The 72089-nt window shown below is 34.0% G+C and overlaps 4 protein-coding genes across 4 annotated transcripts in view; 2 read left to right on the top strand and 2 right to left on the bottom strand.

The window, feature by feature from the left end:
• Positions 1-5841, top strand: part of LOC133176376 (mitogen-activated protein kinase kinase kinase 4-like) — a 204342-nt gene extending 198501 nt beyond the window's left edge. Inside the window, exons 22-24 of the mRNA XM_061311501.1 lie at positions 1118-1224; positions 3706-3885; positions 5622-5841. Of these exons, the coding sequence (XP_061167485.1) occupies positions 1118-1224; positions 3706-3885; positions 5622-5654 (320 nt within the window). The 3' untranslated portion in view covers positions 5655-5841. The remainder of the gene's footprint in view (positions 1-1117; positions 1225-3705; positions 3886-5621) is intronic.
• A 9626-nt stretch (positions 5842-15467) lies between these two features.
• Positions 15468-18288, bottom strand: LOC133176401 (uncharacterized). Its single transcript, XM_061311524.1, has 2 exons — positions 17517-18288; positions 15468-15789 (listed from the first exon to the last, which is right to left on the bottom strand). Exon 1 carries the CDS (start codon positions 18286-18288, stop codon positions 17527-17529), a length of 762 nt encoding a protein of 253 aa, XP_061167508.1. The 3' UTR covers positions 15468-15789; positions 17517-17526.
• Positions 18289-38946: 20658 nt separating this feature from the next.
• On the top strand, positions 38947-47822 carry LOC133176400 (uncharacterized). Its single transcript, XM_061311522.1, has 12 exons — positions 38947-39146; positions 40086-40280; positions 40805-40897; positions 41432-41524; positions 41733-42021; positions 42242-42524; positions 43214-43450; positions 43536-43612; positions 44504-44608; positions 44700-44914; positions 47146-47310; positions 47508-47822. The coding sequence occupies exons 1-12, from the start codon at positions 38947-38949 to the stop codon at positions 47617-47619; spliced, it is 2064 nt and encodes a 687-aa protein (XP_061167506.1). The 3' UTR covers positions 47620-47822.
• A 1000-nt stretch (positions 47823-48822) lies between these two features.
• On the bottom strand, positions 48823-51212 carry LOC133176488 (P2X purinoceptor 7-like). The gene is made up of 4 exons (XM_061311609.1): positions 51144-51212; positions 50135-50320; positions 49723-49971; positions 48823-49161 (listed from the first exon to the last, which is right to left on the bottom strand). The coding sequence occupies exons 1-4, from the start codon at positions 51210-51212 to the stop codon at positions 48898-48900; spliced, it is 768 nt and encodes a 255-aa protein (XP_061167593.1). The 3' UTR covers positions 48823-48897.
• Between the last annotated feature and the right edge of the window lie 20877 nt (positions 51213-72089).

Raw genomic sequence — 72089 nt, 5'->3', positions numbered from 1 at the left:
AATATTATGGCATGTTATGATTAAACTTGCATAGATGGTGCATCTAAGGATGAAAACTTCCGGACTTGCCTTGTTGGAACTGACCAAAATTTTCTTGATTAGTTAACAAGATAAAAGTTTTTTGAGCAGGTCTATTTCCAAGTAACTATAAGTTGTACTTCAACCAAACTTGCATGGATATTGATCTTGGGATGTACACTAACTAGAAATAAAATATGATGTGAAATTTGCCTTACTTGTAGATAAAATTCGTCGAGGTGCACTTTGTAATCTTTGATTACCTATGTTTAAAACTTGTGGTCCCAGGGTCAGGGGTTCTGGTGTTTCTTCAGGAAGTGGGGGACTCTATATTGATAATATAGTGGAAATGTGTTAATTCTTTGAGAGTTTCAACTAAGTGCATAATTATGATGACAAGGGTACCTCTTCCAAATTTGTGAATTTCTTGACTTAGGTCATGGGTTCTGGTGTTAGGGTAGGGCTGTGTTGAATCTTTAGTGAAATGCATTGTGTCTGTGAAATTCTTCTCTGCTTCTGGGCATATTGGAGGCAAACAGAGTAAGTTTTAATAAGCAAGGGTATTTTTACCAGAGTTTTGAACATCTGGACCATTGGGTCAAGTGTTCAGGTCCTGGGCAGGGTCATGGGTTCTGGTAATTTGTATTCTACTGAGAGAAGTTATTCCCCTTTGCCATTCACTTTTGATAACTAATCTCTGTAAATAATGTAGTTGAAAGGTTAATAGAGGAAGAGAATTATGCAAGAATTTTTATTGTATAATACACAAAGTACTTTCTTAGTTTTTATGATCAGGTAGACTTGTAAATAATAGATAAATAACTTATCTTTTTAAATTTTCTTCAAAGACCAAGAGAGGCCAATGTGAGAGGTTATAATATGGGGTTAAAAATAGTACAGAATCTTTAAGAGTTTGTTAATAGTCTGCATGGTAATAGTGATACATGGCTGACAGATTAGAACTTAAGATAGAAACCCCCCCCCCCCCCCCCTTCCCCAGATCTGCACATGATCTTTTTTTTTCCTGAAGCAAGGGACACAAATTCTTTGAATTACCTTGTTCTCTGAATAAGCTTGTTGTTATCTATGTCTTTAACAGCATACATGGCACCCGAAGTGATCACAAGAAATGCATCTCAAGGTCATGGTAGAGCAGCTGACATTTGGAGCCTGGGATGTGTGGTAATAGAGATGTCAGCAGGGAAGGTAGGTTTGTGTATAAGAGGACTCTGCATCACAAAATTTCCTTTAGTTCTCTATGCTTATTTGCAGCAGCATTGTCAGGTACCATATATACTCATCTATAAGTCGGTTGGCCTATAAGTCAGTTGTATTTTTTAAGCTTAAATTAGAGAGATTGACCCACTAAAATACCAGTCTTTTTATAACTCACGTTTAATTGAATTTAAAGAGTTTTGGACCAAAGTTTAACTCCCAAAAAACTGACTTATAGGCGAGTGTATACGGTACAAGAAAATCACCCTGGGGACTGGTATTTGGACTTCCCTTGCAGAAAATCTGCTTATCTTTCCTCAGTACAATTTTAACATAAAAGCTACCATTAATGGTCCTTCCTTTGGATGTAGGTACATATCTGTAAATGTATTACTGGAGCTCTCTAGTAAAACAAAAACTTGTCTTAGACCTGTTTGGAGCTGTGGCTTCTTTTTGCAATGATAGGATGACAGATTCCTCTCTTGATTCCACATTTTATTATTGATCTTACATTTGGGCTATAAAGAGTGCACCCAAGTTTTGTCACCCATCATGCAGGTTTATCATACCCTCTTTTGTTAAAATGTTCATATTTTGATAGAACCTTGGCACATTTTACACATGATTTCTTATAGGCATCTGTAAGGAGATAATGCTCTCATTTGACAGAAATATTTTTGAGATTCATTTCATTTGTCAAAACTGTCAACTGTTGTGGTGATGAAATGTTTAGTGTCTTAGCAATTCCTTTCTGTGTAAATCTCGCATTTTCAGGTATTATGTTGCTCACAACATCAATAAATTTTGGTGACTCTACAGATCTAAATGAACGAGTTTGTCTGGGATCTTTTAACTCTTCCACTTTAAAATTTTGAATTTTCAAATCCACCTGCAGGAATTCCAGTCTGAAAGAAATACTACATGAAATGCTAGTCTTTCCAGATAACAAAACCATATCTTCATTATGGATTCTTTGGCAATTTTTGTTTTCACATAAGCCCTCGTTTTCATTTTCTTGACAGATACCATTTTTAAGCAGTTTTTAGCTCAGTGAAGTGACCATGCTTACTTTAAAAATGAATTTCTTTGCAAAGACAGTAGGAAAAAAACGTGATTTTTAGTGATAAGGAGTTCTTAATTAGAACTTTTTCAAATGTGAAAAAAAAAAAAACTGCTTCTGAATCAGCATTTATCATGAGAAACCGTATGTTGCATTACTTACTGAAATTATAGGTGTCACCATAAAAGAATGAATGTGGATATGTGTCATAATGACTAGTATATGACAGTGTCCTTGATATTGACTTAAAGAAGAAACACAGGCTTTTGTTTACTAAAATAACATGTTTATAGTGAACTTATGCATTGTTCTTAGATCCTCTCTAGAAAGAAGCCAATTATGGCTTTGTGTGAATATAAAGTGGTTTTGGCTTTCCATGGAGGTTTGCTTCAACCATGTATTACCAAACATATTTATAACAGAGAAACATAAAATGCTTTAATATTGGAGAAGGACAGATATTTTATAATGCAACACATAAAAATACTCAATACAGGTAACTCTTGATGGCTCGAACTTCGATCTCTCGAAGTTTTTGATGGCTCAAAGTGAGTCTCCAGTCCTGATTTTTGCCATGTATGTATTATCTATTGGAATTTAACCTGGAAACCTCGAAGTGGCTATGTCTTCGCAAGCGTTATGTTATTAACACCTTTATACCTGGACATTAAAATGGACCCAGGCATTAGACACGGGACCAGAGGAACAGGATGTTTATTCAGGTGACACTTGTACTCCAAGGTGTCAATTGACTGATAATTGATCATATTTTGCCTATCTGCTCATAAGATAATTAACATTGATTGTTTACGATAATTTGGAGATGCTGTGAAAAGTAGAAATTGATTATGAGGCAAGATACTAATTTTGAGTCTGTGTCAAATTATATGCAAAATAAAAATGCAGAAACTATGCATCAATGTCAATATTAGGACTTTTGCAGAACAGATACTTACAGAACTGATTTCGAATTTTGGTATTATTAAACATATAGAATGTTTATGCCACAACGCTATAAATTCATGTAACTAATGCGTAGTTTGATGTTCGTCTTACATAGAATAAATAAGTATTGATGATATACAATTTTTGCTTTATTCAGTTTTAAAAAATATTCACAATAAAAATGCAAAGAAGTTTTGTTGTTTAATTAAAATCATGTGTGTAAGATTAAGCACTTGAAATAAATGAAAACCATCACATCCGGTAAGACTAATTTTAAAACTGTCAATCAACCCGGAAAATTCCAGACTCTTGAAAACTCGAACGCTTGATCTCTCGAAGTTTTTCCTCGGTCCCGCAGACTTTGAGGTATTGAGAGTTACCTGTACAAAATAAATTATTATTAGATTTTGCCTGGTTGTCAGACTGTTATAGCTCATTAGTCAAAAATTTATTTTTGAATAATGTAGAGACCTTGGCATGAGCTGGAGAACAGTGCACAGATCATGTTCAAAGTTGGCATGGGAGGGAAACCCCAGATTCCTGAAAGTTTGAGTGCAGAGGGTAAAGATTTCCTGGTTCAGTGCTTTAAAAGTGATCCAACAGAGAGGAGTACTGCAGCAGAACTTTTAGATCATCCTTTTGTAAAGGTTTGTTCTGTGTCCTTCAAGTCTGGTCTGAGTCACTTGAGTAACCTATTCTTATTATTTGCTTCATCATGCAATATAAACTTTTAAATAATTTTATCTTTTATTATTAACTTAATTTTATAGTCTGTAGCATTTTAAGGTAACCCCCTCTACAGTAAAACACATTAGTGGATTGCCAGGGGTGAACAATTTTGATTTGTCATAATTTAAAAAAAAAAATATTATATTATGGCCTCAAGCAGAGCTCAAACATTATTTAGCCAGCATCCCATCGAAATCGCCACTGGAATTTACACAACCAAAGGTGTCAGTGGATGCATCCGCAAAAGAAAATACAATAACAACATATGAATTTCCTTGAAAATCCTCTCAGTGAATAATTTGAAAGTAAAATTGCATCAATTATATCTACAATTAATTCTGTTACAAAACACAGATACTCTGTTAATTTTCACACAAGAAAAATGTGACAGTTATTTTGGGTGAATTTCTAAGGAAAGCAGTGTGTCGAATGACATGAACAACAATTTGGAAGGATAACCATGTAAAAGAAACAATCCACTAGGTGGTAAATTAATCAATACCAATACTAGAAGACTAAATATATTGAATTTTATAATTTCAACCTTTTACAATTTTATAACCAATTTTATCATAAAAACCAAAGTTATTGACCTCTATTACTGTATTTCTCCATTTCCTACATTTTGTAGTATACGTAGTACCCCATACCACACTCAATCATAACTGGTATATGTAGTCGTAGAAGAGACATGGTTGTAGTTTTGATGCATCCACTAAAACAATATTTAGACATTGACAATTGGAATAATATTATATCATTAAATCTTTCATAGTTTTTAGCTCACCTGAGCTGAAGAACTCGTGAGCTTTTTTGATCACTCGTTGTCCGTCCGTCCATCTGTAAACTTTTCAAATTTCAACTTCTTTTCAAGAACCATTGGGCCAATTTTAAAGCATCCTTAAGTGCCCTTACAAAAGGGAGATAATCAAGAAAAAGACAGAAATAGGGTGGGGTCATTAAAAAAATCTTCTTCTTAAGAAACACTGAGCCAGAAAAGCTGAAACTTACTTGGAAGCTTCCTGAGATAGTGTAGATTCTAAATTGTTTAAATCCTGGCCCCCAGGGGAAGAGTGGGGCCACAATAGGGAATCAAAGTTTTTTTCATTGAAATATATAGGAAAAAACTTTGAAAATCTTCTCAAGTACCACTTGGCCAGAAAAGCTGAAACTTGAGTGGAAGCTGCTCGAGGTAGTGAAGATTCTAAATTGTTCATATCATGGCCCCTTGGTGTAGGGTGTGGCCACAACAGGGAATCTGAAACTTTTGTGGAGGCCTCCTGAGGTAGTGAAGATTCTAAATTGTTCATATCATTTCCTCGGGGGAAGGGTGGGGCTACAATAGTAGGAAAAAACTTTTAAAATCTTCTTCTCAAGTACTACTTGGCCAGAAAAGCTGAAATTTATGTGGGATCTTTCTGAAGTAGTGAAGATTCTAAATTGTTCAAATCAAGGCCTGCAGGGGTAGGATGGGGACACAATAGGAAATCATGGTTTTTTAGCTCTACTGGTCAGAGTTTTATCAACGGCAATATTGATTGTCTTTAAATTGCTGCAATTAATTATATGTGGCACAATAAAATTTCTGTCAATAAGAAAATTAAGGTTTCATATTAAATTGACTTATTATTTTTTTTTTCTCCTTATTTTCAAGGTCCAAGTTGAAGAACAAGATGGAGAGACTTGATAGTTCCATTGAAGATTTATACAGTTAATATTTTTTTTTTGACATTATATGCCATTCCTGTAGAAAATTAGCATAACCTTGAAGTTTGTTATATTGATTAATTGTTAATATTTGTTATACCTAAAAGGTATACACAAAAGAACACAATATTTTCTTGTTATTAAAAACAAGTATAAATATTCAGCAAGTTTTGAGTTCTGTTATATGATAAACCAAAGTTTAAAAATGGTTTGGATGAGGAACTGTGATCAGCAATTTTGAATTACTTCCAACCCCATCCAGTATTTCCCAGATGTCAGAAATACTATACAGTAAAACTCACAGAGAAGTCTTGGGAACTTAAGGATTTGCATTACTAACTTCTTAATTATACCCCACGCAACAAGTTGCGTGAGGTATAATGTTTTTGACCCGTCCGTCAGTCAGTCAGTCAGTCAGTCAGTCAGTGTGTCAGTCAGTCAGTCAGTCCGTCAGTCCTGTTTTTTTGTCAGCGCAACTCCTCATAAACCGCTGCACAGAATTTCGTCAAACTTTGCAGATATTTAGGACACAATGTGTAGATGTGCATATTACCAGGAAATTCCGATTCCTTTATTTTTTCTCGGAATTTCGGCACTTTTCAACTTAGATTTTTGGTCATATCTTGAATATGGAGATGAACAGTTTGTCAGCGCAACTCCTCATAAACCAATGCACAGAATTTGGTCAAACTTTGCAGATATTTAGCACACAATGTATAGATGTGCATATTACCAGGAAATTCCGATTCCTTTATATTTTCTTGGAATTTCGGCACTTTTCAACTTAGATTTTTGGCCATATCTTCAATATAAAGATGAACAGTTTGTCAGCACAACTCCTCTTAAACCGCTGCACAGAATTTGGTCAAACTTTGCAGATATTTAGAACACAATGTGTAGATGTGCATATTACCAGGAAATTCCGATTCCTTTATTTTTCTGGGAATTTCAGCACTTTTCAACTTAGATTTTTGGCCATATCTTGAATATAGAGATGAACAGTTTGTCAGTGCAACTCCTCTTAAACCGCTGCACAGAATTTGGTCAAACTTTGCAGATATTTAGCACACAATGTATAGATGTGCATATTACCAGGAAATTCCGATTCCTTTATATTTTCTGGGAATTTCGGCACTTTTCAACTTAGATTTTTGGCCATATCTTGAATATAAAGATGAACAGTTTGTCTGCGCAACTCCTCTTAAACCGCTGCTCAGAATTTGGTCAATCTCTGCAGATATTTAGTACACAGTGTGTAGATGTGCATATTACCAGGAAATTCTGATTCCATTATTTTTTCTGGGAATTTCGGCACTTTTCAACTTAGGTTTTTGGCCATATCTTGAATATAGAGATGAACAGTTTGTCAGCACAACTCCTCTTAAACCGCTGCACAGAATTTGGACAAACTTTGCAGATATTTAGTACACAGTGTGTAGATGTGCATATTACCAGGAAATTCCGATTCCATTATTTTTGCCTTAAGAGTTTTGCCTTTTATTGAAGAAACTTTCCAGCTAGGTAATAAGAAACTCCACTGGAATCAGCTTTTTATAATGAAATTCTATGTGAAATATTTTATGACCTTAAAAGACCCCTATTGATTTTGAGATCAAAATATTAATGGTTTAACACAAACACACACTCACACACACACCATCTTCGATAGTTCTCTCCCCCCCCCTCCCTTCAAATTGGTGTGCTTTGCCTTAAATAATTTCATAAGTACAGTATATAAACAGATTCATATGACTACATCATAATTTTGTTTCCATCAATTATTTAAATGTGTAAACTGTCATGTGTTGGACATGGACTTACACTCATTAACAAATCGAAATCACTGAGGAATTTAAATAACAGTTTGTCAGCATAATTCCGGCACTGAATTTCCTGAAACTTTGTAGGTATTTCAGAATAATGTATAGATTTGTATATTACCAAGAAATTTTGATTCCATTATTTATCTAGAAACTTCAGCCCAGTTAAATTTGTAACATACAAAGATTTTAATGTCCTTATATGCAAGAAGTTTTGATGTGATGATTTTTTGCAAGTAGTGCCCCTTTTTTGAATTATACTGTGTATTTAAAATGCACTGTGCCATTCATTACGTGTTGCATTGTCGAGTTTTGGGGAAGCGTGGGGTATGTGAGCTTGCTCACTTTTTCTTTCATTTGTTATGTCAATAACAATAAACCTATTGCTTTTAAAATGTAGAGATATGAGGATATTGACCTATATAAAATCCACTGTTGATTTTTGCTTGTCAATTAAAAATAAATATGTATTTGAACAAGCATTCTGAGAGTATTGCATTAGCAATACTAGTCCCCTACCGGCAAGTGTAATCTGGTTCCCGTTAAGAATTGAAAATGCCATAATTCCGTCAAAAATTAATGAAGCGGGACGAAATGCAAACTTGATCTATAACTAATCAAGGTAAAGCCACATACCAAAAATCAACTCAATATCTACAAGCGTTTAGAAGAAAATTGCGGAAAACCCGTAAAAATTGAAAAGGCCGTAATTCCGTCAAAAATCAATGAAGCGGAACGAAATGCAAACTTGATCTGTAACTCATCAAGATACACTCACATACCAAAAATCAGCTCAATATCTGCAAGCGTTTGTGGAAAAAAGTGCGGAAAACCAAGTGGGACAGACTGACAAACAGACAGACAGACAGACGGACGGACAGACTCAGAGGAAACCTATAGTCCCCTCCGGTTTCACCGGTAGGGGACTAATAAGATACATGTGAATATTCATTTAATGAATTTGTACATGTAGTTTATAGTTTACCTGAGCCAAAGGCTCAATTGAGCTTTCAAATCAAAAGGTGTCAAGCATCTGTTATGTGACTGTTGTCTTTAAACACATTTTCAACTTCTAAGAACCACTGACCAGAACTTGCCATAAAGAATCTTAAAATTTTGATGGCTTTCTTTTAAAAATCTCTTTCTCCAGAACCACTTGTCAAGAAAAGATGAAACTTATATAAATTCAGCATTACGTAATGTGGATTCAAAATTATACAACTTATGAATGCAATGGGTAGGGTGGGGACAAAATGGGTGGAGATTGTTTTATATACTAGGAATATATAGAAAAAAAAACTATAAAAATCTTCCCAAGATCAGCAAGGCCATGGTAAGCTTTTTTATACAGAAGAATTGACAGGTTTTTAGCTCACCTGAGCTGAAAGCTCAAGTGAGCTTTTCTGATTACCTGTTCTGATCACCTGTTGTCCATCTGTCCGTCCGTTAAACTTTCCTTATTTTCAACTTCTTCTCAAAAACAACGGGGCCAATTTGAACCAAAGTTGGTACAAAGCATCCTTAGGTAAAGGGAAGTTAAATTCTTAGAATGAATAGCCAAGCCCACTAACAAGGGGAGATAATCAAGAAAAGGCAGAAATAGAGTGGGATCATTAAAACATCTTCTTCTCAAGAACCATTTGGCTGGAAAAGCTGAAACTTAATTGGAAGCATCCTGGGGTAATGTAGATTCTAAATTGTAAAAATCATGACACCCGGGGATAGGGTGGGGCCACAGTAGGGAATCCATGTTTTATATTGAAATAAGAAAAGCTGAAACTTATGTGAAAGCATCCTGGAGTAGTTTAGATTTTTAGCTCACCTGAGCTGAAAGCTCAAGTGAGCTTTTCTGATCACCCTTCGTCTGTCCGTCCGTCTGTAAACTTTTCACATTTTCGACTTCTTCTCAAGAACCACTCAGCCAATTTTTACCAAACTTGGTACAAAGCATCCTTGGGTAAAGGGGAGTTAAAATGAAGGGCCAAGTCTTCTTCAAAGGGAAGATAAAAAAATACAAAAATTAAAAAATCTTCTTCTCAAGAACCACTGGGCCAGAAAGACTGAAACTTATGTGGAAGCATCCCTAGGTAGTGTAGATTCTAAATGGTTCAAATCATGACCCTCGGGGGTAGGGCGAGGCCATAATAGGGAATCCAAGTTTTACATTGAAATATGTAGTAAAAATCTTTTAAAATCTTCTCAAGAACCACTGGGCCAGAAAGGCTGAGACTTAGGTGGAAGCATCCTTGGGTAGTGTAGATTCTAAATTGTTCAAATCATGACCCCCGGGGATAGGGCGGGGCCACAATAGGGAATCCAAGTTTTATATTGAAATATGCAGAAATTTTTTTTAAAAATCTTCCTCTCAAGAACCATTGGGCCAGAAAGGCTGAAACTTACGTGGAAGCATCCTTGGGTAGTATAGATTCTAACTGTTTAATTCATGACCCCTGGGGGTAGGGTGGGGCCACAATAAGTACTATAAGTACTACAAGGGGGGTGGGAGAAATCCGGTGAAAAACAGTAAGGTCAAAGTTACTCAGGTGAGCACTGTGGTCCATGGGCCTCTTGTAAATTGTTAAAATCATGACCCCCTTAGGAAGGACGTGACCACAATAGGGAATCCAAATTTTACATTGAAATATATAAAAAAAAAATCTTCTCAAGAACCACTTGGCCAGAAAAGCTGAAACATACATGTATGTGGAAGCATCCTGGGGTAGTGTAGATTCTAAATTGTAAAAATCATGACCCCCCAGGGGTAGCGAGGGGCCACAGTAGGGAATCCATGTTTTATATTGAAATAAGAAAAGCTGAAATTTATGTGGAAGCATCCTGCAGTAGTTTAGATTTTTAGCTCTTCTGAGCCAAAGGCTCAAAGAGCTAATGCTATGGCCATTTGTGTGGTGTGTGTAAACTTTTTAGAATATGGGCCATAATTCAAGAACCCTTTTATTAAATTACTGTCAAATTTGTCACAGGGTATCTTTGGCCCAAGGGCTCCCATTTGTACTAAAACTAGGATTGTGACCCTTAAACAAGGGAAGATAATTAGGAAAATAGAAACAAAAGTACTGGTTGCTAAAAAATCTTTTTCTCAAGAACCACGGCGCAGATTATTGCCACTTGTACAAAAGGATGAGGATATGTTGTAGATTAAAATTTGCACAGGAATTTACCCTGGGGCAAAGGGCGTGGTCTCAAGATCACTTCAAAGTTGACCAAAAATTACATTTTATTAAAATGTTGATATTTTGCTTACTATAAGGACTAGGATCATCAAATCTTGTCAGTTGATGCATCTAAGGACCTCATATCGTTGACTCAAAAGTAGGTCACGGTGACCTACTTTTTAAATTTTGCGGCTATTCTTTTTCAAAATGATTTAGAGGCATATTTTGAACTATTCAAGGTATCACACTGGTAATTATTTTCACTATATAATTCTATATAGAATAAAAAATCATTAAAAATCAGGTATTCGAATTCATGAAAAAATATTTAGCAGGAAGTGTTAAACGTTACCAGTCACATCAGCTGACACCAAAAAATAGGGTACGTACACGGCATTTTCTGATTTTTTCCATCCGCAAACAGGAATACCCTCAAAACCACGTGTATTCAATGTGTTTATAAACATCCTGTGTGCACCCCAGGAAGTGGCCTCCTATGCCCCGAAAGAAATAGTTCCTGTCAAAAACCTTTAATATTTTACAAAGTACCTAAAATATCCTAAGCACAGATACCAAAAATGTAAAAATAGAATAAGGGAAAATATGAAATTTCTCACAATAAAAAAATATTTCTTTATTATGTATGGAACTACAATTGACTAAGTTCATTTTGATTGGTCAATTACCGGTGTGATACCTTGAAGGCCTATGATCATCAATCTTTGTCAGTTGATGTATCTTGGGTCCTCAAAATATGTCAACTAAAAAGTAGTTCACCTTGACCTAATTTTTGAATTTTATTGCTAATCTTTTTCAAAACAATTAAGGTCGTTAATTCGAATACTGAGAGGTTTAGAATCATTAAATCTTGTAAGATGATATTGATGCATCTTGGGCCATAAAACGTATTTATTAAAAAGTAGGTTACCGTGACCTACTTTTAGAACTTCGCAGGCATTGATTTCAAAGCGTTTCAGAGGCATAATTTGGACATTTTAAGGCCTATGATCATATAACTTTGTAAGTTGATGCATCTTCGGTCCTCAAAAAGCGTCAACTGAAAAGTAGGTCACTGTGACCTACTTCATTTTATATGACTATGATTAAATATTTCAGGTACTAATTGGCTTAGAATCATCAAACTTTGTCAGTTGATTCATCTTGGGTCTTCGGATTAAGTCGACTGAAAAGTAGGTCACCATGACCTACTTTTAAAAATTTATGGCTTTAATTAAATATTTCAGGTACTAATTGGCTTAGAATCATCAAACTTTGTCAGTTGATGCTTCTTGGGTCCTTGGAGTACGACAGCTGAAAAGTATGTCACTGTGACCTACTTTTGAAATTTTATGGCTTTATTTAATATTTCGGGTGTTATTTTGCTTAGAATCATCAAAATTTGTCAGTTGATATATCTCGCAGTAGGTCAACTGAAAAGTAGGTCACCGTGACCTACTTTCAAATTTATATGACTATAATTAAATATTTCGGGTACTAATTGGCTAAGAATCATCAAACTTTGTCATCAATCTTTGTCAGTTGATGCATCTTGGGTCCGCAGAGTTAGTCGACTGAAAAGGAGGTCACTATGACCTACTTTTGAAATTTTATGGCTTTGTTTAATATATCAGGTACTTATCGGCTTAGAATCATCAAACTTTGTCAGCTGATGCATCTTTGGTCCTCAAAGTATGTCATCTGAAAAATAGGTCAATGTGACTTACTTTTGAAATTTTATGGTTATAATTGTCCCCCGCTTTTAATGAAAGTGGTGGATATTAATTTGGGTCTGTCTGTCCATCTATATTTCTGTCTGTCTGTAACACTTTCGTTTCCACGCGATATCTCGAGAACACTTTAAGCTTTCGCAATCAAATTTTGCATAGCAACTTCCTATGGCCTAAAAAAGATCCTTATTAATTTTAAGGTCAAAGGTGAAGGTTATAAATTCATAAATTTTGTCTGTTTTAACACTTTCATTTCCGATCTTGAGAATCCTTTGAGCTTTTGCAATGAAATTTTACATAACAACTTCCTGTGGCCTAAGGAAGACCCCTATTGATTTTGAAGTCAAAAGGTCAAAGTTCAAGGTCATCATTCATACATTCTGTCTGTTTCCAGGTGATATCTCAAGAAGCTTTTGAACTTTTGCAATGAAATTTTATACCATAACTCTCTATGGCCTCTCTCGCCCCTCTCAAAGTGTTCCGCCCCGTTTTTTTATTTATTGTATTAAAAGTCACTTGGCACTATTTTAGCACATGGGCATGTGGAGAGTTATTACGTATAATACAGGTTGTCGGTGGACTTGTTAATTCTAATTGTCCCCCGCTTTCACTGAAAGTGGGGGATATTAATTTAGGTCTGTCTGTCCGTCCGTCTGTCCGTTCGTCTGTCCGTCCGTCCGTCTGTATATCTGTCTGTCTGTAACTCTTTCGTTTCCGCGCAATATCTCGAGAACCCTTTGAGCTTTCGCAATGAAATTTTGCATAGCAACTCCCTATAGCCTAAAAAAGAACCCTATTTATTTTGAGGTCAAAAGGTCAAAGGTCAAAGTCATAAATTCTGTCTGTTTTAACACTTTCTTTTCCGCACGATATCTCGAGAATTCTTTGAGCTTTTGCAATGAAATTTTACTTAACATCTCCCTGTGGCCTTAGGGAGACCTCTATTGATTTTGAGGTCAAAAGGTCAGAGTTCAAGGTCGTAAATTTATACATTCCGTCTGTGTGTAACACTTTTGTTTCCGGGCGATATCTCAAGAAGGTTTTGAGCTTTTGCAATGAAATTTTATACCATAACTCCCTAGGGCCTCTCTCACCCCTCTCAATTTGTCCCCCCCCCCCCCCGTTTTTTATTTATTATTTACATGTATTAAAAGTCGCATGGCACTATTTTTAGCACAGGGGATTGTGGAGAGTTATTACGTATAATACAGGTTGTCGGCGGACATTATATTCTTATTATATCTATTAGAACTGTTTAGTAAAGGCTAAATTAGACACCATGTATTGATTAAAATTTTGACAATATCAAACGTCAATATAAACATTATATGTGAGTTAATGTTTGCATTTAATTTGTTCTATAATCAAGTGCCTCCGTGGTCTAATGGTATGTTGCTCGGTTAGCAAGCGAGAGGTCCGGGTTAAATCCCCGGACAATTTTCTTTTTTTATTCTTAATTTTTTTTTTTTTTTTTTTTTTTTTTTTTTTTTGAATTTACTAAATGATACTATTCAACACGTGAAATGAAAAAGTCTGGCGTGTACAAACTCATAAAATCATTATTACAGTGTGATAAATATTCTGTATATTAAAAATAATCTTCTATACACATATTAAAGAATAAGCAATCAAATCTTTATATCCATGTTGGCATTTTTTTTAAATTTGCTTCAATATACATGACATTGTATACATTGTACACATTTAATAATTCTACAAATACAGGGGGCAGTGTAAACACACACCCCCCACCCCGAACTGCGCATGCTCTTCTTTTTTCCCTAAGCGGGGGACACAAACTCTCTGAATTATATTCTCCCTCACTTCGTTCGTCCGAATATAAATCAATGAAGTGCTAAATTAATAAAACACAACACATATTAAGTAGGAACGCTGCTCGCTAGTGTTAAGAACGCTGCTCGCTAGTGTTTTTATTCCATTATAAACTGCTAACACATAACCATAACACATTAACTAATACAACTGTAAATCCCAAATTCATTGCACTCCATTGGATTTTCATCACTATCAGCCATATCTTTAAATCCTAGCGAGCGAGCTTAGAGTGCCGTGCTACCGCATGGCCTTACTATTTATACCCTATATAATAATGTGACTTTCAAAGAAACTTTTCGAACACGCTACATAATACCATGCCGCACATAATTTCAAATATATTCTCCCTCACTTCGTTCGTCCGAATATAAATCAATGAAGTGCTAAATTAATAAAACACAACATATATTAAGTAGGAACGCTGCTCGCTAGTGCTTAAAGATTCAAAGAGATAATATAATTGGGCTGATTACATACCGTGCAATTACAACTATATATATAAACAAACATAAGTTCACAAAAAATAATTTTAATAATTATATACACATAGAACGTAGATTCTTTGTAACATTCAACTGCTTTGATACAGAATCCTTAATATAATTGTCCCTTGAAAATTCTGTCTTCCAACGACCATGTATTTTAAATAACCTGTCATTTACCCCACATGAAGCTGCAGAAGTAGCGTCACCGCTACGTAAACTATGTAGACCAAACAGTTTTGGATCCAAACCAATGGACGAAAAAGAATCAAGTAATATTTCACGTGCCCTGGTGTAAGAAATAGGTTTGTTGATACTACAAAGTCTGTGACATTTACCTGATTTGAAATAACGTACAGACCTAAAAACGAAATCGTCTGGTTTTCCTGATATTTCCGCTAATTGTAAATAATGTTTTGTCCAAAACACGGGACATGTAGCATTACCTGTACTTGCAATGAGAACATCATTACCCCGTCTATAAACGTCAGTTTTGCTACTCTCAATATGTAAACGCATATAAAAATCATGAAAAGAAATATTTCTAACTCTTAAATTAGCTAATTCATTAAACCTTAAAAATCCCGCAAACCCCATCAGAAACATAGCACACACTCTTACACTTAATAAGTTATTTTTTCGACTGTCATCACCGTATTTGTTTATGATCAGCTCAAAAATTTCGGGCGTTATGGGTTCTTTCTTCTGAATTGGTTTACTAAGGATTCTTTTTCCCCCTTCCATAACCATATGCAGAATTTTTGTATCACACGGATTAACGCACACATTGAAATCGTGGAACCACTTGATACTGTAAAAATAGGCTGATAACACTGATTCTGACACCGACTGCTGCACGAGACTGCTAAGAAAAACGGCCACCGTACTCACTGCCGCGGGTTAATAAGAAACACCATGATCTGAACACCAGGTCCTAAACTTTTTAAAATATGCGTCGTACATTTTATTTGAACTATCACTCTTCCCTTTTCTGATTATATGCTGAATATCTGATGCTGCTGAATAAAGTCTGCTGTCCTTTTTCATTTCCTGAATTTCTGTCCAAACACTGCGCATCTATGAAAAAAAAAATGGTCTCATATTAAGGTTATGAACCACCAATCACATCTAAATACAGGCATATCGACATAATAATTTCATCACAAAAAACTGTTGTTTTTAAACAATTAGACAAATCTTTTTGCACATGGTGCGTAATTTTTTGCACATGGTGCCATTCCTAATAAATCAATTCACAAAAGCTTTGCACATGGTGCATGCATTTACACTGTACATTGAATTGCACGTGGTGCTCAATTGTTTAACCTCTCAAAATTTACTTTCAAAACCAGCACGTTACTCTGAAATTTTTCTGATGCAAAAATACTGTTTTTGTCTGAACCAGCTGTGAAAAAATTTGTAGGCCTTTTATATTCATAAAACTTCAGCACAAAATCCTGAAGTTTATTTTGCCTTTCATTCCAAACCATCGGCCAAAACAAAGTGGATTTCCATTTTGGAATTATTAATGTACCAAATGCTTTACATATTTGCATATGATTGATAACTTTGCATATCAAAGCAGGTGGGGTACAATCCAACAATTTTCATCAGCCCAATTTTGTGCAAACGCATCAACCCCTGAAGACCCGGGAGTCCAAAATCTAGAATAAATTTTTTTTAACCTTTCTATTCTTACTATCTGCAAATAAATCACATGTATATTCTCCCCAAACTTCATTAAAAAAAATTAAAAATTCTGTTTGAAACTCCCCAATCATCATAATCATAAATCTTGCTTAACTCATCTGCAGCTGTATTCATAGTTCTAGGAATCCATTCTAACTCTAATTTTATCGAATGCGCAACGCACAAACCAAACATTTCCCAAAGCAAGCTGATGCAGCTTTTAATTCATACTACCCTTAGAAGCAATAAGTACTGCATTTTGATTATCTGTATACACTTTAAGGGTTTGGTTTTGTGTTCATCCAAGTGAAACTCGTACGAAATAAAAATCTCAATATCTTAATAAATACTTCTTGCTTACTCTTGAAAACTGACCTATGACACCTTCCATGGGAAAGCTGTCTTGATATTATGCAGTTTGATTGTCACTTGCAGTGTCATGCAGCAATAATGTGCATATTACACTTGCAGGACTGCACAGCTACAGGTCTAACAAAACAATAACATGACATTTGTTGTATATGTGCAGATAGTTGAACGTCATGGGTACAACTATTTGTTTCGTTCCTAGCAATTCTGTGCGTACTTTTTTCATAACTGTCTGTTTTTCATCAACTAAGCATGTCCGCCATGCGAAATCTGTGGGCTGCCATTCCGGTATTGAAACCAACTGACTATTTTTGTAATCTGATGTCTCCAGTACCCCAATTACACAAAGCAATTAGAGAGATATCTCGTAAAACATCTCCAGCTATTAGAATGTTTCGATCTAAATGTTTAATATTGTTTATTATAAAAGTAACATCGATGTTTACGTCATATCAAGAGAATGCTCCATCTTTGATTTTACATCCATTTTTAATTAAGTCTGAGATAGCCGAGCAAACAAATTCTGTATGATTTAATGAAGACCTGTTATTTTTTAAAATAATACTAGATGGAAGTTCTTTGAAAGGGATAGCATACCCGCATCTTATAGTATTCAAAATAAAACTATTAGCATTAAGCTCAGAATTCCAGAAATTTATGCTTTTCTTGAGCTTGGATTTAACACTGACCATCTTAACATTTTGCTCATATTCATATTGCTCATTTAAATCAAACATATACTCAACTTCACTATTTTCATTGCTTAGAGGTTCCACTTGTAGTTGATGTTGACAAGGAGGGGATGGACTGTCCTTTAAGGTAGGGACAGTCTCTAACCAAGTGTCCGACTTGCCAACAGTAGAAACATCCACCACGATCTCTTTGGAACTGGAATCCTGTAGTTCCGACCCTTATAGCCCCTGTATTGAATTTGTCGGAGGAATTATACGACTGGCTAAAGCCACGAAAAAGGTCACTGGGCGCAAAACTTTCTCTGCGTCTCTCGTATGGTTTGCTTCTGAAGGAACGTTTTCTTGCAGCACGTCCCACCGCGTAACGAAGCTTAGCGGCATCTTCAGTATTATCCGCCAAGGGGTCATCGAGATACTCGTGCACAGTATCCCATCCGTGACGGTCGGCGATTTTTAAAATTTTGTTTCTCTGCTGTAGGGCAGTCTTTTCTTCCGCAATAACTGCTGTGGTCTTTGTAAAATCCCCCTCCTGAATGAGTACTTCAATTTCAGACAACTTAAAAAGTCTATCTTGGTTAAAAGCGAATTGAATCTTATGCCCCTCATGCTTAAATTCAAATGTTTGTCTGGACTCAGGCACGTGTCCTGCACTTTTCAAGGCAATACTTTTTCCTAGTTGTTCTGTAAGTCCCGTAATTGTACTCACGATCACATTACTTTGTTTTTCTAACGCTGTATTGAGTGAAGCACTAAACAGCGAAACGGTCTCCTCGTTTGAGAGCCCAAATTCATTGCACTCCATTGGATTTTCATCACTATCAGCCATATCTTTAAATCCTAGCGAGCGGTCTTAGAGTGCCGTGCTACCGCATGGCATTACTATTTATACCCTATATAACCACGTGACTTTCAAAGAAACTTTTCAAACACGCTACATAATACCATGCCGTACATAATTTTAATTAGCTTGTTTTATTTTATTTTTTTATTTTTTTTTTTATTTATTTATTTTTTTTTTTTTTTTTTTGGATTTACTAAATGATACTATTCAACATGTGAAATGAAAAAGTTATGATGTCTGGCGTGTACAAACTCATAAAATCATTATTACAGTGTGATAAATATTCTGTATATTAAAAATAATCTTCTATACACATATTAAAGAATATTGAATTTAAATCTTTATATCCATATTGGCATTTTTTTTTAAATTTGCTTCAATAAACATGTATACATTTAATAATTCTACAAATACAGGGGGGCAGTGTGACCCCCCCCCCCCCCGAACTGCGAATGCTCTTCTTTTTTTTCCCTAAGCGGGGGACACAAGTTCTCTGAATTAGCTTGTTACATCCATTAAAACTGTTTAGTAATAGCTAAATTAGACACCATGTATTGTGTAAAATTTTGACAATATCGAACGTGAATATAAACATTATATGATTCTTGCTTAGCAAGCGGGAGGTCCCGGGTTCAAATCACCGAAAATCTCTTTTTTTTTTTTTTTTTTTTTTTTTTTTTTTTTGATTTACTAAATGATAGTATTCAACATAAGAAATGAAGTTATGACATCTGGCGTGTACAAACTTCTAATAAAATCATTATTACAATGATAAATATTTTATATAAAAAGAATTTTCTAGACACATATTAAAGAATAAGCAATCAAATCAATTTATCCATATTGGCATTTTTTTTTATTTGCTTCAGTTTACTTGTATACATTTCATGATTCTGCAAATTTCGAAGGGGGGGGGGGGTCCCCCGCCTTTAGATCTGGGCATGCTCTTCTTTTTTCCTTAAGCGGGGGACACAAATTCTCTAAATTAGCTTGTTTTATAATATTTTAGGTATTAATTGGCTTAGAATCATCAAACTTAGTTGATGCATCTTGGGTCCTCAGAGAATGACAATTGATAAGTAGGTCACCATGACCAACTCTCAGATGCTAATTGGCTTAGAATCATCTTGGGTTCTCGGAGTTTTCATCTAAACTGTTGGTCATGATGACCTACCTTTGAAATTTCAAGGCTTTATCTAAATATACAGGATACTTAGAGGCTTCAAATAGAAGTAATAGGTTGTACAGTTTATCAGAAGAGCGATTCAAGGCCCTTGGGCCTCATGTAAATTGTTAAAATCATGACCCCCGTAGGTAGGACGGGGCCACAACAGGGAATCCAAATTTTACGTTGAAATGTATAGAAAAATCTTTAAAAATCTTCTTCTTAAGAACCACTGTGCCAGAATAGCTGAAACTTATATGGAAGCATGCCGGGGTAATGTTTCTTTGTTTGTTTGTTTAACGTCCCTCTCGAGAATTTTTTACTCATATGGAGACGCCACCACTTGCCGGTGGAGAGCTGCATTATGACCTATACTCGGCACACGGGGCCATTGAGCAGTGAGGGATCTTTTTCGTGTTAGTACCTTTTCTTTGTTTGTTTATTGTTTAACGTCCCTCTCGAGAATTTTTCACTCATATGGAGACGCCACCACTTGCCGATGGAGAGCTGCAAATTTTGACCTATACTCGGCACGTAGGGCCATTGAGCAGTGAGGGATCTTTTTCGTGCCACCACCTACTGTGACATGGGACCTCGGTTTATAGGTCTCATCCGAAGGACCGGTCTCCACGTCCCACAGTGGGATTCGAACCCATGTCAACTCTTACTCCGCAATTCTAGAGCAAATGCTCTAACCACTGCACAGCGATGGTAACCCGGGGTAATATGGATTTTAAATTGTTAAAATCATGACCCACGGGGGTAGGGCGGTGCCACAATAGGGAATCCAAGTTTAACATTGAAATATATAGAAAAAATCTTCTCCTCAAGAACCAGTGGGCCAGAAAAGCTGAAACTTATGTGGAAGCATCCTGGGGTAGTATAGATTCTAAGCTGTTAAAATCATACCCTCGGGGTAGGGCGGGGCCACAATAGGGAGTCCAAGTTTCTCATTGAAATAATTATACAGAAAAAATCTTTAAAAATCTTCTTCTCAAGAACCACTGGGCCAGAAAAGCTGAAACTTATGTGGAAGCATCCTGGGGTAGTGTATTGATAAAAGTGTTAAAATTATGACCCCCAGGAGTAGGGCGGATTGTTAAAGAAATTGTTATAACCATGACCCCTTGGGGTAGGATGGGGCCATAATATGTATTACATGGGGAAATTCTAGTGAAGAACAGCAGGGCCAAAGTTACTCAGGCCCATGGGCCTCTTATTTTCAAATCATGACCAATGACACCCCCCCCCCCCTCCCCTTCAAGGATGGTGTGTTGGGCTACAGTGGGCACTCAGTGTGTTACATAGGGAAGGTATAGGAAAAACCTTAAAATCTTCTCAAGAACAGAAAAGCTATGACTTGTCATATTTATTTGGTGGAATATCCTCAGATAGTGTAGGTTCAAGTGTGTTCAAATCATGACCCTTGGAGTTAGGGTGGAGCGACAATGATATAGGAAAAAACCTTTTAAAATCTGAAGACCAGCATGGCCATAGTTAGTCATTTTTATGTGGAATCATCCTCATGTAGTGTAGGTTCAAGTTTGAGCAAATTGTAACCGGAAGTAGAACTCTTTAATGATAAAGGTAATAAAGTCACTAGCCAACGCGGCTAAAAGTGGAAATTTTCAATGTATCCAGTTATCAAGATCAACCAAGGTAAGGGGATTTCTGAACAATGATCAACGCAAAATGAAAACACTGCTGTAAGTTTTATGAATTCAATAAATGATAATCAAAATTTAACAAAGAGTAATTAAAGTCTTTTAAAATTGCACAGGAATAAATAAAGTTTTATCAAAATATAATTTAATTTGGCAAGTGAATAACAATAATCTCAATAAATAAATAGGAAGTTTATGAAAATTTTAATAGAAAATGGGAGGAATGTGGAAATATATTTATTACAGGTTGAACAAATTTAAAACTAGATATCGTTCGATTCCCTTTCAAACACATTTTTCTATTTTTCCTAAATGAGTAGGAATACCTGTATGACCAGTTTTGTAATGATAATAAAGGTAAAGCGTTCTTTGTGTTTTGTCATTCGAGCTCAAGACTGCGTGCATTTCGGTCACAATATGCTCCCACCCACCCCTCCCTCCCTCTAGTAATATTCTGTTGTTGTAATATTCATTTTTGTAAATGTTATGAAAGCACCTTATTAAATGTTGAGCAATGTCGTCAATTAAATGCGCAGGTCTTGGAGCTTGTACCCATAATATTGGGGTTTTGTTTTGATTTTTTAATGAGGATATAAATAATTAATGTTCGGTTGAGACAGGTCGAATTAGAACATAAAACCTATGAAAAAATGAAAGATGCTTAGTAAAAATATCTATATTCCCACTGGGCCTCCATACTTATGAAAATGGGCAAAAGTGTACACAACTGTAAATGCCAATGAGCTGGAAAATTGTAAGGAAAATGAGCTACACAACCCTAAATAAACTTATCAACACTAGAGTTGAACTTAAATTAATAATGCTAAGTCTAGGCTCTAAAAATAACTGACCCAGAAAATAAACAACACCAATAAATAAATACCGAATAGTGGTTCTAGAATTTATATCTGTTATCTACAAATCCCTAGAACAGGCTGGACTTGGAAAGGGGAAAATAAAGAAATCGGGCGTACAAGGCGAGGTCCCCTGCTCTGAGGCAATTATATATTTCTCAATTTTCAAAGTTCGCGGAAAAGTTCTATTTTTCTCAAATTATGTTTTCAGTAATGCCATCTTCAACACATTTGGTTCATTTATTTTAATGAACGACTTATTAATTAATAATTTGTTTTAAAAGTTAACAGTAAGCATATTTCGTGGAATATGGGTTTATTAGAGCCATAAAAAATGACTTTTGAACATGAATGGGTCAAGTCTCCATTCTTCATTAATGTTTAAATGATGGAAGAGTAAATGTAAAATCTATTTCATGTTTCAAAAAAATGGAATCTGAACCCATTCTGTGTGAAAATCGAACATTTCTGGAAAAAATTATACGCTTCAACAAACTTGTTTATTTATATCACACTGACACAAGTTGAAGACAAGTAGACTTAGTGGCATAGTGGTTAACGCGTTCAGTGTTGCGCCTAACCGTGAGCTTTAGAGAGAGTTCAAATCACGCAGGAACCTTTTTTTCACATACCTTTAAAACATGGATGAAAAATAAATTATTTATCTATAATTTATTCAACAAAATATACGAAGCAAATGTGTAAAAGCTAAGACCCTGTATATGATAATTGCGCCCCCCCCCCCCCAATGTGGACATTTCGGATTACTTGTTTATGAATGAAATGTTGGAATGAAATCTGTCTTACAAAGACGTGTTTGACTAAAATCACATAATGTATGAATAACCTGACAATTGCTTACGATACGCGTTTTCCCCAACCTGGCATTTACCACCCTGTAAAAAATCTCTGCCTTTAAATTATAAATAAATAGGGATATAAAAAACAATTCAAATCGGGAAAAATATTCAGTCTTTATTGCATCTGGTATTATTTCGCCAAGTATATTAAGTATTCGCTGGTAGGAATTGCTGAAAACAATGCACAATATTACTTTACCGTTTTCTGTCACAATATCGACAACCTCGTTTTTGAAACATTTTAGTGCGGTACGAACCCGATCGTGAACCCGATTATAAAAAAGAGGAATGCTTTAAACTAATTTACTCTAGCACCTGTTAGTCAAACGTGACAGAATTCAAACTTGATCTATAGTTTGTCGCTATAAAGCTACCTAGCAAGTTTGAAATCAATAATTTTAAACCCAACAACCTCGTTTTGTAACATTAATATAGTGCAGCACGAACCCGATCTCGAACAGCTATCAAAAGTACTTCGGAAAGACTACCAACGTGGATGACACTTTGGCAGAAAGTTCCTTTAAAAGTTAAAAAGTGTGGAATGTCAACACATGTCCTAACTTATAAAAGACAAAAAAAAAATAAAGGTGTTTTAAGTAAGTAACAACTGAAAACATAAGGTAAATAGAATTATTGACAAACAAGTTGATGAAACAAGAATATCAGCTGTCTCGTTTAAAGTCATCATTTCGTAAGTTCTATGGTCGATACAATGACCTTGTCAGCAAATACAATTTATCATTGAGTCAAATGCTGACTTACGTTTTTCATACAAATTGTTAGGCCATTATTTACACACTGAATTGTCGACGGATTTTTCCGTTATATCCCGATCATGACAAGGAGCACACGGCGGGTGTGACCGGTCGGCAGGGGATGCTCACTCCTCCATGGCACCTGATCCCACCTCTGATGTTTGGAGGTCCGTGTTTGCTCTGCTCCTATTTTGTATTGTTTGATGGACTTTTGAGCCTGAATACTGTTCGTTATCTTCATATATTTCATCATACTGAAATACCAGCAAATACTTCTAAAATATTATTTACGAAACGAGGGCTATGAAATAAAATTCTAAACCACTACAAAATCAAGACCCCCAGGAGTAGGGTGGAGCCACAATGGGTGGTCATTGTTTCATATAGGAATGTATAGGATTTTTTTTTAATCTTCCTGAGATCTGCAAAGCCATGGTTAGTCATATTTATACAGAGGCATCCAGGAAGAGTAGATTCAAGTTTTTCAAATCACGACCCCTGGATCCAGGGGTAAGAAGGGTCACAATGGGTGATCAATGCCTTACATGGGAATATAAAGAAAAAAAACTGTTAAAAATCTTCTTAAGAACAGCAATGCCATGATTGATATATTTAAATTGAATCATCCTTAGTTAGTGTAGATTAAAGTTTATTCTAATCATGATGTCACAGCCACAATTGAAAATCTGCTCAAGAAACACTGGGCCAGAATAGATGAAACGTATGTGAAAGTTTTACTACATAGTATAGATTCAAGTATGTTAAAGTCATGACCCCTGGGTAGAGTTGGGCCACAACAGACTATCAATTTTTTTTATAGGAATATATAATGGCATGCAAAAGAAACACAACATCATATAATTCGATTTGAAGGTGACTTCAGGGATATGAAGATATGTGATAAAAGTTTTACATAGCAATATGTCTAGGGAAAAATCTGCCATAGTGTCTTGGGTGAGCGTTGCAGGCCATGGACCTCTCGCATTCAAATACACCTTAGGTAGAGTGGATTCAGGATTGTTTAAATTATGGTCCGGAGGGGGGGGGGGGCAATTAAAAAAAGTTTTTAAAAAAAAAAATTGGTTCAGTCATGGCCCCCAGGGGGCCAAAAAGGATCAAAGTATAACATGAGAATCTATGGAAAAGGAAATCTCAAAAACTGCTTTGTTATGATATGCAAGAATCATCAGGTGTAGGTTCAAAGTTTGACTGATAGATGAAGCTGTGTTACCCAAAAGCAAGAGAAATACAATGACCAGGAATCAACAGAACAATAATTCCTCTAGTTCTCAATAACAAATCTTAAAGTAGATTTATTTACTTGCCTGTACTTGCCCCCATTTACCACTATCACCATTCAGTCTAAACAAAACGATAGCGCTTGAGCACTGTTTGTAAGCCCATCTCATTCTCTTCCAAACTCACAGTGTTTGAAAAATTTTATGTACAAAGATAATGTATATTTGTTTTTTTTACTTATCTATTATTTACAAGTCTGTCTGACCATTAAATACATGAAAGTACTTCTGGTATTATATATGATAAAAATTCTTTTATAATTCTAGTATTTAATTGACTTTTCAATTCGTATTATTTACTGTGATTCATTATCATAGGTAAATAGCCAAGATGAAGAACCTTTCTCAGTAGAATACAAAAAAGCCCTGCCCAGCACCAGATGGTTTGACCAAGTGGATCAGAATTTCTAGAATCTGGTAAAAATACCCTTGCTTATTACAAATATACTTTGTTTGTCCCCTAGATGCCCATGGCACAGAAGAAGATTTTCAAGAAATAATGCACTTTCAATATTGATGCAACACAGCCCTATCCTAACACTAGATTCCCTGATCCAGGGGCCATTAAGTTCGCGTTTTTGGAACAGGCACCCATGATCATCATAACTGCTCTTGGTTTGTTTGCATAATAGACCAAGCATTTCACTGTAGTAAATCAGAGCTTTTTTTTATGGATTTCAGATTGTTTTATTTTATGTTCTCTTATTCATTCATGTATATTTTAATACTACATAGAAACATAACTTGTAAATTAACGTACTATTTTCAAATTTTACATCATTGGTATTGAATTTAAGAGATTTTAAACTTCAAAATCTCATAACATAATTTTTTCGAGTTATGGCCCTTGGTCGGCAGACATTTCTGGTCACTCCGAGTATTTTGATCTTCTTTGCTTACATTTCCTATTCGAGGGTGCTGTATGCTGCTGAATTTATGTGAGTCATTAATGTGGTTTATATGCTGCAACAAGTGCAACAACAAACTGTGAGTATCACTGTAATCGATTTTGAACGTTGAAAACAACAGACTGTAGCGAAAGTAAACCGGCTGAACACTACTCAACATGCAGAAAGTACAGAGAAATCTGTCAATACACTTTTCTACACGGTTATACAAGGGTGTAACTCACGAAGAAGTATTAGATGGATTAAAAGAAAACACTGATATAGATATTGAAGATATAAAAGCAATTCAGATTACTGAAAAAGACTGTGTTATTACACTAAAAAAAGAGCAAACAAAAGAAAAACTTTTAATGTCCGGTGTAACGGTAAAAAATCGAACAGTATCATTGTATGAGATTGACAAACAAATAACAAATGTAACAATCAAAGATGCTCCCGTTGAGCTGCCAGACTCCTTCATAGCTACAAACATGATGCAGTATGGGCAGGTAGTTGCGGGCAGCATCAAACATGGCACAATTAAAAACACAGCTATTAAAAATGGCACGCGATACCTGCAAATATTAAATTGTATTCCAACTCTACCTAACAGGACGAAATTTGGAGATCATGAAGTCAGAATTTTTGCAGACAACAATCGCACTCAATGTCCATATTGTGGAAATTCTGATCACCCTTCGTACAAATGTATTAAAAAACCTGTAAATAAACCAATCTCATTCTGTTACAACTGCAGTAAACAGGGTCATATAGCAAAAGACTGTGAAAACGATCCTGTGTGTAGATATTGTAAGGAACAGGGTCATAGTAAAGAGAACTGTGAGGTACTTTCAGAAAAAATGCTAACAAGATATGGTAAATATGCCGCAGAAATTAGCGAAGGCAGAGAGGCCTTACACTACGATTTCAACCAATCCCGACCTGACAACAATGCGGAAGCTGAAAAACAGGACGAAAAGCATGATGAACAGATTGATACTGTAATTTTAGGGGCGTCAAACTGCAAACGAATTCAAAGCTTACCGCCAAGTATTTTAAATACTTCGGTCTCCGGATCGTCCTACGAAAACGTTTCAGAATTATTAGAATTCGCAAGAAAAAAATTAGGAGAACGTTATCGTTCACTTGGGAACAAATGTAATGACGGGACTCAACAAAATTCAAGAAGCCTTCCCCGAAGCGCAAATCGCCGTATGCACTGTCATCCCAAGGAAAGGAAAAAGCGCCGCAATTAAAAAAATGAATGACAATACTTGGCATGTCAATAAATTCATAGAAAAACTTTGTGGAAAAAAACGAACGTTTATCGGTCATTGATATATGCAGTTCCTTCATTAAGGGTTTGGTTTTGTGTTCATCCAGGTGAAACTCGTACGAAATAAAAATCTCAATATCTTAATAAATACTTCTTGCTTACTCTTGAAAACTTACCTATGACACCTTCCATGGGAAAGCTGTCTTGATATGTATGCAGTTTGATTGTCACTTGCAGTGTCATGCAGCAATAATGTGCATATTACACTTGCAGGACTGCACAGCTACAGGTCTAACAAAACAATTACATGACATTTGTTGTATATGTGCAGATAGTTGAACGTCATGGGTACAACTATTTGTTTCGTTCCTAACAATTCTGTGCGTACTTTTTCCATAACTGTCTGTTTTTCTTCAACTAGGCATGTCCGCCATGCGAAATCTGGGGGCTGCCATTCCGGTATTGAAACCAACTGACTATTTCTGTAATCTGATGTCGGGTAGACTTTACTTTACCGGTCCCCAGATCCGCAAGATCCGCGTGCTCATTGCACTATGACGTAAGACTTACGTCACTCAACTGATTAGGGTTGGTTTTGCACATTTTTCGACTGGTTAAGGTTAGTCTTGCACCCACCTGAAAGATTAGGGTTAGTCCTTCCATAAGTTTTCAACTGATTAGGGTTAGTCTCGCATCCATCCGAGAGATTAGGGTTAGTCCTCGCACATGGGTTAGTCTAGCATCCGCCTGGGAGATTTGGGTTAGTCCTCGCATACCATCTGAGAGATTAGGGTTAGTGTCTTGTTCTTTTAGATTAATTAACAAATTCAGTTGCATCTGTATTTTTTGCAAGATCTTAATTCAGCTTCAACGACATCTCGTTGGTTTGTTTACATAAAAAAAAAATGGCTAAGTACAAAAGAAACGGCACTAAGCATGCGCCGCACGCGCTCCGTTCACAATTATTTTGTGTCTCCTTTTCACTGAATAAACAATAGTTATTACTTTTTTTCAGAGAACGAGGTTAAAAACTTCGTTTAAAAACGAAGTTTTAAACTAAACTTTTAACCGTAGAATTCGATTTTGGGGTCAAAAAGGCTTAAAACCTCATATTTTAAATTTTTTTCGATCGCTCACGCGATCTCATATATATTGAAGTCGCCTACGGCGACACTATATTTTAGCGCGTTTTTCTGGGGACCGGTAAAGTCAAGTCGTTCCTCTGATGTCTCTAGTACCCCGATTACACAAAGCAATTAGAGAGATATTTCGTAAAACATCTCCAGCTATTAGAATGTTTCGATCTAAATGTTTAATATTGTTTATTATAAAAGTAACATCGATGTTTACTATCAGGGAATGCTCCGTCTTCGATTTTACAATGGACAGATAAATTAATACGCGCCCAGTTTTAGCAGTTCCGACTGAATTTAACGTCTGTTATTTCTTTTGCAGGTAAGGCTATTAATTACCTTTTATCAAATAAGCATATTAATCCTACAAATGTAGGACAATGTCATATAATATTGAAAAATATTGCACGAAAATTAAGAACTATAATCACTCAGCGTAGTTTATTTCTGAGGTCTGCCATGCGATATTCGGCTAAAGTGAAAGTAGGAGCTGGTAAGTCGATTTGTTGTGTTTATTGTGAATTATGAGCCTTATCTCAGAAATATGATATAACTCCTAGTATCAGTAATACATTTTGAGTATGACAACGCCTGCGATCTGATGCACATCAATTTTAAAAAGGTTAAACGTTATACAAAGGATCTGAGAATTTCCACGTGTTTCTTGCAGACCACAATTTGGTAGCGGGCAATATTTAAGGTTCCTCTAATAAATATTACTATGTTTCAAAATACTAAAAGTATTCGTTATTGTATAAAAATATAGTTCAGTCAAAAACATGGTTTCAAATATTATGAGTAGAGTAAAGAACTAAATTTTGTTTTCATTAATGAGCGATTTTTGTGTAAGATCCTTCATTGAGCCTCAGGCACACCAAGTTAAATGTCCAATGACGGCTAAGTGAAGTGGCTCTACGTAGTACACATATATGGTAAATCAGATGTGTTATTTGTAGATCAAAATTTTGATATTCAAATTTTATTACTTTTTGTAAAAGAGATGCAAGTATTATTAATTATTTATATAAATAATTTTCACATAAGTTTGTACTGTATACAAACCATCATTTTGGACTTGGTCCTTCTGATTTGCAGATTAGTGCAGTATATGTAGTTCTCATGGGGAAAAGTAAATTAAACGATAAAAATTTTCAAGGATGTCAACTTAATTTGCTTATTGCTTGATAGGTAAATTGTTCAATGTTCATCAATTTGATGAAGAGTGCAGCAAAATTGAAAAACAGCTCTTTTTTTTTAAAGATGAAAATTGCATAAATTATTAATAATTAATATTCTCTAGTTGAAATGGTTAAGATTGAAAACTTGAATTTCTGCAGCTGCATTGGTTTCATCAAAAAGGGAGTACAATAAGGGGGTCTTACCTGATCTTAAGTTACCATTGAGCATGCTGAATCAAATGCTACCAAGCATGCATGTTTATTTTTAATTGAATGTTCATTTTATGAAAGTTTTTCATATTCTCAATCAGACTTAGGTTGTTGGTTGCACTTGTAAGGAAGAGATAAGGTGCTGGGGGTGGGGTGGGGGGTAAACCTTGGTATTGATCCATAAATACCATAATATTCTTGTAGAAACCTCTAAGATTTTTCTATAAAATTGAAGAAAAAAAATGAATGTACATGTAGCCACCACTTTATCTCAAAGGTTATTATTATTATATTTTTTTGGAGGACCTGCATTTTAATGGTACAGGCAAACCTTGTTATTTCTATCCTGATGGGACCAATAAAAAAAATCAAGAAATCTGGTATAGTTTGACACATTGAGGTTAAAATGCTTAAAGAAAAAAATGGAAGAGACTTTCAATGAAATATGAAGATAACAAACAATAATCAAATTCAAATTCATATAATTTTGAGAGATGGAAGCAAAACTCTATTCTTATAATGTCTCATAGAAAAAAGTTTTATCGGACACAGTTTCAGGAAATAAATACCATTCAGTTAAAACACTGACACCCTTCAACATGTTCAACAAAGATTAATATTAATATCTAGATTTAAAAGAATTGTTTTTGAACTTTTTTCCTAAAATTTATTATAACTATGTTTACCATGTTTACAGAATGCCTTGTTTCACAAAAAAGAACACTGTTGACAGATATTTTCTCTGGACTGTCAATTTCTGCATTTCATAATCATGTGATACCTGTGTTGGAGCCCTCCCAAAAACCTCCCCTGTAAGGTAAGTTTTATATCCCAATGAAATGATTCTGTAAATTTAATAGACATGTGTATAAGGGTATAAGGTAGGTGTTATAATCACAGTGAGCTGACTAGTCATTTTCATTTTGTATAATTGGATTCAGATGTTATTCTATGTGTACAGAATGAAAGAATGTACAATTTTTATGATGAGAAATATATATGCGGTTGGATGAAAAGAAAGATTTTGTTTAAGTGAATGTTGTGTATGTGTCCATCACATAATGTCTCAAGCCATGGTTGGAGTCCGCCTACAGTTCTCTCCTACCCGAGGCTGCTTGAGTGAATTAAGTATCGTTATCATGAATAATCAAACCTAATATGTGTGATGTCATGTTATAACCCAATTAAAGTAATTGTTTATATTGCAGTTGACTTTAATGATAAAAAAAACAACTGTTAGGTAAACAGTGACTGAAAAAAGGAAGTCACATCAGAGGTTATTTTTAAATAATTGAAAACTTCAATCTCTTTTGGAAGGAACTGTTTTTGATCATCTTCTTGTAGCTTACTAACACACATGTCATCATATCAGGTTTTTAAAATTCTGCCATCAAATCCTTACCTTGTCATTTAACCTTCAGATTTTGTACTTGTTTGCTTTATTTCATTATGATCTTATATGCTCGTCCCATCTACTTCCCAAGGCAAGATGACATGACCATCACTTGGGTTTACCTTAATTGATGTTATTTATGTTTGACCTCTTTGTATACAGATTAGACTCATTTATCTCTATATGGATTAAACTACTCTGATCTACACTAATTGTAAATTAAAATAAGATATATTCAGTCCAACAATCAGTGTTAACCAAGATTTACAATGTGACCATCATTGCTGAGGGATGTGTAGCCTTTGACCCTGAAATTTACATGTCTATCTTTGCATACTTTTTACTTAGTCATGATGTAAAGATTTAACTTTCAATTCAAGTTCCCTCTTTGAGAGTGATCAACAGTATTGTTTTTTTAGTGGTATGTTATAAATTATTTATATTTAATATTTTACAGATTTCAAAGTCAAGGAGATCATTCAAACGACAGAGGGTTTGGTCCATGTTGGTTTGTCTCAACAGTTAATCTTTTGGAAAGCAGTGTTGGAGAAAATAGCAGCAACATGTGAAGACTGTGATTTAGTTTCATATGATATGACTAAAGAAAGTTAATATTTTTGATTTCATAGTTGTATGAACAAATGCTATGAACTTTCCAAACATCATTTTAAAAAAAAGTTAATATGATGACCAAACAAAAATACATATTAATTTGAACTTTCCACGAGTTTACAATGAAGAACATTTTGGGATCTTGATACAGGATATTATAATAGTGTTTTATCTAATTTATTCATATTGTTTAGTGCATTAAATGCAAAAAAATGTTTTAAAGTCACTCTTGTGAAACCCATGCTAAGAACACAGGTCTCAAATATCTTAGAGAGTTATATTAGAGTTATATTGTTAGAATTGAAGCTTATTTATAAAATTATACCTTATATCTTTAAAGAAAGTTTCACAAAAAATAGTCAAACATATACTGGTTAACATATTAAAAGAAATATAATATCCTGGAAGTGATTAAGAATAAAAAAAGTTCATTTATTATCCTTTTCTTTTGTTCTTCTTGGTGACTTTTTTACAATAATCAAAGACATTTACATTTTAGCTCATCTGAGCAGAGGCTCTATTGAACTTTTCTGATCAAAGAGTCTCTGGTGTCTGTCCATCTGTCATCCATAAAAATTAAACCCTGAAATAGGGGTATCAAAGTTTGACATGGGAATAGATAGGAAAAAATCATCCTTTAATGAACAACAAGGTAATGATTTACTCATAATGTATGCAAGCATCCTCAAGTAGTGAAGATTCAAGTTGGTCAAAATCATTTGCCAGACTTATTATTATAATAATATTAAAATATTCCCTATTTGTATTTTTTTCATTTTTTTTTCTTCAAATAAATCTGAGATCAGATTTTATATATAAATTGGTAAATGCATGTATACATGTGAAAAAAAAAACTTTAGGAAACATATAAGCCATGTTAGCCATATTGATAATGAAATATCCTCATGTTGTGGAATCAGTTTTGGATTAGACATGGCCTTATGACCCAAGGTGGGGCCACAATATTGGCTCAAATTTGTTTTTATGAGAATTAAGGGGGATAAGAATGTCTTAGAAATCTGAAGAACACCAAGGTAACTCAAGTGAATGTTGTGGGCCAGGCCTCTTATTTAAATTGCCCACTTTCATTATCCCTGCAGATTTTTAACATCTTATTTGGCATATTTTTTAAGGAGAAAATTATTTTTCTAACATTAATTTCACTGTGTTTTGTACACACCATAGAGTAATATTTTAGATACATCTGGGCTTTCATATAAAGTGCTATTTTTAGATCAACAGTGAGTCTCTTTAATTCTATTTTTAACACATTGCCATGTGGTTGGGACTACTTTCATGGCTAACATTTTCTTGTTTAACAAACAAGTATGCATTTAAAGAAATGTACCTATTGTAGTGAGTTTACATTTAAATCAAAGGTTCTTCACAAATAGTTGTAGCCACTTAATTGGTTTAACTATTTCATATTTTTTTGGATTTTTTGGTGCACTACTAAAACCTGTGGCTGCGCAGTCCTGCAGGTGTATTGTGCACTTCATAGCTGCAAACTGCTGCAAGTGTTAATTAAGCTGCATATACCCAGAGATTGTTTTCATTATGAAGATGACATGGACCAGTTTTCAAGTGTTAACAAGGCTTAATTTTTGAGATATTAAGGTTTTTATTTTTAGTGAGTCTCACTTGGCTGCACACAAAACCAAACCCTTAACGAACAAGGGCTTGCTACTAAAGTATTTTACGACAGCAACGACCCCAGCGGTGTACATATTATTAGCAGCGAAGGAGCCGAGAAAATAGCCGACATTTTCTATAAATACAACTCTGTAGATGATCCCCTTCGAACACCAAGTATCTCCGAAAGGAAGTTAAGTTCAAATACTCCAGCTTTGACCGAAAAGCAGGGTAAAATCCAAAAAATGTAAATACATGTAGCACCCTGCGCTGACCTTGATTCATACTGTTAAAATCATAGGGCATTAATAAGCACACTTGTACATATTACTTGTATATATAGGTCTTTTTTTTTCTTTCTTTCTTTCCTCCCTTTGTCTTTTTAGAATTTTTCATTATTGTCATTACGATGTCTTCACACATTGCCTCGATTAATACTAACGGGTTAAGAGATGAGAAAGAAAGAATGTGTACTTTTTCATGGTTGAGTAAACGCAAATACGGTATCATTTGATTACAAGAAACACACGGAACAGATAGAGAAACGCAAAAGTGGGAAAATGAATGGAAAACGTTTAAAGGGTATAACTCTATTTGGAATAATTGGTCCAGCGAATCACGTGGTGTTGGTATATTATTCTTTACAAAAAACCGGAATCAATAATAAATAAAATAACATTTCAAAACGAAGGAAGGGAAATAAACGTAAGCATAAAATTAAATGATTTCACAATGGAAATTAAGTGTATTTACACACCGAATAATGGGGTGGATAGAAAACTTTTTTTTAACTCTGTAAAATTTGATGAAACAGCAAATCATAAAATCATATGTGGTGATTTCAACTGCGCGAAAAACAATCAGCTTGATAGGCAACCGGTGCCCTTACGTAAAGATGTTGCAGTCTGTGAACTAACTGAATTAATAAGAAAATACGAATTACAAGATATTTGGCGTGAAAGAAATCCGGAAAAAAATGCTATACATTTCACAGGGGCAATTCAAAATCAAGAATATACTTTTTCCTTACAAGTGAAAATATATTACATAAGGTAAACAACTGTGCAATTATACACTTTCCATTTAGTGACCACGACTTGATAACATTAAAATTGCAAATGGATAATATCCAAAGAGGCCCAGGACTATGGGCAATGATTGAAAAAACTATAAGAAATGAAGATTTCCGAAAAACTTTTGTTGATTTTGGGAAAAATACAAAAAAAAGCTTAGATAATTGTCAGGATATTTTACATTGGTGGGACTTAACAAAATATAAAATAAAAATATTATGTATTGAGATGTCAAAAAAATTAAATGTTAATAAACAGAAACTTGCAAAATTAGAAAAAGAATTAGAAAAGATTAAAGACAGTCCTTCAAATGATAAAAAGTATCAAAACGATCTTGAACAAAAAATCAAAGACATTTATACGGATAAGACAGAAGCTGCAATTATAAGATCTAAATGTAGGTGGTTTAGAGAAGGAGAAGCACCTTCTAAATATTTCTTTCAATTAGAAAAAAATAACGGAGAAAAAAAATTGTGGACTAGAATTAAAGCAGAAAATGGCACTTATAAAACTGACATTGACTCAATAATTGAAGAGCAAATAAATTTTTATTACAAATTACTAGATACTGAGGGTTGGGATAGAGAAAGCGGAAATTTATTATTAGAGACAGTACAATGTAAATTAGATGAGGGTGACGTAAACATGCTTGACAGCGATATAACTGATAACGAGATCTACAAAGCAGTTATGTCATTAAAACCAAATAAATCACCTGGGGAAGATGGAATACTGTCAACTTTTTATCAATTATATTGGGATACAATTTAAAATTGAATTTTCAAAAGTAATAAAATATATTTTTCAAAAGGCTATACTCTGTGACTCGCAAACTAAAGGAGTTATTTCATTAATACATAAAGGGAATGAAAGAGAAGATGTAAAAAAAAAAATTGGAGACCTTTAACTATGCTTAACAACGATTATAAAATTATTGCTAAGATACTCTCTGAGAGGTTAAAGGTTGTATTGCCAAAATTAATTCACCCAGATCAAAAAGGGTTTGTTAAGGGTAGAAATATAAGTGATGCAAATAGATTAATTCAAGACATAATCGATTATGCAGAAAAAGAAGATTTAGAAGGGGCAATAATATTTCTGGATCAACAGAAAGCCTTTGATAGGATAGAATGGGGGTGGATAGAAGCCACATTACAGAGATTTAACTTTGGTGAAAAATATTGTAAATGGATAAAAATGCTTCTAATAAAATCAAAAACTTGCATTAAAACAAATGGATTTGTTTCAAAATACTCTTCAATATCAAGATCAGCAAGGTAAGGTTGTCCTATAGCTCCCCTACTTTACGTGCTTCAAATAGAGCCTATGGCTTGTGCAATCAGACAAAATCCTCAGATAAAGGGCATCTTAATTTCTGGAAAAGATCAACATATAGAGTGTAAAATAAATATATTCGCCGATGACACACAGCTATTTAATAAAGATGAAGAATCTATAATAAATTCCTTTAATATTTTAGAAGTATATGAAAGAGCTTCAGGGGCAAAAATCAACTTTTCAAAAACTAAAGGATTGTTTATTGGAAAATCAAAGGGTAAAACACCAAAATTTAAAAAAATTCAATGGATAAAAACTAACATAAAAACTTTAGGGGTACATCATGGATATAATATCGATACTTGTGCAATATGGTTGGAAAAAATAGAAAAAATTATGAACAGTTTGCATGTCTGGAAAACTAGAAACCTTACATTTAAAGGGAAAACTTTGATAATAAAGAATTTGATAATTCCAATTATTGGTTATGAAATAGAAATGAGAGGAATACCAGACATTTATGCCAAACAAATAAACGACATTATCTGGTCTTTTATTTGGGATAATAAATTGAATAAAATAGACAGAAATGTGTGCTGCTTAAGCAAGCATGAAGGAGGAATGAATATGACAAATATATTTAATTTTATAAAAAGTAAACAAATCAAGACAATTTATAAAATTATGCATTCAAAGTTAGAAACATGGAATGCAATTGGTAAATACTGGTTACAGAGTAAAGATATACATCCAAATCAAGAATATCACTTATGCACTTGTTCGGATTTATCTCAAATTTCCTTAAATAAAATTTCTAGTTTTTATAAAAAGGCACTTATCGCATATAGCGAATTTCAGTCAAAATTTGAGCCAGAGAGTCGAGAAGAACTACTCAATCTCTCTCTGTTCGGTAATTAACTTATACAATTTAATGGGAAAGCCCTATATGTTGAATCATTTATTAAAAGTTTTTTTTTTTAAATTAAAGACATTTGGAATGATGAGAAAAACTGTTTTAAATACAATGACACTATTTTTAATGAATTATTAGACAAAAGATGCTGGATTTTTTAATATAGTAAAATAAAAGCAGCCATTCCTAAATCTTTTTATCAAATAATGAAAAGAAACAACTTAATATCCAACAACGAAATAAAACTCCCTTATAAATTGAATAATAATTTACTCATTCAAAGAGGTACTAATAAAGTGGTAAATAATGATGATCTCAAGTTAAAAAACATAGAAAAAATATTAAACAAGAAAAAAAATCCAAAAAGTCAAGAAAAATGGGAAAAAATATATCAAAATAACATACAGTGGAATTTAGTTTGGGACAGTATTTCAAGAGTAAAAGTAAAAAATAAAATTCAAGAATTCCAATGGAAAAGTGTGCATAATATATTGTATACTGAAAATAAATTAAGTAAAATCGGACTTTCCAATGGTTTATGCAATTTGTGTAAAAACCATAGGGAAAATCAACAACACCTCTTTTTTCATTGCACAAAAGTTAAACAAACACTTACAACTGAAGGGTTTTTTATCAGTTGATGAGCAAACAATAATATTAGGGTACTTAGAGGAACCGCAAATTCCAAGAACTTTTGTTAATACCTTAATATATATTTATAAATGGGTCATATGGAAAACAAGAAATAAAGTTAAATATGAGAATCTAAAAATAAATGACTCAAGTATTAAAATTGCTTTTAAAAATGAAATGAAATCAAATTTACTATTACAATCACATGATCAATTATAAGGGAGAAAATGAATCATATTTTTCAAAATCCTATGTATTTCTAATACTAGTAATAGTCAATATCTGCTGACACATTTACTACATAGTTACTGTTTAGGTTACCTTAATTTGCTTGTGTCTTTCTTTTCACACACAATAGTAACTGGAAACTTTATGATTAAAATAATTTTAAAATGAATGTTAAGTTCTTTTTTTCCCTGTAAAATGTAATGTGAAAAAATTATACATATATTCAGAAAATTTGTTTTGCTTTCTGTTTTATTTTTGTTTTTCTTCCTCTTTTTTTCTAAAAATACTCTAAGTATTGTTTTTGTTGAGCATTATAACATAAAAAGACCCGTATTGGAGGGTGACCTGGCCCTCGATACTAGTTACAGCGGGATTGATGGACTCATTTTCTTTCTTTTTTTTTTTAATTAGAAATTCCCACTGTAACAAGGTCATGTTTATATATATGTATGTGATATTTCTATTGTTATAAAAAAAAATTAAACAATCAATTATATATGCATAAAATTTCCTTTTTTCCAAATTTTTCTTCACTTTCTGAGTTTTATGTACCTATTACTGTGTATTGTGCATATGTGCATATATATATATATATATATATATATATATATATATATATATATATATATATATATATATATATATGGTTTATACAGATATTGGTGGCATTATTAATAATTTATTCCTTTTTGAATATAGTAGTATAAACAGTTGAATTGATGTGATGGAAAAGTAATACACCCTGTGTACTAAACAATGTTAATTAACGTATCAGTTTAGGTTGATATTATTTATTAGTTGATTAAGTGTATTAAATTGTCATATTATCTTCGAACTGTCTGTGTATATTATATAATATTATACAAATGAATATATATTTAATAAACAAAACAAAAAACAAAACAAAAAAACCAAAAAAAAAAAAAAAAAAATCTCATAACAGTTTCATAGTAAATCAAAGTATTTGTATAGTTCACTATAGTAAACTATGGTAAATTATAGTTAACTATAGTAAATTTTTGTTGGGGCAGGAACAAAGAAAAAGATTTTCAAACAAATTGGGCATTTTCTCTGTATAATTAATAAAGCCCCCTACCACAACCAAGAACACCTGACCCTGGTGCCACATATCACACAATTTTTAAATAGGCACCTTTGCTTTTCATAACCAGACATTTAGTTTATCTACTAAATACTCGGAGCAGAGAAGAAGGTTTTTAAACTATTAAATGCATTTTATCTATACGAGGGTCGTTCAATAATGCAACATACAGTTTATCATTATACATGTACCAGGGTACTTGTAGAAGCATTTAATTTTATATTTTCACAGTCTGAAAGTGATAATAAACTTTAATTTTAACATTTTTTTTTCATTCAGATTTTATCTCAGATCAATGTTAAACAATTATTGAAATGCAAATAATACGTCTTACAGGAGTAGCAAACTAAGTGATTTTTGTTAAAGAAAATACATTTCTATCGTACATCGGTAACTCTTGCTTCCCAGACAGTAATGCAAATGATATGCATATGACCTCGGATGTGAACTCATTCGGAAAAAAAAATACGCATGCGTGTAGTGCATATTGGGGAAGAAAATGTCGGCGGCAACGAAATCAAAGCCAGGACCAAAGCGCAAGTTGACCGATTCGGCCAGAAAACGCAACAAAAAAGAAGCAAACTCTAAACTAAATAAAAACAGAATTTATATCGGTGATCAGTATGATCGATGGACTGAGCTGAAGACCGATCTCCATCTCAACAATAACACCGAAGTTGCAAAGATTCTCCTTGACAGGTAGGTCAAATATAACCGCGTATATCTTGCTTTCTTTCAAATGAATTTAGCTAGAGTCAATAAAACAGCTATAATTTATAAACTCGTTAGTAATATATGGCTATGTATACATTGTTAACTTCAGCGCAATGACATAACCAACAAAATTATTTTGGGGGGCCCCTTGAGGGGGCAGCCATGGACAATTAGAGACGTCCTTATCTTTCATGGAATAAATGAATTTTTTACTCATTAAAATGGTTCAACGCAACATTTGATTTAATTTAAACCCATATGATGAACTATTTTGATAATGTTTTTGTGTTTAAACACATATTGCAATATATTTTATTTAATTTTGGCAGTATTATTTTACATCATGCATCAGTATCAATCAATCAGCTTTCCTAATCATTTCACACTGTAGGAAGTAATCCGACTCTAAAATATGTAAATTTAGTAGAGTTTAGCCATGTTTGATGTGGAATAATATGTGGTTTGGAACAAGTTTAACCCCCCCCCCCCAAAAAAAAAAATTGTAGTTTTAAAAACTTGGTAGAACACTAAAAAATCATGCAGTACCTGATTTAGGCGATTCATTGAAAGTCCTAGAGAGTGAGCAGAGTTACCACTGTTAATTTTATGTTTTAAATTATGTAATATGCAGTTTTGATTTGCCCTTCAGCCTGTTAAGATTTGCTTGCTTATAAATCATATATGCAAACATTATTTGACAAAATTAAAGATTGCTGTATGATCTTATAATTTAAAAATTTCCTCAGCACTATCTGCAATTTATAGTGGTATAAAATATTTTGCATGTAAAATTTTATGTTATTTAATATTCTTATACATAGATTGAAAATACCCCACTTATTTACATTTGTTTCATCTTTGGTATAATTAGTAAAATATATATATATGAAGTATCTTAGAAAATGAAAAATTATAATTTTTCAGGTATCTTGCAACCCAACCACCAATAGAATATCAGGTTGAAGAAATTCAAAAAACTCCAGTGATTGGAGTGCAAGTTGGTCTGTCAACACCAGATGTTAAACATGTGCAGACTTCAACACCTGGACCTTCTTATAAAACTCTGATTCATCAACTTGCTTGTCCTGTATCAGATATTTCTTCTGAATTAAGCAACAGGTAATTTTTTTTTTTCGAAATAAATAGTGTCTCATAACAAATTCATTATCGTACTCTTCCACTTTTAAATCTTGTTCTTTTTCGTATGACCTAGCCAAGATAAAAATTGTTGTGTTTCCACTTACCAGTGGACCCTTGATAACAATTCAGACCCTTGACATGTATTTTGGTTCATGTTCATTATGATATAATTTGCAATAATTAAGAGAACATTTATCTGAGTATGATATAATCATATTTACATAAAGCTAATTAATAGTCTATAATTAAAAAAACTACCAAAAGTCAAGAGAATTTTGGCATTCAATATCTTGGAGTTTTATTAAAACGCTGAGTTTGCACTATGTAAGCGAGTATGCCCCAATGACCCTATAAGTAATGATTGAATCTCTGTTTTGTCAACCCTTATTCATTATCTCCTTTTATTACCATAACTACATATACCAGTATGTACCAGTAGATATTTCAGATTTCAAAAATTTCAATCAGACTTTATAAGAAATTGTATTTTTTTTTTAAAACAGGGATGAGGAGTTATCTGGTGTAGAAGCATTGCCAACAAAGAGGCGGAAACTTCAGAAGTCAACACTGTCAAACAGTTTTCTTTATAGTCCACAGTAAGGATAAAAATATATGTTATAAGTAAACATAATACACAAGTAATAAATTCCAATAATTCCAATAATGATAATTAGAATATAAATTGTCAAATTTTTAGAACAATGTTTTATGAATACGCAGTCATTTTTACTCACCTGAGCCGAAGGCTCAAGTGAGCTTTTCTGATCGAAATTTGTCTGTTGTCTGTAGTTGTCTGTAGTTGGCATTGTAAACTTTTCACAATTCATCTTCTCCAGAACTACTTGGCCAATTTCAACCAAACTTGGCACAGAGTATCCTTGGGTAAAAGGGATTCAAGTTTGTTTCAAATCATAACCCCCTCCCTCCCTTTTAGTGGTAGGTCGGGACCACTTATGCATTTAAGCTTTTCAGTACTAAACTGATTTTTGCTTTTTTCCTAGCCACAGTGCTCAGGTGAGTGATATGGCCCCTGGGCCTCTTGTTAAATTAATTACACGTAACAGGAGGGAATACTTGTAATAGTTTTTCAGCTGGTTAGTGGAGTGATTTAAATTGCACACATGTTGTAGGTTATCTGTAATTGACATCACTGAAACTGATGACCATGAGGATGACAGTTCTTCAGATTCTGATTATGAGCCAAGTTTCAATATAAGTTTGAGGTACTGTAGTCTTTTCTGTCATACTAAATTTGAAAAAAAATAAATAAATAAAATTTCTTTCAAAAAATGCATGTTATGGACACTGTGACACTGACTTTCAATTAAAGATTGCTAATGAAAGAAAATTGAACTTAATCAAGGAACCATCCACAGTTTTTGTAAAATAGCAGATTTTTTACATCAATTTCTTTTTAATTTTTTTATGTAGACCTAACACTGCCAACTTCACCTCACTTGACATAGAAAATTATTCAGATGAAGAAGAATACAATGAAAATGAAGATGATGACATTTGTGAGCCAAGTACTGATGTACAAGACATGGTAAAGATTTCCAAAGCAGAAGACATTACATCAGACCAGTCATTTCTGGTGTACAACCAATGCCTGATGAAGCTTGCAGCAATCAATGTCCCAAAAACCTGTACAGCAAAAAACTGTGGAGCAGAAGTCTCTGTCACCAGGAGTATCATTGGATCAGCAGTACATTTGAAATGGGTAAATGATAAGTGTTTTCTAGATTTTTAGTTGTGCTTAATTAAAAGCTTGGTGGAATTAAGGGAGAGGTGGATGGGAGACAAATCAGAGAAAATTGATTCAAATTTTCATTTATTTTACAAATTGTCATTTAACTTGTTGCTGAGAGTTATTTTCTTATATTTTAGCTTTCATGTCTGATGTTCATTATCACTGTTTAATTACATTTACTAATTAACAGGTTTGCAGACAAAAACATGTATTGTACGAGTGGTGCTCCCAACCCATTTTAAACAGAAGAATGCACAGTGGGGACTTGATGCTTGCATCAGCCATTTTGCTCTCGGGAAATAACTTTAAAAAGATTGAATTGATGTGTAAATTTTTAAATCTTCCAATAATAAGTAACACCACCTTTCATAAAATACAGAGGACATATCTTATTCCATCAGTAGATGAGTTTTGGGCTGATAATCAATTGAATACCATCAACCAATTCCTTGGTGAAGATTTGGTCATCCTTGGTAAGTATTGAAAAAAAGGAAATGTATTCTGAGCCACACACAAAATGTGCGAGTCCCATAAAAATCGCTTTGTTAATCCATCTATCCTTCCACCTTTATGTCGACATGCAATTTTGTTGTGACAAGATAAGTTTAGATGTATTAATGGGTTCATACAGAGGTACTTGATTATAATACAAGACAACTAATCAAAAAGTGTGTCTGATCGGATAATGTAGGTATGTGTTTCTACTTCAATCAGCATTATTTTTTTGTGATATAGTATGAATATCTCCAACAGTTATTACATTTTAGCCTTATACAGAAGAACATGTAGTTACCAAAGGAGGAAGGCACATATATGAGGGTCATATCAGTTTCCTTGGTTGTATCAGTATATAAACATTTTTATATATATCCAAGGAACTTTCTGTTAGGGAGAAATTTATATCACACTATATCCTTCAAGCTTGCATGTTCACATCCATGATGAAGTAAATCATTACAGGGACTTTCTATATAAGTGTTTTTATTTTTCTGGTTGCAATGTTTAAAGTTTTAATTATACAAATAACATGACTGATTTAAAATTATACATTTTTTTATTACCACAACTTTAATGTGTTTTATAAACTATGAATGTTTTATATTTTTATGTCCACATAAAATGTGGAAATTAAATATGAGCAATTTTTCAATTTCATTTCAAGGTGATGGAAGAATGGACAGTCCTGGACATTCTGCACAGTTCTGCTCCTATACCTTTATGGAGTATAGTTCTAAAAAAATTCTATGTGTGGTCACCATGGACAAAAGAATTACGGAACTAAAAAGCACAAATTTAGAGAAAGCTTGTTTCATCAAGGGTCTCAATTTCTTGCTTGACAGTGGTTTGAAAATTGTTGAGGTGGTCACAGATGCCCATAATCAAATTGCTGCAGTGATGAGTAAGTTTTACTACACACTAAAGTGAATTTGTTACCAGTATTCCAGTTTCTATACAGAGTTTAATTAATTCTTTTTTTTTTTCAGAAAAAGACTACAAGCACATTCGCCACTCATTTGACATATGGCACGGTACTAAGAACTTAGGAAAGAAAATAATGTCGGCAAGTATAAGTATTATTGACCTAGGTTTTTAATAATGTTGCTCTGAGTCAGATCTATACATCCTTTATGCATATCCCTCAGTTATCTGAGATTTGGGGGGCATATAGTTTTTGGTCTGTCTATCTACAAAAACTTTAACCTTGGCCATAACTTTTGAAAGGTTGGTTCTAGCAGGGACATAGTATTGTTTTTGAAGGGGGGCAGCCAGAGAGAAAAAAAATACATCATACCATATATACCAGAGTAGGCTTCCTGATTTCTCACGTCTTTACCACATTATAAAACTTCCAGACAAAAGTTTTTTTCAAGATTTAACATTTTGTATCAACAGATAACTTTCGACATATCAATGTCAACAGTATATGACAACATCAATTTGGGAGGAAATCAACAACATAGTTTCACAGGGGTTATTTCAAAGTTTTGTTAAAAATAAAAAGCAAAGGAGATAAATTAAAAAAACATCTATAATTGTGTGATTTGATATTTGCTTTATCCAACTTGTTAAAATGGTGTATATTTGCTCGGCAAGACTTGGGGCCATTTCAACTTGTTGGATATATACAGCAAAAATCAAATCACACAATATAGATATCTTCTACGTCACCCTTATTTGACTATACTGCTACAAAAATTTGAGGGGCCAACCAGCCTTTTAATGAACATTTATAATTGTAAAAAGAGTAATGTTTAGAAAAAATTTGGGAGGGGGGCTCCCACTTCTTGTTATATTTTGAATTTGACAACATGGCACTTTCATTTTATGCTATGATCCTATGAAAGATTAAACTTTATGGGCAATAAATAAATGTACCAGTACATTATAAAGCTTCAAAAGTGTGACACAAAACAAACCCTCCTTTTAAGAAATTATTTATTATATTGCACAGGTTGGACAAGAGACTGATAAGAAGGAACTACTGAATTGGACTAAAGATATAATGAATCACTTTTGGTATTCTGCACAGATCAGTGAAACATACGAAGAATTTATTGTAAGAAGAAGTAATAAGTATCAATGCAAAACTTCACACTTATCACTGATATAAATGTACCACTTATACATGTTTATATTTTTACTCCAAGGGTGTCTGGTTTGGGCTTCTACATCATGTGACTGACGAGCATGAGTGGATACTGGCATATGGAGACAATGCATCGAGTTCTTGCAGTCATGGTCCATTAACGGAGGAGAGAACTAAAGGATGGATGCAGAAAGGCTCACCAGCACATGTTGCATTGCGATACATTGTTATGGACAAAAGAAGACTCAACCAAGTTCATTATTACTTGAATTGCAGGTATTAAAATCAATATCTATTAATTGTCTTATGCTTTTATTGAAACAATAATTTGCTTTTAAGCTCACATGAGCCAAAGGTTCAAGTGAGCTGTTTAGCTCACCTGAGCTGAAAGCTCAAGTGAGCTTTTCTGATCACCTGTTGTCCGGCGTCCGTCCATCTGTCTGTCTGTCCATCCGTCTGTAAACTTTTCACATTTTCAACTTCTTCTCAAGAACCACTGAGTCAATTTTAACCAAAGTTGGTACAGAGCATCCTTGGGTGAAGTGGAGTTTAAATTGTTAAAATGAAGGGCCAACCCCCCTTACAAGGGGAGATAATCAAGAAAAGACAAAAATTGGGTGGGGTCATTAGGGCGGGGCCCAAATTTGGAATCATCAAAGTTTTACATTGAAATATATAGGCAAAATCTTTGAAAATCTTCTTCTCAAGAACCACTGGGCCAGAAAAGCTGAAACTTAAGTGGAAGCATTCTTGGGTAGTGTAGATTCTAAATTGTTCAAATCATAGCCCCCCGGGGGTAGGGCGGGGCCACAATAGGGAATCAAAGTTTTACATTGAAATATATAGGCAAAATCTTTGAAAATCTTCTTCTCAAGAACCACTAGGCCAGAAAAGCTGAAACTTACATGGAAACATCCTTGGGTAGTGTAGATTCTAAATTGTTCAATTCATGGCCCCCGGGGTAGGGCGGGGCCGCAATAAATATTACAAAGGGGAGGTCTTGTGAAGAACTGCAGGGCCAAAGTAACTCAGGTGAGCGTTGTGGCCCATAGGCCCCTTGTCTGATTAAAATTTGTCTGTTATCTGTCGTTGTTGTCCTTGTTGTTGTCAACTTTTGACATTTTCATCTCCTTCTCCAAAACCACTGGGCCAATATCAACCAAACTTGACACAAATTATTGTTGGGTAAAGGGAATTCAAGTTTGTTCAAATGAAGGACCACACTCTCCTTCAAGGCCTTAGGGGAGAGTAAATTAAGAAATAGTGAAAATTGGCAGGGGTAATTTAAAAATCTTCTCAAGAACAACTGGGCTAGAAATTTGAAACTCAATATGTGGATGCATCCTCAGTTAGTGTAGATTCAATTTTTCTCAAATTATGACCACAGGGGATAGGGTGGTCGTGGAGCCACAAAAAGCAATCAAAGATTTTCATAAGAATATATAGGGAAAATCTTTTGTTGAAGTCTTCTCAGAACAGCAGAGACATGATTAATTCATATATGTATGAAAGCATCCTCAGATTCAAGTTTGTTCAAATTATGACTGGTGGGGGTAGGGTGGGCCACACTATGTTGTCTTAGTTTAATTTTACATAGAAATATATTGGGAAAAAAATCTGCTAACAAAGAACAGAAGGGCCATTATAAGTTTCTCAGGAGAATGCCCTGGCTCATGGGCCTCTTGTTTTTTATACATGTACAAGGATTGTGGCATTGAAGAAAAAATTTCCATTCCAGATAAGCAAGGTATGAAATTTTTTTTCTGCAATGATCACAACCTTTAATTTCCTTATTAACAAAGAAAGAAATACATTTTATTGTTTAAATTCTATCATATTCTATTTTGTTCCACATACAAGTTGGGTAAATGTATTATCAATCTGTATGTTTGATGTAAGAGCCATAAAACAGTTGACCATTGACACTTCTTTAGAAGATGGCTTTTTAAAAAAAATGAACTTGATAATTTACAGTTTAATTTTCATATAAGTCAAATATGAACGCCCTATCATATGTCATTCAAAAGTACCCAATCACCAAAGTTAAAATTTTTGAAAATTAGTTCAGACATCAAGGTCAAGGGTCAAAAGTCATAGCATACTTGGAAACATTTTGTTACAGATATTGCAGATGTCAAATATGAAAGCCCCATCTCTTCTCAATCAAAAGTTGTAAAAAAAATATATTTTTTAAATATTTTTGAAAAGTAGGTCAAACTTCAAGGTCAATGTCACGGGTCAAAAATCAAAGTATGTGTAGAAAGGCCTTGTCACAGGTAATATACATGTGTAATATGAAAGCCCTACCTCTTCTCATTCAAAAGTTATGACCAAGGTTAAAGTTTTTGGGACAAATGGACAGACAAATGAGATTTAATGTCCTCTCGCTTCTGCGAAAGCGGGGGATGAAAATTGGAGTGAGATATATATTTGTCATCCTTTTTGCAAAACTCGTGTGATTTTGAATGGAGATAACTATGTAGCTGTTCACCTTTTTTTTTTTTTAGAAGCACAGCAGAATTGGAGAATTTCCAAAATTTAATTTTGGTGTATGCCTCCAAAAGACATTCCTACAGTCCCCCAACGTATAGGACAAGAAATTACCTTGCAGCACTTGACCAAAATGGTCACTGTGAGAGAGAAACAAAGAAAAACAAGGATGGTTCTATAAAGTAACTGTTTTTGAGATATGCAGCTGATATCTATGCATTTCCATTTGTCAATTACTGTTACTTCACTGTAGACATGTATTTAAGTGTAATAAATGTACCAGTTTGCTTGCAAGAATTACTGTATAAATTGTTTTGGTTAAATTCCCTTATTAATCCTCATAAGCTAAGTTTACAATATTTATTTATTTTCCTCGTAGGTATCAAAGATCCTTCAACAAAAAAAGTGGTGTCTGGTCCGTACACGAATTGAAAGCTGAAAAAAACTACCCCTACATTCCGGCTTTGATTCATAAAATAATCACAAAGTGATTGGAAGATGCTATTGGAATGTCTCAAAATGTTGTTTTATCAGCAGATGATCCTAGAAGAATTTCCAAGACCTTGGCACCAATTCCTCCACCTACAACTCAAGAACTTGTCCTTAAACAGAAATCTAGATTTGTTGATCAATCCAAATAAGACTTTCGATTATTCTTGGGACACTAGTGACACTCTTGAGCCTTTTGACTTTCATGGAGAACAAGAAGTCTGCGAGCGAATGCTCACTAGTAATACCCACACTCTGATGTTAATATGCGCTCTCATGTTGACGTCGAATTCATACAAAAATGAATCCCACTAAATGACTTGCCTACAGAATGAGTGTGCTAAAATTTCAAGCATCAATAATGAGTAGTTGCCGAGAAAATTGTGACGAAAATTTGATATGGACAGACACACAGATAAACAGGAAGTTGACATCAGATTCAAACAAAAATGAATCCATCCATATGGTATGCCTAAACAAAGATTGTGCTAAATTTTCAAGTATCTATGATGAGTTGTTGCTGAGAAAACTGCAGTGGAAATTTGGTTTGGACAGACACACAGATAAACAGAAAGTTGACATCGGATTCAAACAAAAATGAAACCCACCATGTTGCATGCCTGAAAAAAGAGTGTGCTAAAATTTCATTCATCTGCAATGTTTAGTTGCTGAGGAAACTGCCATGAAAAATTGTTACAGATTCACGGACACACAGACAGATACAAAAGAGTAAAACAGTATACCCCCTTCCCTTCTGAGTGGGGGTATAATAAAAGTTCATGTACAAGATTTTCCAGGATTGTTAATCATGACCATTTTCTAGCAAGCTATTGTCATTCTTTGAATGAGACTAGTACATATACATATACATATACATGAAGTGCATATTGTAAAAGGTCTCTCTAAATATGGTTTGCATTTACTAGTAAATTATTCTCATTGAAAATTACATTGTATATGTACATGTATATATGGTAAATACATGTTTTTTTTCTAGGACTGTTGTGCAACTACTAATGATTGCAGATATCTTGTATATTTAAATTCAGATCTGCTGTTGTGTTTACAAGTGTGATCCTTCACACCTGATTTGCAATATTTATGGCAGTTATCAGCTGCCATCTTTCACTTGATATGTGTTATATTACTAGATGTCCTTGCCTGCATTTTCTAACAAAAAAGCGATTTTATATTGTTAATTTTTTTTTTATATTATCTCTATATCATTACAAACAAATAACATCAAAAGTTGAATCATTGTTACAATAAATTTGTTGAATTTATCCTAGTCTGCCGGGTACATAACCTCTGTACTGTCCAAAAGCATTTGGATACTTGTCTCTGATTTTCCAAACACAACAGCTTGGGATAGGTCTGCGGTGCCCAGCTCCTAGATGCCCATGCTGCCACAAAGTGTACTGTCTGTACCCAGCATGACGATTGGCTCTGTTGTAGTCATCGTCATCTTGAATGGCAAAGATTTCCTGCCTGTATGCCCGGGCAACATGTAAAATTAGTTCATCAAGAACTACTATATCAAAGTCCTGAAAGAGAATATATATATGGCATTGTACATACTGCAGAAAATTGGTCATAATGAAAACTACATCATAAGATTTGTCTGTCAAGGTCATGATTAATTAAGGTCATAAAGATCATTGAAAAAAAAGAGTTTTCTGTTTGTTTAGTAAATGACAGGGCCATCTTTTGTGTGTGTGTGTGGGGGGGGGGGGGGTAGTTCAACTTTTTAAGAAATGATAAAGATAAGTTTGAATATGATACAATCTATATCCCTGGAAACAAACTTAAAATTTAAGTATGGTTAAAAAAAATTATAGGAAAGGGTTGATTTTGATTTGTTGGTCAGAGTACATCAAACAGGTCACTTTTTATTTTAGCCCAGTGTAGTAAAGCCGTTGATCTGGATCATAGCAATCCGAGATCAGAAATGTCTAGTGTGAAATAGTTGATTTTTTAAAATAAATTGGAATTTCAACGAAAGTATAGACGGAACAGACAAGCTAATTTCAATTCACTCTTGTAACTTTGCTGGAGAGTTTGAGAATAGCAATTTTGCAGGTAATGTTTAAAAAAAAAAAACTTGCTCTGAGTCTTGAGAAGCAATTCTGCTCAGTTTGTCCACAACAGACGCGTTCTACTTGTGTTGGCATCTCCCTGCAATAAGAACAGGTGCACCAGTCAGGCTGTCCTTGCACACGAGCAGGTGAATGGTGTCCACCTCCCTGGGCCCTGCTGCTCTCCTCCAGGACATCAAAAACCAAACTTGGGTTCCTCTGGCAGAGTTGGAACATAAGATCTCTTAGGCTATCTTCTGGCATATTATGAATGCGTTCCTGAGAAACAAACATTGAAACGTATGATACATCCACTTCATGCAAACATCTGTTACACGTATGTAATTTATCAACATATAAAGACATCAAATTAACTTTTATAAAAGTCATATATGTTATACTTGTAAGTGTATTTAAAAAGGGAATATTTGAGTAGACCTACCTGCAACTGAATATTTCTTGCCGCAACCGCATCTCTTCTGTCCACTGTGATCTGCCTTCTGCCGCGGCGAGCAGCACGAACACCCTGTCCCCTGGAACGACTAGATCTTACTCTCGCAAGACGGACACGTCCCCTTGCCAATCTTGCACGTCTAAGCTCATCAGAGCTTGAATCAGTATCAGGACCCTAGAAAAGGAAAATTTTTAGATGGCATATACACAACTAAATTCGTTTTTTTGTTTTAGTCTTTAAGTATAATCAACACGTGTAGGCATAAAAAAAAAGAGAAATTTATCATGAAACTTATTTATTATTAGGGTCTATAGAATGGTCCGTGATCATCAGTCAGAAAGTGCAACTGAATTCTCAATTATCTTTTGAGCTGAAATTTTATAGGTCTAGATCATCGCCGCCGCAGCCAGTGATTGCAGAGTGACAGTGTGAGTGACAACGTTAGCAGCTTAGCTTCTCTCTATTTTTTTTTTTTTTTTTTTTTTTTTGAAGTAGAGATCAATTTAAATAAAACATAAGACCAAATGGCATTGATAAATATATCAGAGACAACACACTGTTGCAGATTTTTTTTATGAGGCATCGGATCTGATCATGCGGCAACCAACATTTCACGTTAATCTCGGTCAGTGTCGGTACAGTAATTTTTAATCTGTTAAATGTTACGTATATGTTTTCGAGAAATTATTCCTGATATTAACTTGACCCTTGAGTATAATTCTTTTAGTTATAGTTTAAAAATAATGAAAATACACACAAATATAGACTATGAAACAGTTTACTGAAAGCGAATATGTTACTTTACATCAAATAATGTAGTCCCGTGAACCCCCATCGTGGGCCCCAACGAACATTTTCTTTTAATTTTAGAAGTTTTCATGTTTAAACTAAAATTTCATGAATTGCAAAGTGTTAATAATTTTTTTTTGGTCATAAACTTTTGTAAATTTAAAATCTCTTTTATTAACTGGGCTTATGATATACTGAAAGTACTTACAACTTGCGTATTGGAATCCATCTTGCTTTCCACTTCGGCTATTTCCGGACTACGAAGCGTCTTCGTCATCAATGACGATTGCGACGTCAGACTCAGCAGCGAAAGATAATTAGATACGATCATCGTAATTTTTATTGAAGTAATCTTACCCATATGATCCTTTTACACACCAGAACAACAATAATTTATTGTTTTCCGTGTTTTGGAAAAGAATAAGATGGTTTTTAGGGATATGAAAAAATGCTTAAAATGAGGTTTATTATCACTAAGCACCAAAAACCGCATGCACTCTCTTCGCAAAGAAATTCTCTTTAAAGTAGCATGGTCATTAGACTGAGCTGAAAAACTGTTTAACAGTTGTCTCTACCAAGAAAATGAAAATAAGGTTGTATGTGAAAAACTGTGCTTCATTACAAATATCCCTGAAGAATCCATATGAAAGATATGGTTTTGATGTGTGGAAAGACTAGTCTTTCATGCTGCACTTTTTCAGACAGATTAAGACATGAAATAGGAGTTAAGAAACGCACCATTTAGTATCAATGAGACATGTTATCTGAAAATACCAGACTTACATTGATTAGACATAGTGAAGACACTTAACATTCCATCATCACAAAAGTGTATAATGATAACTGTCAAAGGAAATGAATCTAAAAGTATTTCTAGCAGATGGGTGTGCTGCAACAACCATTGAAATAACGCTCACTATTAAAACAAGCATTCTGAGAGTATTGCATTAGCAATACTAGTCCCCTACTGGCAAGTGTAATCTGACAGTTAGTCGGACAGACAGACAGACAGACAGATGCAGAGGAAACCTATAGTCCCCTCAGGTTTCACCGGTAGGGGACTGATAATTATGCATTTCAAAACCCAAACCAGGTTACAACCACTATACTTAAACAAACATTCTGAGAGTATTGCATTAGCAATGCTAGTCCCCTACCGGCAACTGTAATCTAATTCCCGTTAAAAATTGAAAATGCCGCAATTCCATCAAAAATCAATGAAGTGGAACGAAATGCAAACTTGATCTATAACTAATCAAGGTAAAGTCACATACCAAAAATCAGCTCAATATCTGCAAGCGTTTGGAAGAAAATTGCGGAAAACCCTTAAAATTGAAGAGGTCGTAATTCCGTCAAAAATCATTGAAGCGGAACGAAATGCAAACTTGGTCTGTAACTCATCAAGATACACTCACATACCAAAAATCAGCTCAATATCTGCAAGCATTTAGGAAAAAAAGTGTGGAAAACCAAGTGGGACAGACAGAGGGACAGCTAGACAGACAGACAGACGGACGGACAGGCGCAGAGGTAACCTATATATAGTCCCCTCCGGTTTCACCGGTAGGGAAATAATAACGTTCACTTTTGAAATATTTATTTCAATCACTTTAGGTCCGGGGGGAGGGGGGGGGGCATGAAATTCAAAATTTTTGTACCCCTTCATCCATTGATGCTGTATGAAATTGGTTGAAATTGGTTCGGTGGTTCAAGAGAAGAAATGAAAATGTTCATGCAGGGCGATGGACAAGAACAGATAGCAATAGGTCACCTGAGTGAATAAAAATAGGTGACCTAACAAAACATTCCTAGATGTGTTGATCAGATTTTGTTTTGTTTTTAGTCACCTACCGGTGAAACCGGAGGGGACTATAGGTTTCCTCTGAGTCTGTCCGTCCGTCTAGCTGTCTGTCTGTCTAGCTGTCCGTCTGTCTGTCCCTCTGTCTGTCTGTCAGTCTGTCCCACTTTTTCCGCACTTTTTTCTCTAAACGCTTGCAGATATTGAACTGATTTTTGGTATGTGAGTGTATCTTGATGAGTTACATATCAAGTTTGCATTTCGTTCCGCTTCAATGATTTTGACGGAATTACGACCTTTTTAATTTTTCACGTTTTTCCGCAATTTTTTCTAAACGCTTGCAGATATTAAGCTGATTTTTGGCATGTGACTTAACCTTGATAAGTTATATATCAAGTTTGCATTTCGTCCCGCTTCATTGATTTTTGACGGAATTATGGCATTTTCAATTTTTAGCGGGAACCAGATTACACTTGCTGGTAGGGGACTAGTATTGCTAATGCAATACTCTCAGAATGCTTGTTTTAATTGCAAGCCTTGGAGTTAGGGTCTGGCCGAAATCAGAGATCTAAGTTTTAAATAATGCATTTGTGCTTGGAAAAAAACTTCCCCAGAACAGCAGGGTCATGTTGATCGAATAGATATTGAAGCATTCAAATACAGTCTGATGCCAAAAATATGGAATTCTATGTCCAAAAAGAAATTTTAATTGGATTAACTGCAAAAAAAAAAAATTACTGGTTGAAGAAGTTTGAATGAATTCTAGAGAGGGATTAAGGTACATTTCCACTGATATTATACAGGGGAGAAAGCAAACGTTACATAACTTTTCTGTTAACACCATGCGCGGATCTAGAGGGGGGTCCTGACCCCCCCCCCCCCCCCCCCCCGAAAATTGCAGAGTTATAAAATGTATAAACTAAACCAACTAAAAGTGACCTTGGACCCCCCTAGAAAACGCGGACCCCCCTCCTCGAAAACGCGTTAAGTTGGTATGAAAAGTCACAGGTATGAAGCTTTAAAAGTCAACAACTACCCCCCCCCCCCAACAAAATAGGTTTTTCACGTGTGGGGAAGGTGTTTCTGTTTTCTCTCTCTCTCTCTCTCTCTTTTGCTTGTCAAGAATTTTCTAGGTTGAATTTTTTTTTTGACACTGATATTATACGATGGTGAAAACTCAAACGTAACAACTTTTCTGTTTACTATGTCTCCAAGTGCTTGCCCTAGCTTTACTTCTGTGGAAAATTTACCTAGCTGATCCTTTAACAGTCCCGCTGTAGTCTCACTAAATCTCGCCAGAGTTACTGCGAATTCCTCTGGTATTACATGTATATTTTGCAGACCGCCGAAAAATAAGAGATTTCCAGTCAACCAAGATGAGTTCGATCTACACTACCTATACTGGATTCCTAAACTTCATAGAAATCCTTACAAACAGATATATTGTCGGATCCAGTAAATGCTTTACGAAGCCCCTACTTTTACTCCTTACAAAATTATTAACTGCTGTAAATGAGAAACCTCAGACGTTCTGTGCTACAACACATTCTAGAAGTGGTGCAAATCAGGTTTGGATTCTCAAAAACTTTAAAGAACTTGTAAAAAAATTTAAAATCGCAAAATTCAAAAGTCAGTAACGTCAAAACATACGACTTTTCTACACCTAATACAACCATTTCTCACGATAAATGAAAAACTACGCTTTCTGATATCACAGACAATAGCGTCCTCAATGAAAATGGAACTCTGAAATTTTCCTATCCTGTGATTGGTCATCGACAAAATTACTTCGTTAAAATCATTCCGATTCTACACGCAACACAAGTAATCTGTAAATGATATTATTAAATAAAAGGATGCTGCAAGCTGGAGTTTCTCATTGACAGCATTGTTAGAACTGTTAGAATTTCGATGGGCACGTTGTGCTCCTTTATTAGCCGACCTGTTTTTATATTCTTAAGAAGCAGAATTCATCCAAAATCGTTTACATGACAAGAAGGTAGAAAACACTTGCTGTAGCCTACAACTCGACATTAAGATATATCGACGTATAATCAATAACAATAGTTACTTCCATTCATATCTTGATTCCATATATCCCTGTGGACTTGAAATAAAAAAAACCCCACAGAGTCTGCCATATTTTACTGACTATAGACGATAAGTGCCAATTAACAATTAAATTGTATGACAAACGAGATGACTTATTAATAAGTTTTTCCGTCGTCAACTTTCCTTATTTATGTAGTAATCACCCGCTATCACCTGCATATGGTGTATACATCTGTCACAGATGAATCAGGACGCTGTCCTTGATACTGTCCGACCCAACGAGAAATAAAGGTCTGCAAATCGTAAGGCGGTTTTTATCTTCTTACCAATAGTCCACCCCAGTGGCTTTGCGACAAGCACACGCATCTAAAGCGGGGGTGTGATACATCCCCCAACTTATTTGATACTCAAGACCATGCTCCAAGTACGATCAATTTTTAATCCGAGACAGGCTACTAACAGATAAGTTGATGTTACAGGGACTTCAACGACCTTGTTTAAAATCAGCATTTCGTAAATATTATGGTCGTTATTACATGTAGGACCTTGTTAACAAATATAATCTACCATTGGGTCGTATTTTGGCTAACTTGTTTCATACCAATTGTTAGGTCTTTGTTACCTCTACTGGTCAGAGACCAGAAGAGCTTATGCGATTGTAAGGTGTCCGTCGTTCGTCTATCTGTCTGTCCGTCCGTCCGTCTGTCTGTCTGTAAACAATTTTTCAAAACACTACTCCTCCTACAGTTTTGGTCCGATTTCAATATAACTTGGCACTCAAGTAGACTACACTAAGATACATAATCTTTTGTATCATTTTTTGATTTCAATGAACGGTGTTGCCATGGTTACTAAAAATAGAAATTTATGTGAAATACATTCAAAACGCTACCCCTCCCACAGTTTTGATCCGATTTCAATATAACTTGGTACACAAGTTAAATAGACTACACTAAGGTATATATAGCTGAGAAAATTCGGACAGATAAACCAGAGAGCTATAGATCCAAGCATTGTAAAAACCTTCGATTTACGCCGCCGCTTTTTTGTCGCTCGCTTCGTGTATTATTAGCTCTTCTGAGCCAAAGGCTCAAAGAGCTAATGCTATGGCTATTTGTGCGGTGTGCGTAAACTTTTTAGAATATGGGCTATAACTCAAGAACCCCTTGGCCAATTGTTGTCAAATTTGTTACAAAGTATCCTTGGCCCAAGGGCTCCCTTTTTTACTAAAACTAGGGTTGTGACCCTTAAACAAGGGGAGATAATTAGGAAAATAGAAACAAAAGTACTGGTTGTTAAAAAATCTTCTTCTCAAGAACCACTGGGCAGATTATCGCCAAACTTACAGAAAAGGATGAAAATATGTTGTAGATTAAAAATTGTTCAAAGCATCACCCTGGGGCAAAGGACGTGGTCTCAAGGTCACTTCAAATTTGACCAAAAATTACATTTTATTAAAATGTTGATATTTTGCTTACTATAAGGACTAGGATCATCAAATCTTGTCAGGTGATGCATCAAAGGACCTCATATCATGTTGACTCAAAAGTAGGTCATGGTGACCTACTTTTTCAAAATGATTTAAAGGCATATTTTGAACAATTTAAGACCTATGATCATCAAACTTTGTCAGTTGATGTATCTTGGGTCCTCAAAGTACGTCAACTAAAAAGTAGGTCACATTGACCTACTTTTTGAGTTTATGGTTAATCTTTTTCAAAACAATTAAGGTCATTAATTCGAATACCGAGAGGTTTAGAATCATTAAATCTTGTAAGATGATGCATCTTGGGTCCATAAAATATATTCATTAAAAGTAGGTCACAGTGACCTACTTTTTGAACTTTGCAGGCATTTGATTTCAAAGCGTTTTAGAGGCATAATTTGGACTTTTTAAGGCCTATGATCATAAAACTTCGTAAGTTAATGCACTATAATTAAATATTTCAGGTACTAATTGACTTAGAATCATCAAGCTTTGTCAGTTGATGCATCTTGAGTCTTCGGAGTAGGTCGACTGAAGAGTAGGTCACCGTGACCTACTTTTGAAAATTTATGGCTTTAATTAAATATTTCAGGTACTAATTGGCTTAGAATCATTAAAATTTGTCAGAGTTGATGCATCTTTGATCCTCGGAGTACAACAACTGAAAAATATGTCACCGTGACCTACTTTTGAATATTTTTGGCTTTAATTAAATATTTCAGGTATTTTTGGCATAGAATCATCAAACTTTGTCAGTTGATGCATCTTGGGTCCTTGGAGTACGACAACTAAAAAGTAGGTTACAGTGACCTACTTTTGAAATTTTATGGCTGTATTTAATATTTTCGAGTACTATTTGGCTTAGAATCATCAAAATTTGCCAGTTGATGCATCTTGGGTCCTCTGGGTAGGTTGACTGAAAAGTAGGTCATAGTGACCTACTTTTGAAAATTTATGGCTTTAATTAAATCTTTGGGTTCTAATTGGCTTAGAATCATCAAACTTTGTCAGTTGATGCATCTTTGGTCCTCGGAGTATAACAACTGAAAAGTAGGTCACCGTGACCTACTTTTGAAAATGTATGGCTTTAATTAAATATTTCAGGTACTATTGGCTTAGAATCATCAAACTTTGTCAGAGTTGATGCATCTTGGATCCTCGGAGTACAACATCTGAAAAATAGGTCACTTTGACCTACTTATAGAATTTTATGGTTATAATTCAAGAAAATATTTTAGGTATTAATTGGCTTAGAATCATCAAACTTAGTTGATGGGTCCTCAGAGAATAACAAGTGATACGTAGGTCACCATGACCAACTCTCAGGTTCTAATTGTCTTAGAATCATCTAGGGTTCTCAGATTGTGAATTGGAATTTCAAGGGTTTATCTAAATATACAGGATACTTAGGTGCTTCAAATAGAAGTGATAGGTTGTACAGTTTATCAGAAGAGCGATTCAAGGCCCTTGATATCCTATAATTAAACATATACTTTACTCCCATTCTTGATACTTTATTTACCTTTAAACGGTTTCAAATGGCCCTATGTGGTCTTGAAAAATTATTTTAAAAAATTCCTATCCAGACGTCCATGTTGGGAGTCGTGCGAAAAGAAAAGATTTTAAAAGAACATCCATTTGCCGAGAAAATGTGAATATCAAGCTAATTCAGAGAATTTGTGTCCCCCGCTTAGGGAAAAAAAGAGCATGCGCAGTTCGGGGGGGGGGGGGGGGTCACACTGCCCCCCTGTATCTGTAGAATTATTAAATGTATACATGTATATTGAAGCAAATTTTAAAAAAAAATGCCAATATGGATATAAAGATTTGATTGCTTATTCTTTAATATGTGTATAGAAAATTCTTTTTAATATACTGAACATTTATCACACTGTAATAATGATTTTATGAGTTTGTACACGCCAGACATCATAACTTTTTCATTTCACATGTTGAATAGTATCATTTAGTAAATCAAAAAAAAAAAAAAACATTAAAAAAAGAAAAATAGAATTGACCGGAGATTGAACCCGGGCCTCTCGCTTGCTAAGCGAGCAACATACCCCTACACCACGGAGGCACTTGATTATACAGCAAATTAAAGCCAAACACTAGGTCACACACGAAAGTCAGTAATGATAATGTCGTAAGAGTTATGCTTCTGTGACTATGTAACAAGAAGTTGAGCTACTCATTTCCATAATATGACTCATATTGAGTTAAGTCTGATTAAATGCAAACATTAGGTCACATATAATGTTTATATTCACGTTCGATATTGTCAAAATTTTACACATTACATATTGTCTAATTTAGCCTTTACTAAACAGTTCTAATAGATGTAATTAGAATATAAAGTCGGCCGACAACCTGTATTATATGTAATAACTCTCCACGTGCACCTGTGCTAAAAATAGTGCCAAGCGACTTTTAAATATACAATAAATAAAAAAAACGGGGCGGGACACTTTGAGAGGGGCGAGAGATGCCATAGGGAGTTATGGTATAAAATTTCTTTGCAAAAGCTCAAGATCTTTCTGAGATATCGCCCGGAATCGAAAGTGTTACACACAGACGGAATTTGTGAATTTACGACCTTGAACTTTGACCTTTTGACCTCAAAATCAATGGAGGTCTTCCTTAGGCCACAGGAAGTTGTTATGTAAAATTTCATTGCAAAAGCTTAAAAAATTCGCGAGATATCGCTCGGAAACGAAAGTGTTAAAACAGACAGAATTTATGAATTTATGACTTGTCCTTTGACCTTTTGACCTCAAAAGAGCCATAGCGCATTTGATAGGCATTTTCGCCTACTCTACTAGTGATTTCTTAAATACATCTTTTAACCAAAATTTTGTCATACAGTCTTAGTTTATACATGCTTTAAACCAAATCACACAATAATGATATTGAAATGTTAATAGTTCCCTCATATGATAAATTTGAAAATTATCCAGTTTGTATAGAATATATAGTAAATATTGAGGTATCCACCTAACGATGACAAACTGTTGCTAAAGACCACGCTTAACCAGAAAAACAACTTTTGAATAATTTTATTTGGATATGTCTGCACTTCATTCCCTTTAGATAATTTTGGTTAAAGGTGGTCTTCATATTGAAATTGATGAAAATGTATATTAAATTTTTCTTCTCATATAATCGTAAGATTTAGCAATCTGTCTTAAATTTATCAACCTGACATCATAGACTTCGTTGGCGCAGCTGTATGATTGCTGGAATGTAAATATGGTGATTGCGAGTTCGAGCCCCACATTTTTCCATTCATGTTTTTTTAAAAAAAAATTTCTTTGTGTATCTTTTCTACGTTTTTCTTAATTATGTTTTATAATATACACAATTTCAGAAAGTTATAATATACACATTACACTGAAAGTATCTTGGAAAAAGACAGTCAACTATTTTATTAAAGTTTGCAAATTCATAGCAACTTGTTTTATTGTTATTGATTTTCTGCGTAAATCTTTTGTCTCAGAATTAGAGTATTGAACAAGTAAAATGATTGTCATTTGACATACTTGCAACTATGAAAATATAACACTCGTCCTCAAATCATATTACATAGTTTGCTCATGAATTGAAAAGGTACAGTATATCTATAAATAGAAACAGGTGATTTCCTTTTAAATTCTTGAGTCGGCCGTGTCGTCGGTAAGGCAGCTATGGCTCTTTTAGTCCATAGGGAGTTGCTATGCAAAATTTCATTGCGAAAGCTCAAAGGGTTCTCGAGATATCGCGCGGAAACGAAAGTGTTACAGACAGAAATGCGGACGGACAGACGGACGGATGGACAGACAGACCCAAATTAATATCCCCCACTTTCAGTGAAAGCGGGGGACAAAAAAATATCTGAAGGTTCAGATATCAAGTATATTCACTTGTCTATATAAAAAAAAACAACATGTATGTAAAAAAGATATATGCTAAGAGATAAATAAAACCGATCGGGCGTGTTATCAACATGGAGCTTGGAATGCGATTTTTTAAAACTCATACTCGACTCACGGCCGTTTGGAATCGTTGAAAGGTTAATAAAGTGTCAGGAATGGGAGTAAAATATATAATTTATTATCGGATACCATGTCTGAAGCGATGGAACGCATACAATACAAGAAAAGATACCCGAAGCGAGCGACAAAAAAGCGGCGGCGTAAATCGAAGGCAATTACAATGCTTGGATCTGTAGCTCCCAGGTTTATCTGTCCGTCCGAATTTCTCGACCAGAGAGCTACAGTTCTGCAGCTAAGATATATAATACTGTGTATCGGTTTTTGATTTCGATGAACGGTGTTCTGGTTTTTTAAATACTGAATTTGACTAGAATGTTCCGTTTACCTGATCAATACACAGTACACACAGTACACAACACACATGTGATCAATGCACATGCCATTGCAGTACCATGCGATCGTCAACAGGGATGCTTGCTCCTCCTAGGCACCTGATCCCACCTCTGGAATTCCCGGGGAACCGTGTTTTATGCCCTATTCACAAATAGAACAGTATAATGTTCATTTGTATTCTATAATTTTCCATTTGTATTCTATAATTTTTCACTGATTTGTATTGTATAATATTTCATTTGTATTCTATAATTTTTATTTCTATTCTATAATTTTTCATTTGTATTGTAAAATTTTTCATTTGTATTATAAAATTTTTCATTTGCATTGTATAATTTTTATTTGTATTCTATAATTTTCCATTTGTATTCTATAATTTTTCATTTGTATTCATTAATATTCCATTTGTATTCTATAATTTTCCATTTGTATTCTATCATTTTTCATTTGTATTGTATAATTTTACAATACAAACGGAAGAGTATAAAATAAAAAAAGAAAATTATACAATACAAATGAGAAATTATAAAATACAAATTGAAAAGTATACAATACAAATGGAAAATTATACAATACAAATGGAAATTTATACATGTACAAATAAAAAATATACAATACAAATAAAAATATACAATAAAAATATACAATACAAATAAAAAATATACAATACAAATAAAAAAAGTATACAATACAAATGAAGAATTATAGAATACAAATAAAAATTTTACAATGCAAATGAAAAATTTTAGACTACAAATGGAAAATTTTACAATACAAATGCAAAATTATACAATACAAATAGAAAATTATACAATACAAATGGAAAAGATCGAACATTGCAACGTTTGACATGCCATACCTTTCATATAAAATAAGATTTGTTAATTTATTACTCTGCTTTTGTAAGTAACCGGAATATATGCAACAACTGAAATTACGACAGTTTCGGATCACTTACGACAGTTGCGGATCACACTAAAAGGTATCACACCGGTAATTGTTTTCACTATGTAATTCTATATAGAATAAAAAATCATTAAAAATCAGGTATTCGAATTCATGAAAAAATATTTAGCAGGAAGTGTTAAACGTTACCAGTCACATCAGCTGACACCAAAAAATAGGGTACCTACACGGCATTTTCTGATTTTTTCCATCCGCAAACAGGAATACTCTCAAAACCACGTGTATTCAATGTGTTTATAAACATTCTGTGTGCACCCCAGGAAGTGGCCTCCTATGCCCCGAAAGAAATAGTTCCTGTCAAAAACCTTTAATATTTTACAAAGTACATAAAATATCCTAAGCACAGATACCAAAAATGTAAAAATAGAACAAGGGAAATTAAAAAAAATTCTCACAATAAAAAAAATATTTCTTTATTATGTATGGAACTACAATTGACTAAGTTCATTTTGATTGGTCAATTACCGGTGTGATACCTAAATACCGGTATCAGGATGTGTCGCGACGGTGCATGTTTTGCTTCAAAATGGTTTGCGCCGATTCTGTTTCACCCTGAGATGGTTCACGCCGCAATGTTTCGTTCCGAATACATAAATATGCCATTTATGTTGAATTTATTATATTATATGTGAATAAATATATATTTCTTAACATGTATTTTTTAACATTACGTTTTTATGCCCCCGTATCGAAGATTGGGGGGTATATAGTTTTTGCCCTGTCCGTCCGTCTGTCTGTCTGTTTGTCCGCAAAAACTTTAACATTGCCCATAGCTTTTGATTGGTTGGAGCTATGGCTTTCATATTTCACATGTGTATTCCTTGTGGCAAGACCTTTCTTTGGGTACCACCATATTTGACATTTTGACCTTGGAGTTTGACCCAGTTTTGCAAAATTTTTCACAACTTTAACCTTGGCCATAACTTTTGAACATTTGGTGCTAGGGCTTTCATACTTCACATGTGTATTCCTTGTGACAAGACCTTTCTTTGGGTACCACCATATTTGACCTTTTAAACTTGACCTTGTAGTTTGACCTAATTTTGAAAAACTTTAACATTGGCCATAACTTTTGAACAGTTAGAGCTAAGGCTTTCATACTTAGAATATGTAATTCTTGTGACAAGACCTTCCTTTGGATACCAACAACTTTGACCCTTTGACCTTGGAGTTTGACCTACTTTTGTAAAACGTTAACATTGGCCATAACTTTTGAACGGCTGGTGCTAGGGCTTTCATACTTCATATATGTAATCCTTGTGACAAGATCATCCTTTGGATTCCAACAACTTGGACCCTTTGATCTTGACCTTGGAGTTTGACCTACTTTTGAAAAACTTGAACCTTGGCCATAACTTTTGAACCGTTGGTGCTAGGACTTTCATACTTCACATATATAATCCTTGAGACAAGACCTTCCTTTGGATACCAACAACTTTGACCCTTTTTTTTTTACCTTGACCTTGGACTTTGACCTACTTTTCGAAAACTTTAACCTTGGACACAACTTTTGAAAAGTTTTTGCTAGGGCTTTCATATTTAACATGTTTTTTTTCCTTGAGACAAGACCCTCCTTTGGATACCAACAATTGTAATCCATTGACCTTGACCTTGGATTTTGACCTACTTTTAAAACACTTTAACCTTGGTCATAACTTTTGAACGATTGGTGCTTCAGCTGTCATATTTCACCTGTATATTTCTTGTGAGAAGGCCTTTCCTTAGGCACCATTAATTTTGACCATTTGACCTTGACCTTGATGTTTGAATTACTTTTGAAAAAAAATTAACCTTTTCCATATCTATTCAATGGTTGCGGCTAGGGCTTTCATATTTCACAGGTATATTCCTCGAGACAAGACCTCACTTTGGGTACCAACATATTTGATTTGCTTTTCAGAAAGTTTAACCTTTGTTATAAGTTGCCATACGGGGGAATGTGACGGTACATATTGTCGTTCTGTACATGTATATTATACAATAATATAATAACTATTACATATTTAAGAAAACACATCGCCAATTTCTCCCAATTCAAAAGAAGGGGATGATAGTAAAAAAGAAACCACTGAATCATACCTATTAGAAATCTTAATCTCGAATCTTTTTCGTGATTTAGAAAAAACATTATCCTATACTTGTTTTTTTTTATGCCGATTTCTCCGTCATTTTGGAAGAAAAAAGACTGACCTTTATTTCTCATAAACATTGTTTATTGTCAAAGTTAAATTATTGTTTATGTTGAAATAAAAATAAAATGTTTCCCTACCTACCCTCTTTTTTCACAGTCTGGAATAAAAAAAAATTAAACTCTTTATTTATCTAGGCCTCATTTAGAAAGATGAAGAAATAAAAATTAAATTTCAACTGTTTGTTTGTTTGTTGTTGTTTTTTTTTTTTTGGGGGGGGGGGGTAATAATTTGTCATTATGTAGAATTATGAATATGGATTATGCAGTTAAAGTATGATCCACCTTTTAGAAAAAAGTGAAATTGACTTAATATCGAATACTTGATCAAATTTCCACGAAATCATATTTTAAAGTTATGAAGCCGATGTTTTAAAGTCATCATATGGCGTTTTTTCGATAAGTTCAGATAACAAAACTTAAAAAAGATCTCTCTATTTGTTTTATTACTTTGTATAAAGATAAGACTTTTCTGTAAATTACACAATTTCAATCAATCGCGTTTCAAAGATATTAAAAATTTTGAACAATAACCGCATTATTCACTGGCTTCACAAAAAATTACAAAGTTTAAAGTCGGTTTAACTATAGAAACGTCAGGTTCTTCAAGTTCAAAATAGGTGAGAATTTTAATTTGAACGTGAATAATATATATCGTGTATATCTTGACTCAATCTCGTATTATTATTATTATTTTTTTTTTGATCAGATACGCCATATATATATATTTAACAAAATGATATATATTGATAGATTTATAATAATAGTTGTAAATATGATTTAAATTGAAACAAATATCAGACATACATGTTTTTCGAAAAGTAGACTACTGGAAGCATCCATGCAGTTCTACATGTATATACTGAATTAGGATTTAAAAATAAAATCATTTTTTATTTGAATATCATCAACATTTTACAGCTAGTGGATTATAAAGGTTTCATAAACAATATACAAAATGATAGATACAGAGTTTATAACTTAAATGATTACATTTTTCTTTTAGACATTACAAAAAATATACAATAAATTATTCTACATTGCAAATCCTTTAAAATATTGCAGCTCTTGACATACATGTACATGACTGTGTTTGTTGTCAATTCTGTGATGGAATGAGATTGGATAACAAAAGATAATAAACATTTTTAAATTTAATTTTGATCATTAATATTTTGTTCAACATATGAAAGTGATCAGGAATACGAAAGATGAAACGATGTTTGAGATAATCCCTATTGCGGAGTGAAGTGATCCGCAACTGCTGTAACGGTGGGTTCATAAGTTTATTTGTTTTAAATATACAGGTTTAATCGGTATAAGTTTCTTATATATGGTGAAGTAGGCCTAGAACAAGTAAACATTTTATGAGGTCCAGTCAATTCCTTACTCGTATAACAGAAAGCACAATGGTAAAGTTCCATTTTTATTGGAAGTAGTATTTCCCCCTATTCTTCGCGTGTGATATATCGATAACAAATTTTCTTCAACAATTATTTTTTAAAGAATTATTAAACAAAAATGATCCGGAACTACCGTAAACACTACATACGATGGTTTTGAGGGTGCAACGTGATTTAGGGTGTCCAGTCACTTCGTACACAAACCGAGTCGTACACAAACCAACTCGTATACAAAAAGTCAACTCGTACACAAAAACCAGAAGTCAACTCGTACACAACATTTATATACAATCGTTATGATTTAATTTTATACAAATAATGTTTGATAACACGAATTGTTACTTTTCTTTAAGTTTTTTAAGTTTTTTTCCAGGGGGTACTACTAAACAGAGAACCCTAGAGAACTCTAAAGAACCCTAGAGAACCCTAATGATTTTTAATTATTTATTGTTTGTAAATGAAATATTTATGTTTTAAATAACCAATATATCATTCAAAAACAAAATAAAATTTTAAAAAAGAATATTATGCCAGGTGTTATGCTTATTTTCAATGGAATACTAATGTATGAAGACTTCATCATACTTTGTGTTATTTTAATTATTTTTTTCAAATAAGTTTACACCAGAGTTAATGACTAAGAGTTCTATATAACTTAAAAAATGAAATTGAATAAAAATAATGTGAAAAAGAATTGTAAAATTATGTGGTAAAATTATTATTTCAATTAACAACGTATTTGAAATTCAGTCGGGATCGGGGTGACATAAAATATTACACTAATCTATGTTGTTACGTTTTCAACTTTTTTTGAGGGAAAACATCCATAAAAAATCTATGTTATTGATTTTGTAGATAGAATATGATTTATAAAGTAAAAATAAACTCAATTATGCATAAAATTTATTTGAATTGACCAAATAAACATTGAGTTCTCTAGGGTTCTCTAGAGTTCTCTAGGGTTCTCTGATTAGTAGGACCGTAAATATTTAAATAATTCAACTTCCCTGATAGGATAGGAACATCAAAGACATCCAAGAAGTATTGTTAAACCAACACCCGCGCGGTGGTTTCTTGGATCTGCGACAAACGCTAATTACGAGATGCTCATAATTCGGTATCCTTTAATTATGAGATGTTTTCATTAATAAACCACAACAAAGAATGAAAGATGAGAAACGGCCTCAAGACGGCACAAGAGAATAACAATGGGAAAATTATGTTATATGAAGGAACCAAAATGACCATAATATTGAATAAAAAAAGTATAATAAATAAGTAGTACTATAGAGAGATAGAGAGTATATATAATGACATCATGTGTCAATATTCATATAACAAAATTATGTACGACATACATTCCGGAAAATCTTGTCAACAAATCAATCTGCGCATCGCATCGCGCATATGGTATAGGCATAAACTAGTTAAAAATGTACAGAACATTTGTGTACGAGTTGACTTCTCAATTTTTTTGGAAACTATGGCAAATATTACCTTTAATCACATAGGAAAACGTATGTATGAGTTGTGTACGAGTTGACTTCTGGTTTGTATACGAGTTGACTTTTTTTTGTGTACGAGTTGACTTTTTGAATACGATTTGGTTTGTGTACGACTCGGTTTGTGTACGAAGTGACTGTAAATCTGATTTAGTCTCGGGTTCGGTATACATATAAATCTGTTCTTTTGCCGGGAATTTCTCGTAGAAGCAGAAAGGAAAGCATGGGTAAAATGTTTTTAAAATTTGATATATTCCTTTCATACTGTAAGACTGTGGAAAATTAAATGTTAAGATTGTAAATATCATTCCTATTGCTCAATAGTAGAATCAAAACAGACAATGAAAGAGATGTGTACGATTCAGTAGGTAAATTCAATCGGGAATTCTAGTCAATTTGGCACCTGGTATAAAGTGAATTCGGCATCTGATATATTGGGCACCTGGTATACTTGGCATTTAGTTAATTCGGCACCCGTTTATGAAATATAAAAAATAATATGTTGACGGTGCGACCGTTTGGGCGAGCGCAGTGTTCACTTCATTATTATGATCCGCCTCTTCAAACCGCACGAGACATTTGGAACGTCTAGACTGTGACGTCACATGACGTCGTATGTTAGCTGCATTTCCATAAACAAAGTTTAAAAAGTGCAAATATTTTAACAAAACGTTTAATCTACTATCTGCATGCAATATCCATTAAATTAAGGTGAGTTTATTTTGTGAGAATTTTTAGTTGTTGTCACCGCGTGAACGAAGTTAGCAGCGAGAACAAGAAGCGATGCATTGTGGGTCAGAATTACTGCGGAAAAAAATTCTATTGAATTAATGTGCAGTAGTCCGAATTTTCTCTTCGCCCAGGCGTTGTCGTTAGAGCTCGCAGTGACGAGCGGCGCTTTGCGCCGCTCGCTGCGCTCGCTATAAATACTAAGATATTTTTTATTAAAATGCTTTGGATATTAATGATCTTCATCAAACAGTTTTCTTTCATTTTTGTTCGTTTGTGGTACTTATTACACAGGTCCAGTACAGTCAGTACTTTTAGCTACGTTGCTAAAATCACCTACCATAGCTTTATTTACCTACCTCAGGTAGCTTTAGCTATTTCAATGCAAATTTTCACAATTTTGCTTTTTTATTTTAAAAAGACAAAAAATCTCAAGTAAATGTCCATTAATATTTATTCTAGGTATTAATCAGGTCTGGGCGGCCTCCGTTTTTGGAGATTCAATATGGCGGCCAAATTTTTTACCATATATGGAAACCGCATTGCATTGTGGTATAGTTTATCCTCCGATTTCAGAGGATAACACCAGAGTTGTGGAAAACTGCCGGTCATGCCGGCAAAACCGACAAAATATGCGTGTGACTGGTAAAAATGCTATCGATGTCAGTCCAAATGACTGGCCCCTTTGGTTAGTTAAAGTTTTTTTTGTTTTTCCATTTCTCATCGGCGCACTTCCCAGCTTAATAATGGTACCTTATATACGATTGCGTAATACTTTTTCTATACACGATCGAGGCTATAAATGATAGCGAAACTAGCATGGTCTCGTGACCTATTAAATTTACAACTGGGGCAGAATTATAAGAAAACATAAAAAAACAGATAAAGACTAGCTAAATATGAGAAATTTCGACAGAAAGAATTCATTGACAAATACAGTTGGGAAAGCGGTAAATCTAGTACTTCCGACTGTACTGGATTTCATTTTTTTCATCGATCGTTTTGAGATCTTTTATCGATGCACAGAATTTCTAAAATTTTCTAGACTCATTTTCTAGGTTAATATAATTCCCAAATTCATAAATGTTTTAAAAAATTACGTTTACTATGCTGAATTAGCATTGTCACCTGCCCAAAAGCAGTGAAATCTAGTATTGTTATAAATGCAAAAAACGAAAACGGAAGAGGACTTGGAAATGGAGACTGAATGTTATATTATTAAGTAAATAGATGTAATGAAGTAAATAAGTGTCATGCCTTTTTAAAAATTTTTAAGACTTTCTATTTCGGACCGGCAAAAATCGCTTTGGACTGGCTCTTGGACCGGATCTTCTTGCCAGTCCAAATGACTGGCTATCTGAAAAAGTTTTCCACAACTCTGATAACACAGGTAATTTTCAAACGCCTCGTGCCTACCTTTAATCAAAAAGTGCAAGCACCAGAGTACATGTAAATAAAAGTTCAAACATTAAACTATCGATTGTATGTGGCGATTTGAGATTCTATGTCTAGAATTTTTACAATATGCTTTCAAAGTTGGCATTTCTTGCGCTTCAATTTTACTTAATATTTCTTGGTATTTTGTTTTATTTTTATGTTTTTTTCCTATCAAGACAAATAAATAGGGATTTAAATAATATTACTTTTATATTTTCTTTTAATTTAAAAATAGAGAGAAAAAATGAAACATAGAAGGAAACATCTTTCAAATGCAAAATATATACTATGCCTTATAATTTAAGCAAATAAAACAATTAGATTTAATGAATAATTATATAATAAATAAATAAATAAAAAGGATAATTTAACATGTTTACTAAGAAATTCACATAATTATATACATGTACATACATATGTATATATAAATTAAAAAAAAAATACAGATGTGATGTGTTTAAGGATTATTCAAAAATGAAATAATAATTGATTTTTTTTTTTTTGAATTGTTTATCAAAATTAATTTGTAAACTGCTTAACACATAATTACGGAACGGGAAAATCAGCTTAGTTATAATTATCGTCTCAGACAGGTAAGGGTAATTGTTGATAACTAAGCTTTAAACTGACTAATTGATTGACTGCAATTACAAAAATAATGTTATATAGATTTAATATCTAGATTTATCCATCATCATATGAAATTTTACCATTTATTTGTTTTGGCTGAAAAAATCAGTTACTGTTCATAAGTTCAAGAGTTGCTGTTATTTGTTTTGTTTAGAGTTAACTGCCCTTTATTTTGAAAGTCCAGTAGGTGGTGACACCTCTATCCTCTGTTTTTAGAGGATAAAATCTATCCTCCAAAAACGGAGGCCGCCAGACCTGTTAATTGAAAAGCAATCAAATACAGAGATAGTTTTAACATTGCTGTGTTTGAACACTTTTAAGGAAAAGATGTATTTCTATTGTTTGAGTAACTGTACATCACCTTGTGTGTGATGAGGTGTGGATAAGTATGATTACTTCACATTGTGCTCATGTTAACCAAAACTGGTTATCTTTGTTATTTCACTCAAGAAGTAACTCAGACTGTTAGGTCACAAATTAACTGTTGTATACAGCTCCAAAACTTTTAGAACTCTGATTGCAATTGCGCAGAAAAAGACACATCTCCAAGAGTGATTTTTTCAAGAATTGTTTTCAGATGAGTTCAAAGTTGAAAATTATCACTGCATCAAAGTGCAATTTTCTGCACTTTCTGGGAAAAATGCTAATTAAAGAAATAAGTTTGGTTTAGTAGCTAAATAAAGCTACTTCGGGTAGGTAAATAAAGCTATGTAGGCAATTCAAGCTACGTAGCTAAATCTAGTGATTGTACCAGACCTGTTACAATTTACACAGGTGTCAAAAATATAGCTAAGATTTACTGAGCATTCAAACAGTTATAATAAAACTTTCACACGAAAAAGAGCCCCCTTCTAAATTATGATGGTTGTTCTTCTCCACTTCTCCTCTATGTTTCTTCTGTTTCTCAAAATCATTTTATCAGGCTCCAAAAATATTCAAAGAAAACATATCTGTAGTTTTATTACAGCAGAACTTTTATACAAAGGCTGACAGTGGCCCTCACTTTCTGATTAAGAATATAGTCCTTTTGTACAGTGTTCTTGTCAATTTTTGTTGACAAGTTACAACTGGTAATGCTGTATGGACGAGGGTGATCAAAAAGTTCACGAACTAATTGCATTACTTCCATAAAAAAAATAAAATTAGGTTTCAGTGTGTACATGTATTACTTTCTAAAGTAGTCCCCTCCAATTTCAATGCACGTCTGCCACCATTCTGCCCATGCACGAAACATGTCCAGGCGGTCACGTGACATGCTTTTTAGCGTTCTGTTCACCACAGCAAAAAGATTTTTTTGAGTCATGTAATTATTACCATGCAGGTTATTTTTTATAACAAGAATAGTCCATTTGTCACAAATGGCCAAATCTCGGCAACAGGATGGGTGGATTAGGATATCATTCATCAGAATGAGCATGGTGACCATTACAACCAGACTCCTCTGTCTTAGATGCATCATTTTTTATAGATGTGAATCAAGTATAAGTGCATTCTTTTTATCATATCTGATATGTTTAAAATCTAAAGTAAATGATATTTTTAAGGAATCACTGTCTAGTTAGTAGAGTATGCTAGGGCATCAACGATAGTTGGAAACGTGGGATAATTTTCCAACTATCGTTGATGTCCCTGGCATACTCTACTAACTTGACAGTGATTCCTTATATTTCCATTTCATTGTGAAATAAAATTGTAAATTTTAGATTTAAAAATTGTAGATTAATAGATTTAAATTACACGAGGCCTCACATGTCAATTTCAATAGTCCCCTCCACTGACGTCAAACACAAAGACAGCCGCACGAGAATTACATGCATATTAGGCCTCCTTAGAGTCAGACACAAAGATATCCGCACGAGAATTACATGCATATTAGGCCTTCTTAGCTCCTGACCTTTCGCTTGGCGAAATTTGCATTCCGTTAGAATGATCAAGAAATCAACTCTCCTAACTTTCAAAGAGTTATCACAGAGAAAACAAATAGAAATGGAAATATTAGGGATTTAATATTTATTTTATTGTTAAGGAAGCTCTAAACACAAACATAAAATGTTTTTTGGACTTTGAGAAAATTTTATCATATAAAGATGTACATATTGAATTTTACTACTTCATTTTCAACATAGGGTACCTGCCATATTTCTCCAGAAAAAATGTTCAAAGACAATGAAGTATTATTGAACTGAAATTACCTCTGTTTACTTAAATTGGGAAAGTACTTGAAAATAATGTTTTCTATTACTTTATCTTGGTCTAATATAATATTAAGAATGCTTTAATCTATTTTAAATTGTGTCATTTAATGTAGAGTTCCATGTATTCCATTTTACTTCAAAGAGCAGATCACTCTAAGCGCATAAAACTACCATGGAATTTGAACTCTTTAGTGAGCAGTGTTTAGAGCTTCCTTAAGATAATGAACTACCTTTCTAACTGTAACTTGGCTATCTTTCATAACAGATTGCTCAACTACGGATACATCTCTTTCTCAGCATACTTTCAATGGGCACCAGATCAAACATCATTTTTAACCATCTCCCTTCCTTCACTAAAACAATCAGTCCAATTAATGATTGAACTTCTTGCACATTCTTTGTCT

Source organism: Saccostrea echinata, unplaced genomic scaffold (assembly GCF_033153115.1).
Source record: "Saccostrea echinata isolate AGI-Se365-2 ecotype Australia unplaced genomic scaffold, CSIRO_AGI_Sech_v1 ptg000075l, whole genome shotgun sequence".
Classification (NCBI taxonomy): domain Eukaryota; kingdom Metazoa; phylum Mollusca; class Bivalvia; order Ostreida; family Ostreidae; genus Saccostrea; species Saccostrea echinata.
Note: the sequence above shows the minus strand (reverse complement) of the source record. Positions and strands in the feature narration are given on the sequence as shown.

Coding starts and splice junctions, on each gene's coding strand:
- LOC133176401 (XM_061311524.1), bottom strand. CDS start 18,288: ATGGCTGATAGTGATGAAAATCCAATGGAGTGCAATGAATTTGGGCTC.
- LOC133176400 (XM_061311522.1), top strand. CDS start 38,947: ATGTCGGCGGCAACGAAATCAAAGCCAGGACCAAAGCGCAAGTTGACC. Junction 40,898..41,431: donor AGTTTTCTTTATAGTCCACA/GTAAGGATAAAA, acceptor CACATGTTGTAG/GTTATCTGTAATTGACATCA. Junction 43,451..43,535: donor TCAAATTGCTGCAGTGATGA/GTAAGTTTTACT, acceptor TTTTTTTTTCAG/AAAAAGACTACAAGCACATT.
- LOC133176488 (XM_061311609.1), bottom strand. CDS start 51,212: ATGACGAAGACGCTTCGTAGTCCGGAAATAGCCGAAGTGGAAAGCAAG. Junction 50,321..51,143: donor TGGATTCCAATACGCAAGTT/GTAAGTACTTTC, acceptor TTCCTTTTCTAG/GGTCCTGATACTGATTCAAG. Junction 49,162..49,722: donor ATTGCTTCTCAAGACTCAGA/GCAAGTTTTTTT, acceptor ATTCTCTTTCAG/GACTTTGATATAGTAGTTCT.